This window comes from Theobroma cacao, chromosome 3 (genome assembly GCF_053813885.1).
Source record: "Theobroma cacao isolate CCN51 chromosome 3, ASM5381388v1, whole genome shotgun sequence".
Lineage (NCBI taxonomy): Eukaryota > Viridiplantae > Streptophyta > Magnoliopsida > Malvales > Malvaceae > Theobroma > Theobroma cacao.
In genome coordinates this window covers 4,497,846-4,569,934 of record NC_142641.1, presented here as the reverse complement: position 1 = coordinate 4,569,934, position 72,089 = coordinate 4,497,846, and the positions used below count along the sequence as shown (strand labels likewise).

The 72,089-nt window shown below is 34.0% G+C and overlaps 3 protein-coding genes, 1 long non-coding RNA gene and 1 pseudogene across 12 annotated transcripts; all 5 read right to left on the bottom strand.

Moving 5' to 3' along the window:
- Window positions 1–17,819: 17,819 nt before the first annotated feature.
- Window positions 17,820–19,064, bottom strand: LOC148763496 (uncharacterized). Its single transcript, XM_088804888.1, has one exon. The coding sequence runs from the start codon at window positions 19,022–19,024 to the stop codon at window positions 18,428–18,430; it is 597 nt and encodes a 198-aa protein (XP_088661014.1). The 5' UTR covers window positions 19,025–19,064; the 3' UTR covers window positions 17,820–18,427.
- Window positions 19,065–19,519: 455 nt separating this feature from the next.
- Window positions 19,520–22,469, bottom strand: LOC148763495 (loganic acid O-methyltransferase-like). The gene is made up of 3 exons (XM_088804149.1): window positions 22,270–22,469; window positions 20,797–21,453; window positions 19,520–20,060 (listed from the first exon to the last, which is right to left on the bottom strand). Exons 1-3 carry the CDS (start codon window positions 22,336–22,338, stop codon window positions 19,737–19,739), a joined length of 1,050 nt encoding a protein of 349 aa, XP_088660275.1. The 5' UTR covers window positions 22,339–22,469; the 3' UTR covers window positions 19,520–19,736.
- A 781-nt stretch (window positions 22,470–23,250) lies between these two features.
- Window positions 23,251–39,740, bottom strand: LOC18604271 (uncharacterized; annotated as a pseudogene). Its single transcript, XR_016025240.1, has 11 exons — window positions 39,729–39,740; window positions 39,438–39,500; window positions 39,188–39,342; window positions 39,013–39,077; window positions 27,886–28,036; window positions 24,839–24,944; window positions 24,608–24,743; window positions 24,402–24,466; window positions 24,141–24,305; window positions 23,451–23,523; window positions 23,251–23,369 (listed from the first exon to the last, which is right to left on the bottom strand). The product of XR_016025240.1 is annotated as an uncharacterized LOC18604271 (transcript).
- Window positions 29,105–30,882, bottom strand: LOC148763494 (uncharacterized). Its single transcript, XR_016025102.1, has 3 exons — window positions 30,788–30,882; window positions 30,079–30,158; window positions 29,105–29,211 (listed from the first exon to the last, which is right to left on the bottom strand). It is a non-coding gene; the product is annotated as an uncharacterized LOC148763494 (long non-coding RNA).
- A 3,402-nt stretch (window positions 39,741–43,142) lies between the features above and the next one.
- On the bottom strand, window positions 43,143–52,276 carry LOC18604270 (Translation elongation factor EF1A/initiation factor IF2gamma family protein). Of its 8 annotated transcripts, none has more exons than XM_088804665.1 (20): window positions 52,039–52,123; window positions 51,730–51,796; window positions 51,426–51,467; window positions 51,255–51,332; window positions 50,184–50,237; window positions 49,974–50,075; window positions 49,149–49,260; window positions 47,996–48,041; window positions 47,780–47,851; window positions 47,140–47,202; window positions 46,890–47,044; window positions 46,715–46,779; window positions 45,837–45,987; window positions 45,578–45,683; window positions 45,347–45,482; window positions 45,141–45,205; window positions 44,879–45,043; window positions 44,193–44,265; window positions 44,037–44,111; window positions 43,143–43,458 (listed from the first exon to the last, which is right to left on the bottom strand). In XM_088804665.1, exons 2-19 carry the CDS (start codon window positions 51,773–51,775, stop codon window positions 44,056–44,058), a joined length of 1,587 nt encoding a protein of 528 aa, XP_088660791.1. In that variant the 5' UTR covers window positions 51,776–51,796; window positions 52,039–52,123; the 3' UTR covers window positions 43,143–43,458; window positions 44,037–44,055. The 8 variants fall into 8 exon arrangements, with proteins under 8 accessions (XP_088660791.1, XP_088660792.1, XP_017973520.2 ...); XM_088804666.1 differs by having other exon boundaries at window positions 51,255–51,329; window positions 52,039–52,122; XM_018118031.2 differs by lacking the exon at window positions 51,730–51,796 and having other exon boundaries at window positions 51,255–51,329; window positions 52,039–52,248.
- Window positions 52,277–72,089: the final 19,813 nt, after the last annotated feature.

Here is a 72,089-nt window from a genome sequence, read left to right as displayed (position 1 = left end):
GGTGACTGGCAAGGAGTCGTATAAGGAAGTTGTGCAGATGGCCTTACGAGCTGAGAAGCTCGTCACTGAGAATAGACGGATTCGAGCTGAGTTTGCAAAGAGAAGGAATTCGCCTACGTTCCTGGGTCAGTCTTCAAAGAGAGGCAGAGATTCGACATCTACTGTAGGAAGTACTACCTCAGTGTCTGTGGCATCCACTAGACCTCCATATCAGCAGTCACAACCGAGATCTTCTAAATTTGATCGGTCAGTAATGAGTAATCAGAGGGGGACTTCAGGAAGATTGGACAAATGCCGTAATTGTAGAGGATTTCATGTTGGGTCGTGTAGAAAGCTTGTAAGATGTTTTCAATGCGGCCAACAAGGGCATATCCAGAGAGATTGTCCTCAGTTGAGACGGGGTACAGTAGCTACTTTTACTCCTTCAACTTGTCCTAGTATACCGCAGAGAGACATTTCGGAATCACAGTCTATACAGGGCCCAGTGATACGATCAGGTATGGGGAGTAATACCCCAAAGCAGCCATCTTTCAGACCACAACCCTAGATTTCGACCAGGGTTTTTGCAATGACTGAGGATGAAGCTTGAGTTTGACCTAACACAGTGACAGGTACTATGATTGTGTTTGATAGAGATGCACATATTTTGATAGATTCAGGCTCCGATAGATCATACGTGAGCATATCATTTGTATCATTCTCATATAAGAACCTGTCACCATTAGAGGAAGAGATTATAGTGCATACTCCTCTGGGCGAGCGGTTAGTAAGAAATACGTATTATAAAGATTGTGGTATTAAAGTTAAGGAAGAAGAATTTATGGGTGATTTAATTCCTTTGGAGATTTGAGACTTTGATTTGATCTCGAGTATGGATTGGTTGTCCACTCATCGAGCAAAGGTGGATTGTTTTAAGAAAAAAGTCATTCTTCAGAGTTCAGAAGGAGCAGAAGTTGTATTTACAGTGGAGCGTCGAGTATTACCGTTTTGTGTAATCTCGACCCTCAAAGCTTTGAAATTGGTGCGAAAGGGATATCCAGCATACTTGGATCACGTGATTGATATATCGAGGGAGGAACCTAAGTTAGAAAATGTCCCCGTAGTAAGTGAGTTCCCTAATGTATTTCTTGATGAATTACCGGGACTTCCTCCCTATCGTGAGATCGAATTTACCATTGACTTACTTCTGGATACTGCCCCTATCTCTATTTCTCCATATAGAATGGTTTCGGCAGAGTTGAAGGAGTTGAAAGTACAGTTGCAAGAGTTAGTGGAAAAGGGTTTTATATGCCCTAGTACATCTCCGTGGGGAGCACCGGTTTTATTTGTGAAAAAAAAAGACGGTACACTTCGGTTATGTATAGATTACCGATAGCTTAACAAAATGACCATTAAGAACAAGTATCCGTTGCCAAGGATTGATGATCTTTTCTATCAATTACAGGGAGCTACAGTGTTTTCTAAGGTTGATCTGAGGTCTGGGTATCATCATTGAGGATTAAAGAACAAGATGTACCCAAGACAGCGTTCAGGACTCGGTACGGTCATTATGAGTTCTTGGTCATGCCTTTCGGGTTAACTAACGCACTGACAGTTTTTATGGATCTCATGAACAGGGTGTTTCACCCTTACTTGGACAAGTTTGTTATTGTGTTCATTGATGATATCCTGGTTTACTTGAGAGATAATGATGAGCACGCTACCCACTTGCGTATAGTATTACAGACTTTGCGGGAAAGACAGTTGTATGCAAAGTTTTTGAAGTGTGAGTTTTGGTTACAGGAAGTGGTATTCTTGGGACACGTAGTATCGGGAGCTGGAATATATGTTGATCCCAAGAAGATAGAGGCAATTTTACAATGGGAGCAACCTAAGACAGTGACGGAGATTCGTAGTTTCCTCGGATTAGCCGATTATTATCAGAGGTTTGTTCAGGGGTTTTCCTTAATAGCAGCTCCTTTGACCCGTCTAACTCGTAAGGGAGTTAAGTTTAAGTGGGACGATGTGTGTGAAAGTCGATTTCAGGAGCTGAAGAACCGGTTAACATCTACTCTAGTATTGACACTTCCTATGAGTGGTAAGGGATTTGTAGTATATAGTGATGCCTCAAAGTTGGGGTTGGGGTGCGTACTGATGCAGAATGAAAAAGTTGTGGCTCATGCTTCTAGACAGCTAAAGAGGTATGAAGCAAATTACCCTACTCATGATTTAGAGTTAGCAGTAGTGGTGTTTGCTTTAAAAATCTGGAGGCATTACTTGTATGGTGAGCATTGTCGGGTATTTACGGATCATAAGAGTTTAAAATATTTGCTCATAGAGAAGGAGCTTAATTTGAGGCAAAGGCGATGGTTGGAGTTGATAAAAGATTATGAATTGGTGATAGACTATCATCAGGGAAAGGCGAACGTTGTAGCTGATGCTTTAAGTCGTAAGTCTTCATCGTCTTTAGCAACACTTCAAAGTTGTTAGACTATCATCAGGGAAAGGCGAACGTTGTAGCTGATGCTTTAAGTCGTAAGTCTTCATCGTCTTTAGCAACACTTCAAAGTTGTTATTTTCCAGCATTACTAGAGATGAAATCTCTTGGGGTCCAGTTGAGAAATGGTGAGGATGGATCCTTATTGGCAAGCTTCATTGTGCAACCTTCATTACTTAATCAGATTAAGGACATTCAGAGGTCTGATGATGAGTTAAGAAAAAAAATTAAAAAATTAACCGATGGGGGAGTTAGTGAATTCAAATTCAGAGAGTATAACGTCTTGATGTTCAGAGACCGAGTTTGTGTTCCTGAGGGAAACCAGTTGAGACAGGCGATCATGGAAGAAGCCCATTCATCTGCCTATGCATTACATCCTGGAAGCACCAAGATGTATAGGACTATTAGGGAGAATTATTGGTGGCCAGGTATGAAGCGAGACGTAGCAAAATTCATAGCAAAGTGTCTCGTATGTCAGCAAGTTAAGGCGGAGCATCAAAGGCCAGCAGGTACACTTCAGTCTTTACCTATTCCTGAGTGGAAATGGGAGCATGTAACTATGGATTTTGTTTTGGGACTACCGCGGACACAAAGGGGAAAGGATGCGATTTGGGTGATCGTAGATCTGTTAACTAAGTTCACTCACTTTTTAGCTGTCCATAGTACATACTCTATTGAGAAGCTGGCTCAGTTCTATATAGATGAGATTGTGAGGCTACATGGAGTTCCCGTTTCTATAGTGTCAGACCGAGATCCTCGATTCACTTCTCGATTTTGGCCAAAATTTCAAGAAGCTCTCGGAATCAAATTAAAATTTAGCACTACTTTTCACCCACAAACTGATGGTCAATCAGAGAGGACTGTCCAGACTATGGAGGATATGTTGAGGGCTTATGTCATGGATTTTCTTGGGAGTTGGGATAGATACTTGCCGTTAGTGGAATTTGCTTACAACAACAGCTTTTAGTCTAGCATTAGTATGGCACCGTACGAAGCTTTATATGGAAGGAAATGTCGCACTCCACTTTGTTGGGATGAAGTGGGTGAAAGAAGGTTAGTTAGTATGGAATTGATTGATCTAACTAATGACAAGATCAAGGTTATACGAGAGAGGCTAAAGGTAGCCCAGGATAGGCAGAAGAGCTATGCAGATAAACGGAGAAAAGATTTGGAGTTTGAGATCGATGATAGAGTTTTTCTTAAGGTTTCTCCATGGAAAGGTGTGATTCGATTTGCGAAGCAGGGAAAGCTTAACCCGAGGTATATTAGACCATTCCGAATCATTGAGAGAATTGGACCAGTGGCTTATCGGTTAGAACTACCTTCGGAGTTAGATAGGATCCATAACGTTTTCCATGTCTCCATGCCTAAGAAATATGTACCAGATCCCTCTCACATTCTCAAAGCACCTCCAATCGAGTTGCATAACGATTTGAAGTTCGAGTTGCAACCTGTGAGTATCTTGGATCAAAATGATCGAGTATTGAGGAACAAGAGTATTTCAATGGTCAAAGTGTTGTGGAAAAGTGCTCGAATGGAGGAAATGACATGGGAAGTAGAGCATCAAATGAGGAACCAATATTCGCATCTATTTGTCGAATCTAGTAAGTGAAATTTTGATATCAAAATTTTATTTTTAGGGGGGTAGAATTGTAAAACTCGACCCTATAAACACATGTCATGACATACATGCACTAAGTAGCATGTTATTACGCTAAGAAAGTCCTTAAGAATAGACAAAACCCGATATTGTACCTAACGGTACACTTGAGTTGATTTAACCTCGAACTAGTTTAAATAGGAATCGTATGATGAAATTTAATATTTTACAGCCCAGGAATGACTAAAAATGATTGTTTGGAGTTCGAGCGTTCATTTGGAAAAAAATTGAAAATTTTGATGTTCAGGGGCAAAATCGTCATTTTGCCACCTAAGATAATAATTTGATCATGAGTGAAATTTTTGATCAAGATTAACTATTTGGAGTATAATTTAATGATAAGAAGTGAAAAAGTTTAATTCCAGTGATTTCTAGAGTGTAGGGGCAAAATCGTAATTTTACCACCCGTGGATAAAATTTGAGATTTTGAGAGAATTTAGATCAAATTTGACAAATTGGAGAATGGTATAAGTATACGGGATGAAAAATATGTCTATGGGCAATTTTTTCGTTTTTTGGGTAAAAATGTAATTTTTGACTTTTTTAGGGGTAAAAGTGTAAATTTCAAAAATTACTCCACCAAGACTTTGGATAAGTCTGAAAATTTTATCTAAGTTATGGATATGTGGGACAAGTGTATGACGAAAATTTGGAAACAAATGGATGGCTAGAATTTAATGAATTAATAAAACATTAAAAAAATGAATAAAATAATATTATATTATTTTAGCCTTTAAAAAGGTCAAAATTTCCAGAATTCTCATCTTCTTCAAGCCGTCCAAACCAGGAGAGAAAAGGGGGAAAAGAAATAAGAACCCTAGCTGAAAAATTTGGGGAAAACCAAGAGAAATCAAGAAATCAAGTATTAAAAAGGTAAATTTCATTGATTTTCCTTGTGATTTTCACTATCCATGTATTTTTTTCTCATTTCCATGCAAAATTAGAAAGTGGGTATGGACACCCATGCTGGCCAAACCTCCATGGATGAGTTTTGAGCTTGAGTTTTGGTTGATTTTAATTGAATTAAGTGATTTTAGTTAGGTTATATTGAAATATAGCAAAAATAAGTTAGAGAAATAATTTTCTCCCATTGAAACCCATTATGCTGAATTTTTTAGGGGAATATTGGCTGCTGATCTTGATGTTTATTTGAGGAATTATGATGAATTATGAGCCTAGAAAAATAATGAGAATTTTCGGAGTAAAAATACAAATTTTTACCCACTAGGGGTATTTTCATAATTTGCTGTCGGGACTGAAAATTAATTTAGAGTTTAAATGGAGCGCGTTAGCAATTTATCGGGTAAAGTGCCAAAAATAGGTTAATACCGTTTTTAAGCCGTTTCAGGCTATTGCATTTCATACCATGCATTAGCATAGGATTTAAGTCGGTTATATAGTAATTTAGCATCAATGTGGTGAATTATGTAATTTTTGCAATGTGTCTAGGAGGAGAGCCTTTCGGTAAAGGCAAGGAAGTTGTACCTGACGAATAGTGATTGGGGCACCTAGAAAGCATTTAATTTGTACAAACGATGAGTAAACCTATTATTATTGTAAATTATCTAGAGTTTATTTTTAAATGCTCTTTATGCATTTTATGAAACGAAAATGAGATTAAAATGGGACTTTTGATGTTTTAGAAATAAATGTGACAAATAAATATATGGTGTTGATTATCTGAAATAAGAAACTTTTGATCATGAAATTGAGTAATGGAAGGCTGCCAATTGTCTTGAAAAATATATTTTCCTATGAATGGCTTATGATATATGAGTATATGTGGCTATATTTTATAATTGCATTGGGAATTTATGTAAGCTATCTTTTACTATGCAGGCTGGGTAAATAAATAAAAGCCACGTTATATTGTCGAAATTTTATTAAAGTTGATGGGTTTAGTCACTGCAGTGACGGGTTTTTGTGGACTGCCTATTAGAGGGGTACGGTAAACCCGATTATATAGTTACTCCAGTTGTAGAGGCTATGAGGGTAACTCCCAGGGTAATGTTAGAGCTCACTTCACGTTGAACCCCCACGTGAATGTGTAACTCGGCCAACGCCAAGGAACGGCTTGTTTTCAAAACTAACATGTGTTTAACATGTAAATATCTTAACAACCTTGGCAGACTCGGTTAGATGCCTCGGCCAAGGTATCCCCGAGGATTAGTTTTTGGCTTGAGCCCTGTTTCTAATAAAAGTCATAAGCCTTAACAATTGTTTTGGTAAATTACAAATATTTTATGGTTTAAGAAATAAATTGAAAACCTCATGAAATGGTTTGTGATTTGACGTTTAAACTTGCCTCCATTTTACTCGCCTTTAGATATTTATAATAATGTCTGTTTACTCATTGGAATTGCAAAATCTCACCCACCTCCTTTCCAAATATTTCAGGCCTGTGGTAGCTTGTAGATACTCGATTTTGTCGAGGATTCCAATTAACCCCTCTATCTCACAGACAGTAGGTTACTATCACCAACACTTGATGTATTTACGGGCCACTTGTCATTGTAATTATTATTGTACATTATAACTTTGTAAATTATTGTATGTATGAATTTATTTTACTTACACGTGTTTCTATAAATATTGTTTTCTATAAAAATGCTATATTTTATTCAATATTTTGAATAGTAATATTTGTCTATAAATCTTTTTAAAATAATTTTGTCTTTTGATTTACTTGAACCGGAAACGACTGGTAATTGTTTAAAACGGAATGTTTAACAACGATTGCTCACAGGAAAGGCAAGAAACTGATACGTAAGCATTGTGGAGTTCCGATTGGCATTCCGGGTAATGAGTGTAAATCGAGACGTCGCGGCGGTTGTCATGAGCCCGTGGGAGGTTCCGAGTCGTGACAATTTTCCTTTAACGATTATAATGCTAATGCTTGTGATTATAAAATTAGAATCAGAATTCCACTAAAATACTTTTCAATGTTAATTCTACTATTTAAACCTCAACTTCCCACTTTATGTCATCTGATACCACACTAGGCAGCATAATATCTCTTTTATTCTCAAAAGACTTCCTCTTTCAATTGTCAATCTAGAATTAAATCTATCCAAGGTATTCAAGCATTGATAACTTTGTTATACAAAGTTATTTTGACACATTTTGAGGGCTTAAGTAGCTAGACTTTTGAGATTTTAGGTTTAAATTTTAGCATTTTAAGTGTTTTTCTAGTTTAAGTTTGATTATATGTTGAGTAGTTATTTTAAGTTATTTTAGTTAAATTTTATGTTATTTTGTTTTAAATTACTTTAAAAGTAGTTATTGCTAATTTCTCTTATTGCTTTTGTAGAAAATTTGATGAAAATATGTGCAAGTATGGTGATGGCTTCATTCGTATTTGTTTTGGTATTTTGACCATATCTCTCTCTAAAAAACTCTAAATGAAGTTATTCTTGGACCACTAGAACTATAATAGGAAGGGATACAACTTTTATGTTTGCCACTTCACCCAGTTCTGATTGGATCATGGTCAAAATATTTGTCTAATTCGGAGCATTGTAGTAGTATGCATGGACTGAACATGATGCGGTATTTGGAGCATATCTTTCAATCCAGGAGTTCAATTGACATGATTCTTGAGCCATTGAAAAGTCAAAAGATAGGGATAAAACTTTCATGTTCACCACTTTGCCCAGTTCAAAACAAATTAGGGTGAAAATCATGTTCAAAATTGATAGACTGCCACCACGTTGGGAGAGCAAGGCTGCAGCACTGGTGAAAGGAAGCACACAACACATTTTCTGAAAGCCCAAAGCTGCAGTGCTAGAAAAAGAGTGCTGCAGCACTACTGTAGCAAGAATCCAATGCCAGGGGGCCAAGAATGCAAGGCCGCGGCACTAGGTTATTTTCCAAAAATAGAAATTTGACAAGATTTTGGAAATTAGGTTACTTTGAGCCTATTTAAAAGGCCTTTTTCAGAGGTTTAAGGGGAGAGGGAACAAAAAACTATTTTGTCCATTTGGAGCCAAGAACAAAGCAAGAAAAGAAGAGAATTGGAGCGAGAATCAAGATCACAAAGCTCCAACTATTAGTTTTCTCTCTTTACTTTTATGTTTTTCTTATTTTCTTTGACTTAGATTAATGCCTAATTTTCTTTAGATGAAGTTTTTATTATATAGTATGAGCTAAATTTATTTTTCTAAGATTGCAATTGAACTCACATGTAATCTAAATTTTTAACCTCTTTCTTACTTATCTTTAATGGAATTTGAATTATTTATTCCAATTTGTTCTTAATGCTTTTAATTGCTCAATCACCAATTAAATTAATTTAGGAACCTAAACAAACTTGGGAAAGGGAGTTTAGTGTAGACTAAAATTGGGATAGCATATGATCATATTAATTGATTTGTATATAGAATCGAGATATACCTATAGGCCATATGTAGCCAGATTAGAGCCTGAACTTAATAAGTTTGTTTTAATTTCAATTCACATAAGGATATAGTGTTTTGGTTAAAATAATATTTTTATAAGATGAGTCGGGAGACCCTTATAAATAATTGAGGACTCTAGGTTAGCAATTGAACTCATTGAAATAAGTTAAGAAAGAGAGATAAGATTTAGATGAAGTGTGAGGGATATTGTAATCCTAAGCTTGTTTGATTTGCTTTTTACCCAATAATTTTGTTGCTTTCATTTTTAATTAAATTAGTTTTAGTTGAGTAATTTTTAGTAAAATAAGAATTCAATTTTAATTATTTGAATAAAACTAAATTGTTCTAATTTTAGTATTTAGTAAAATTTTAGATCAATTTTCTATGAGATCGATACTCTGCTTGCTTATGTACTATCTATTCGATACGTATACTTGCGTTGTAGAAATTTAACTGACAAACATCTCCCTAAATTAGGAATTACCTTTAGATTTTGAAGGCACTATCTCGTTTGACGTTGTGACAATCTGCTAATAGTTCGTGTTCTAATAGCGCGCTACAACGCCAACCTTCACGGTTGTGACATCAAAATACAATCTCACCTTAGGACTCAACACTAATCAACCTAGTGCTTACTTTAGCACATTGATTATAACAGTTTAACTTAATATCACATCCTCAAAAATTTCTCAACTTCACTTCTAGTTATGTGCCTATTTACATAACACCAGAAAAATTCCTCAAGATATTCCACCACTTCTGTTCATACTAATTCATTAATAATTTGCATTTTCATTACATGTTGTATAACTCTCCTCCACATTGATATCGCACCATATCCTCGTCTACCTTCCTTGTACTTAGACTATTTATAATCCTCCAACCATTCACATTATCCATTACAATGTTCATCTTCGTGGTTACTTAATCTAGGTAAATCTTCTATTCAAAGACCCATCATTAACTTAATTAATATTTCATCGTTCGTCCTTATCGATCAATCCAACTTCCCAATCCCTTGTCTCCGACTGAAAAATTATTATATCGGGGTGAACATTCTATAGTGGAATCAGTAGTCCCTTCATCATCCTCGACCTATAGTTGTAGGAGTACGCCTTTACATCAACTTTTCATGAAAGCATCTTGCTCAAAAATCTTTCCAACGGCGGCTCTTGTTTTGGGTGGCATCCTTTCCCGGACAAGATCATCACCAATAATTTCACATTACTTTACAGAATATGGGTGGTTACTAAGTCTTGGGAGTTTGGGCAACCTTGTATCCATAATTCGTTATGCAATCACAAGCCATGGATAAGACTTTACACTATTTTTAACACTCCACTGATAGACTTGAGAATTCTTAAAAATCTTCTAAATCTAAAGCTCTGATACCAAAACTGTAAAAACCCTCTCCTACAACCATTACCAACACACAAGTCATGTAGGCTAGCTCACATGACTTGACAAGCCTTCTAAATATTTTATCTTACCAATATTTTCCTATAATTTGTATCACCTTTCTTACTCCACATAATTTTGTTAAACATCAATACGATTTATCATCAATAATATTCACCAATTATGACAATATAAATTTTTACCACGCATCAGATTTCATAATAGAAAAATACCAAGTATTCGCACAATGTGTTTTAAATAATAAAACTCCAATTTTAATTTACGATAACCAAAGGCTTCAGCCAATAATAGTTCAAATACACTATTTTTTATAAATGGAAAATTACTCAACGACTAGATAACGAAGTGATGCCAAGGAAAGCTAAAAGATGTCGTTTACCTATACAACTGCAGAAAGTATCCTTGCCACTGATGACCCTAACTATTTATTTATCTACACAATAACGTATGTGGGTGAGTCTCACAAACTCAATGATTATTGGCTCAATGAGCAGACAGGGAGGGAAAACAAACATAATGGTGGAATATTTATAAATTCAAGAGTAAGCAATGAAAACATAATCCATTAAATTGAGAGATTTTATGCCTTGCAAGTTTTAAAAATAATAAATCATAAGAAAACACATATGAAAATGGTTATAATTAACATGTTGGAAAATCTTTCAACTTCAGTATCCTTTTAATAGTAAATCTAATGGCAAGTGTAAAATTAGTAATTTCAAACAAAAATGAAGAATAACCAGTCACCAATGAATACGTAAATCTCACTTGCCAAGTAAAAACAGATTTCAAGAATTAATGCCATGCCGTGTTTAATAAAATCCATAAATGAGCATTAACCTCGGGTAAGTTTAGTATAGTCTTTAAACTTACTCTCTCTATCATACCCTACTTGTGGGAACTACATCCACCACCAAATATAAATCAGGACATCAGGTCTCTTTATACCTACTTGTGGGAATTGCCATGCCACCAAATATCAATCAGGGCTTCAAGTCGCTCTCTAACTATTCGTGGAAACTACCCACGCCACCAAATATAAGTTAGGGCTTCAGGTCTCCCTTTTATAATCAAATAGCAATAATCAATAATCATTACTTTATGTACAAAGATCACACTAAACCGGTTTGGTGACAAGCCTTACCCCTGAGTGTCTCAATCAAATTTAAAAGAACATTGTCTCAATTTTATGCATTTGCAAAACATGATAGATCAAAAATAGTGTAATCATAAATTGAATGTTATGTATAATTTATCTAAAGGCATGGTGTATCCATCAAATTAGCATGCTACATGAAATCAACAGTTTAACATTAAATCTCATGAATCAAGTAATGGCCATTGGCCTAAAGCATCACAAAAACTAATAACAATGAATGAAACAAGAGAAAACACAAAAAAAATGCCATAATCTATCAATTATAAAATATCGTAAAAATTTCTAATTCAAGAAATTTCTACTTACGTGAATCCAATTGCATTAAAATTAATCTCTCTAAGAATGTGCTTCAAAGATAGACTTGAGATGTAGCAATTATAGCTCTCCATGTGGTTTCAGATATGTTTCATTTGTCTAGGAACAGTGGTATTATTGCTTAAATCTTACAGATATAACTTAAACTTACATTGGAAACAAATTAATAATTCTGATAGATTCAGAAAATTCCTACTTTTTCAAATTCATTTGCAATAAAATTAACCTCTCTGAAAATGTGCTTGAAAGATAAACCTGAGATTTAACACTTATAGCTCTCTATGTGCTTCGAGATATCTTAAAGATTAAGAACATGAAATGAAACCTGAGAAGAAAGCAGTAAGAGTAATAAGTTATACAGGAGAGAATTCTCTCTCATTATATAAGCTCAAGATCATATGTTCAAAAAAATTCTTTACCCATATTTATATGACTATTAATCTAATTATTTGTTAAAAAAGTAAATAGCAAATGAATAACAAGTCGTTAAACTTTCAAAAAAATAAGTGAAGGAAAATGAAAGAGAGTAGAGAGAATGATTAAGAGCAGTAAGATGAAGATAAAAAAAAAACAGAACTTTTTTTCATTCATATCGGTTTGCTACTTAAGCAAGTACAGAAAACATAATAGAAACTGATAACTACCCACTAAGTGAACTCAATAGATAACTGATCCATAATTCTAAATAGTAGACTAACAAGTGTCAAGTAGGATAACCAACAATAACTGACTGCAACATAAGAAAATAAGACTAAACTTAACTGAGTCTTATGCCTCAGCATGTAGTGTTTGCTGGCTGCTCAGATAAACACTGTTAACAACTAAAAAGATGCATTCCAACTTCAACACACCTCCTTGGAATGTATCTCACACACACCAAGCATAGTCCTGAGATAAACAAATCTTTCTTTACTCAAACTCTTGGTCAGAATATCTGCTAGCTGTTCAGAAGAATTGCAGTGATACACAGCAATTTCTTTTTCTTTGATGGCATCTCGAATGGCATGATATTTCACCCTTATGTGTTTTGTTCTCCCATGATGCACTGGATTGTTGGCAATATCAATTGCAGATTGATTGTCAATCCAGAGAGTTGTTTCTTCTCTTTGCTTAAATCCAATATCTTTAAGCATTTTTCTCAACCACAAGGCGTGATTAGTAGCAGTAGCAGCAGCTATATACTCGGCCTCTGCAGTGGACTATGCAACTACATCTTGTTTCTTGCAATTCCAAGTAAACACAGCACTACCGAAAGAAAAACAAAAACCTGTGGTGCTTCGAGAATCCTCAAGACTTCCAGCCCAATCACTGTGGCAATACCCCAATAGATTATTGCTGGATTTTTTACTGAATTTGAGACCAAAATTCATTGTCCCTTTCACATACCGTAACACCCTTTTGGCTGCAATAAAGTGAAATTCTGATGGCTTTTGCATATACCTTGAAAGAACACTAGCAGCATACATTATATCAGGTCGAGAAGCTGTCAAATACAATAAACATCCAACTAAACTTCTGTAAACTGCACCATTAGCATCTCCACTACCATCATTCTTGCAAAACTTATTGTTTGAGGCTAATGGAGTGTCTACTGACTTACTAGCTTCCATCTTGAATCGTTGCAGCAACTCCCTTGCATACTTGGTTTGATGAATACATATATAATCTGGTTTTTGAACAATTTCAATGCCCAGAAAGAAAGTCATCTCACCAAGATCTGTCATTTCAAACTCCTGCTTCATCTTCATTTTAAAATCATCCACAACATAACTATCTGGACCTATGACAAGTAAGTCATCAACATACAATGAGACCAACAAATTTACAAAGCCATTTAAATTCAACACATACAAAGTTGGCTCATTCATGCTTCGATTGAATCCTTTACTTCTCAAGTAACTGTCAATTCGTTCATACCAGGCCCTTGGTGCCTGTTTAAGACCATATAGTGCTTTAAGAAGCCTGCAAACTTTGTTCTCATTTCCTTTCTCCACAAAACCTTCCGGTTGCTCAATGTAGCCATCTTCTGTTATGAAGCCATTCAAGAATGCAGATTTCACATCTAAGTGCCAGATCTTCCAACTTTCTTTGGCTGCCAAGGCTGTTAGAAGTCGAATGGTATCGTGTCTAGCCACTGGTGCAAACGTCTCAGAAAAGTCTACCCCATATTCTTGGCATATCCTTTAGCTACCAGACGTGCCTTGTATTTGTTAACTGATCCATCTGCATTAAGTTTAGTTTTGAAGACCCACTTAACCCCAATCACTTTCTGGTTTGCTGGTCTGTCTACAAGATGCCAAGTTTGGTTCTTGTTAATCATCTCAATCTCATCACACATAGCTTTAATCCAGTGTTGATCTTTGGCTGCCTCTGTATAACTTGTTGGCTCCAAAATAATAATATTGCAACGCTCATACACATCTTGCAGAGATCTTGTGCCTCTCACTGAATAATCATCAATATTTTCATCTTCAAGCTGATTCTCCAATTGAGCTGGAACATCACTGATAATACTCAAGTCTTCTGAGCTTTCAACCGAGTTTGTCCCCCAATTCCACCTACTGAATTCATCAAATGCAACATCCCTATTGACTCGAACCTTCTTGGTTTCAACATCATATAGTCGATATCCTTTGGAAATTTCACTGAAGCCAAGATTAATAACAACCTGTGACTTAGCATCCAGCTTTGATCTTTTTTCATCAGGAATTTGGGCATAGCCTATACAGCCGAACACTCTTATGTGAGAGATCGAAGGCTTGCATCCAAACCAAGCTTCATGAGGAGTCTTTGAATTCAGGCTTCGAGTTGACAGAATATTTAGCAAATTCACAGCAGCATTGATAGCTTCTGCCCAAAAGCTTTTTGGTAATCCTTTCTCAAAAAGAAGACATCGAGCCATCTCAATTATGGTTCGATTCTTTCTCTCACTAACCCCATTTTGTTGGGGACAATAGGGTACTGTCAACTGATGCTTTATACCATTCCGAGCTAAGAAATTCTTAAACTCATTGGATAGATATTCAGTACCATTATCAGTTCTCAACATCTTCATAGCTTGACCAGATTCTTTTTCCACAAGAGCTTTAAAAAATAGAAACTTGGCATAAACTTCTGACTTATGTTTGAGAAAAAATACCCAACTATACCTGGTAAAGTCATCAATGAAGATCAGATAGTACAAGCTTCCATTCAGAGATTCAGGTTTCATTGGTCCCCCAACATCTGAGTGAACAAGCTCCAATTTCTCATTAGCTCTTGACAAGCTCTGCTTTGGGAATGGAGTTCTGCTTTGCTTTCCCATTTGACATATTCCACAAACACGTTCAGTGTGCTCAATGCTTGGAAGCCCTTCTACAATCTGTGATGAGGCCATCAGCTTCAAGGAATTATAATGAACATGTCCCAGACGTCTATGCCATAGTTCAGCATCACTAGAGATACATTGATAAGCTTGATGTCTATTCTTCATGAAGTCAAGAGGAAAACATTTATTCCTCATTCCAACAGTAATCACCTCCTTACCCAAGGGATCAAAAATCATGCAAGACTTATCTTTAAACCACAAGGAATAATTGTCTTCCAAGAGCTGACCAACACTCAAAAGGTTATGGCTAACTTGTGACAAATAAAATACATGAGAAATGGTTTTGATACCTGTTGGTGTTTGAACTCCCACAGTTCCTTTCCCTTGTATCTTCAAATACTTGCCATCACCAATTTCCATTTGAGTCTTAAAGTTTTTATTTAGTTTCAAGAAATTTTCTTCATTACTTGTTATGTGGTTAGAGCAACCACTGTCTATCAACCACTCTGCTTTTCTCTCTCTCAAATCAGTGTTTTTGATCATAAACAGTGCTTCCTCTGCAGCTTCCTTATCTTCAACTACAACTGCCTTTTCTTCTCCTCGGGTTCCTTTGGCTTTGCAAACCCAAAGCAGAGCTTGTCAAGAGCTAATGAGAAATTGGAGCTTGTTCACTCAGATGTTGGGAGACCAATGAAACCTGAATCTCTGAATGGAAGCTTGTACTATCTGATCTTCATTGATGACTTTACCAGGTATAGTTGGGTATTTTTTCTCAAACATAAGTCAGAAGTTTATGCCAAGTTTCTATTTTTTAAAGCTCTTGTGGAAAAAGAATCTGGTCAAGCTATGAAGATGTTGAGAACTGATAATGGTACTAAATATCTATCCAATGAGTTTAAGAATTTCTTAGCTCGGAATGGTATAAAGCATCAGTTGACAGTACCCTATTGTTCCCAACAAAATGGGGTTAGTGAGAGAAAGAATAGAACCATAATTGAGATGGCTCGATGTCTTCTTTTTGAGAAAGGATTACCAAAAAGCTTTTGGGCAGAAGCTATCAATGCTGCTGTGAATTTGCTAAATATTCTGTCAACTCGAAGCCTAAATTCAAAGACTCCTCATGAAGCTTGGTTTGGATGCAAGCCTTCGATCTCTCACATAAGAGTGTTCGACTGTATAGGCTATGCCCAAATTCCTGATGAAAAGATATCAAAGCTGGATGCTAAGTCACAAGTTGTTATTAATCTTGGCTTCAGTGAAATTTCCAAAGGATATCGACTATATGATGTTGAAACCAAGAAGGTTCGAGTCAATAGGGATGTTGCATTTGATGAATTCAGTAGGTGGAATTGGGGGACAAACTCGGTTGAAAGCTCAGAAGACTTGAGTATTATCAGTGATGTTCTAGCTCAATTGGAGAATCAGCTTGAAGATGAAAATATTGATGATTATTCAGTGAGAGGCACAAGATCTCTGCAAGATGTGTATGAGCGTTGCAATATTATTATTTTGGAGCCAACAAGTTATACAGAGGCAGCCAAAGATCAACACTGGATTAAAGCTATGTGTGATGAGATTGAGATGATTAACAACAACAAAACTTGGCATCTTGTAGACAGACCAGCAAACCAGAAAGTGATTGGGGTTAAGTGGGTCTTCAAAACTAAACTTAATGCAGATGGATCAGTTAACAAATACAAGGCACGTCTGGTAGCTAAAGGATATACTCAAGAATATGGGGTAGACTTTTCTGAGACGTTTGCACCAGTGGCTAGACACGATACCATTCGACTTCTAACAGCCTTGGCAGCCAAAGAAAGTTGGAAGATCTGGCACTTAGATGTGAAATCTGCATTCTTGAATGGCTTTATAACAGAAGATGTCTACATTGAGCAACCGGAAGGTTTTGTGGAGAAAGGAAATGAGAACAAAGTTTGCAGGCTTCTTAAAGCACTATATGGTCTTAAACAGGCACCAAGGGCCTGGTATGAACGAATTGACAGTTACTTGAGAAGTAAAGGATTCAATCGAAGCATGAATGAGCCAACTTTGTATGTGTTGAATTTAAATGGCTTTGTAAATTTGTTGGTCTCATTGTATGTTGATGACTTACTTGTCACAGGTCCAGATAGTTATGTTGTGGATGATTTTAAAATGAAGATGAAGCAGGAGTTTGAAATGACAGATCTTGGTGAGATGACTTTCTTTCTGGGCATTGAAATTGTTCAAAAACCAGATTATATATGTATTCATCAAACCAAGTATGCAAGGGAGTTGCTGCAACGATTCAAGATGGAAGCTAGTAAGTCAGTAGACACTCCATTAGCCTCAAACAATAAGTTTTGCAAGAATGATGGTAGTGGAGATGCTAATGGTGCAGTTTACAGAAGTCTAGTTGGATGTTTATTGTATTTGACAGCTTCTTGACTTGATATAATGTATGTTGCTAGTGTTCTTTCAAGGTATATGCAAAAGCCATCAGAATTTCACTTTATTGCAGCCAAAAGGGTGTTACGGTATGTGAAAGGGACAATGAATTTTGGTCTCAAATTCAGTAAAAAATCCAGCAATAATCTATTGGGGTATTGCGACAATGATTGGGCTGGAAGTCTTGAGGATTCTCGAAGCACCACAGGTTTTTGTTTTTCTTTCGATTGTGCTGTGTTTACTTGGAATTGCAAGAAACAAGATGTAGTTGCACAGTCCACCGCAGAGGCCGAGTATATAGCTGCTGCTACTGCTACTAATCACGCCTTGTGGTTGAGAAAAATGCTTAAAGATATTGGATTTAAGCAAAGAGAAGAAACAACTCTCTGAATTGACAATCAATTTGCAATTGATATTGCCAACAATCCAGTGCATCATGGGAGAACAAAACACATAAGGGTGAAATATCATGCCATTCGAGATGCCATCAAAGAAAAAGAAATTGTTGTGTATCACTGCAATTCTTCTGAACAGCTAGCAGATATTCTGACCAAGAGTTTGAGTAAAGAAAGATTTGTTTATCTCAGGACTATGCTTGGTGTGTGTGAGATACATTCCAATGAGGTGTGTTGAAGTTAGAATGCATCTTTTTAGTTGTTAACAGTGTTTATCTGAGCAGCCAGCAAACACTACATGCTGAGGCATAAGACTCAGTTAAGTTTAGTCTTATTTTCTTATGTTGCAGTCAGTTATTGTTGGTTATCCTACTTGACACTTGTTAGTCTACTATTTAGAATTATGGATCAGTTATCTATTGAGTTCACTTAGTGGGTAGTTATCAGTTTCTATTATGTTTTCTGTACTTGCTTAAGTAGCAAACCGATATGTTGAAGTTGGAATGCATCTTTTTAGTTGTAAACAGTGCTTCCTCTGCAGCCTCCTTATCTTCAACTACAACTGCCTTTTCTTCTCCTCGGGTTCCTTTGGCTTTGCAAACTTTTTCTATGTGACCCAATTGATTACAAAACCTGCATCTCACATCTGGTCTATACCAACAAAAACGATCAGCATGGCCCATCTTTTTACAATAGCTACAATGAGGAAACTTACTTCTATTTTTTTTTTGTTTACCATCATTCATTCTCTTCTCTTTATCTTTCTTTTCACCTTCATTTCTTCTACTGCTACTACTTGGATTCTTGCTTTTATTCTTAACCAACAGAGCTCCTTCCACATTATTCTCATGCCTTATAGCCCTTCTTTGCTCTTAGGCTTGTAAGGCATTCACCAACTCTGTAACAGTGAGTTGAGAGAGGTCCTTTGAGTCTTCCAAAGACGATATTTTAGCTTCAAATTTCTCTGGAAGACTTACAAGAACCTTGTTAACAATTCTCCGTTCGGTTAAGTCCTCTCCAAGTAGTCTTAATTGATTGACAAGCTTCATAATCTTGTCTGAATATTCCTTGATTGTTTCATCATCCTTCATCCTCAGAATCTCGAACTCCCTGTGTAGATTGAGAGCTTGCATCTGTCTTGTCCTCTCACTTCCATGGAACTCATCCTTGAGTCGATCCCATGCTTCCTTTGGGCTATCACAAGTCATAATTCTTGTGAAAATGGCATCTAACACAGCAGATTGGATGCAAGAAAGTGCCTTATATCTCCTTGCTACATCCTCACTATGCTGTTTAATTTGAGCAACAGTGGGATTAGCATGTCTCATCACAGGAGAGTCACCTCCCATCTCCACAATCTCCCATAAATCAAAAGCCCTAAGATAGGCTTTCATCTTCACAGCCCATATAGCATAATTTTCTCCTGAAAAAACAGGAGGTGCTGTGACACTAAACCCGGATGAAGCCATGACAGACAATTTTTTGTGAAAGAAGAATAAAAGACTGAGATCTTTTGATGAAAAACACTCTACTGTTTCTAGCACCCGAGGTCCCTCAAGATCCTAGAAGCTCTGATACCATGTTAAACTTTCAAAAAAATAAGTGAAGGAAAATGAAGGAGAGTAGAGAGAATGATTAAGAACAGTAAGATGAAGATAAAAAAAAACAGAACTTTTTTTCATTCATATCGGTTTGCTACTTAAGCAAGTACAGAAAACATAATAGAAACTGATAACTACCCACTAAGTGAACTCAATAGATAACTGATCCATAATTCTAAATAGTAGACTAACAAGTGTCAAGTAGGATAACCAACAATAACTGACTGCAACATAAGAAAATAAGACTAAACTTAACTGAGTCTTATGCCTCAGCATGTAGTGTTTGCTGGCTGCTCAGATAAACACTGTTAACAACTAAAAAGATGCATTCCAACTTCAACACAAGTAAATTGCAGAAAAGTATAAGCAAAAGAAGCCTATATTATACATCACAGAAGAACAGTACATCTCTAATATTGTGTGCTTGTCTTAGCAAAGTTGCAACAGAAGAAAATCCAGAAACGAGGAAAAAAAACAACAAGGCAAAGGATGTATGAATATGGCCCAAAGGAGCAGCTTGAATTAAATCAATCATGCATAGAAGTGAAATAGATGAAGCAAGCAGAGAGCAGATTTCTCATCAGTGGTTGCGTTTGAGGATGATGCATAATCCAATTCCACTTGTTTCACCAGTGTCAAGGGGAGGGAGTTCTGCAATTTTCTTGGTGTATCGCTCAAATAATTCTTCTACTATATCACTCCCAAAGTGTCCTACGATGATGTTCTCTAACCCAGATCTACACTCACCTGCTCCACACAACTGTTTGCGGCCTGCACCTGTGTTGCTTTCCAATCTCGCTATGCTAAAACTCCCATTTTTCTGTATGAGTTGTCTTAGCTCTTCAGGGGATGGGCAGTACATAGGCAAGTTGAATAAATCGATTTTAGCTTTATTAATTATTCCCTGCATAGGACAACCATTTTTTGAGTTACTACACTAAATTTATACTTTAATTACATTTCTTTGAACTAACATATCTTTTTTATGTAGCGAAAACTTAAAAAAAGTGTAATTATATAAATTTTTTACTGTATTTTTCTCATATTCAACAATAATAATAAAAATGTATTGTTTACTAGTTTATATGATGTCTATAACTATATTTATTATTCATAATACTGTTAGAAATTTGCTTAGTATAGTCATAAATTTATAAAAAATATTAATAAAAGTACACAAAAAATGTTGCTAAAAGCATTTTTAATAGCGCATGACAAAAATGTATTGCTCTAACTCAACTGTAAAAAAGTGTAAATATTTGCCTATTCTAGAAAGTACTAGAAGTTGGGTTGGCGTTTTTGCTATGGACTTTTTTGTAATCTAGAAGAAAAATTAAAAAAAAATTAAAAACAAAACAAATAATATTTTTGAAAGATTGTATATAAAATATTTAATTTTTATAAATAACAAAATGAATGATTTTACTTCTCTTTAGACCAATTATGTTATAATGGATGTACATATTTTAATTATTGGTTCTTTTAATATCTATTAAGATACTGCTTTTTATCTTTTAATATATATATATATATATATATATATATATATATATTTTGCTTTATAGCATTTCTCATGCAGTTGCAGAATGAAAATTTGATCTATCTTCATGATGTTTCAATATTGTGCTTGTACTAATTACCTCATTTGCCATATCCACGAGGCAAGATTCCAAGGTCTGGAAGATGGGGCCAATTGATGATTCTGCTGGAAGTGTCCCATCTGGGCGTCCTGGAATCAGAAGGGCCATTAATCCTCCAGGGACTATCTCTTTTGATCGAGCAGCTAAGAAACGCTCCATGTCCATTGCATACTGAGCTGTATAAGCCTTGCCAACTTCGTTTGGTGCATTTGAATAAAAAATCCTCCCACGATTATATGCAGGTGAATTGATGTCACTTAACTCCTGCGGTACCCTTGAAAGCCATTGAAGAGCATAGGCAGAGCAGACAAAATGGAGACTTGCTTTTGGAAACAATCTGCTATGAAAGGAACCAGGAACTCCCGATACAAAGTACTGACGGCCTGGAGGAAGACTGTTAAAGAGCATGTTGAAATCATTGGAAACATGATCATTGAAGTGTACCTGGAAGTCAGGCAGGCTACTATGCCCTTTGGTTTTGTACTTGTGGGTTACAGCTTCTATAATTGTATTTACAGAAAAGAATGTGTTAGGTCCCGTTGAACAGCCTAAATCGGCAATTCGAAATGTGCTTGCAATGGAAGGTGTATCTTCTACTTCAAGCTTTTCAATAATTGCTTCAACTATTACTGATTTTGCCTTAACTGCTGCTTCTTTCTAAATTTAAGAAGAACATGAAAAGAAAAAAAAAATTGAAAGGAGTTAGCTAGGTTCCCAAAATAATCCATTTTGACAATATCGTATCACATGTTTAGCCTCTCGAAAGACATTTTAATAAAAAAAAATTCAACTTAAAAATTTTGAATTCAGATATTACAAATTCAGAGGAGATCTACTAGATATGAGAAGAGATTATCTTATAATAATGTATATCAAAGGAGTTGCACAATAGAGAACATTCACTGAACACAGATATACATATTTAAAAGAATACAAGTTTCAAAACTGATGATAATACTCTTTTTGTCCTATTTTTATTATTTCTATTTCACTTTCATGGAATTTAAAAAAGAAAATTTATATTTTATACTAAAATTTTTAAATTTTTTATTAAATAAAAAAATATTTTGGCATATTTTATATTAAAATTTATTATCTTCATTTCACTTTTATGCTTATATTTTTAAAATAAATAAATTGAATTAAAACTTATTTGCATAGAAATTAGTGTTTTATAATATTTAATTTTGTTCTATATAGCCAAAGTAAAGAACAAGCATGACAAAAACCAAAAGAAATTAAGATTTCATTTCCACCATTTCCAAAATTAAAACTAATAAAAATTGCTTATTGAATTTTTCATAGTGTATATTTATGTAATGGGCAATTAGAAATGTGCTCAAAAAATTTATATATAGAAAAATAAATAAAGTAGTTAAGGATCAAATGAAAAGTTAATTTGTAAAACTTATAAGAGGTGGCAGAGTAAGGATTTACAACAAATAAGGATATATAGGGCAAACAAAGAAGTACCTGAAGTTTGGAATTCTTTGCATAACTGTAGGGGCCATCTCCACCAGTCATGGGAAATGATTCTTCCATTTCTAAGCTTTGCTTTTTCCTTTCTCTCCCAAGTGGGAATGATATAAGAAGAGAGAAACTTGTCTTAGTTTCTACCTGGAGAGAAGATGTTCTGCATGATATAAATATTTGTGGCTCGTTGAAACGTTATAATTAGATACACCTCTACCCTCATACATGATAAATTCACGAGTTAACCGTATTAATTCTGATAGGACACATCCTATTCTCCTATAACTTAGGTTTCTATAAAAAATATATTTTATTTAATAATTTTTTTTAAGTGGCTGAAGCTGAAGGAGGTCCATCTCAATACCCTAATGAACAAGCAATCTCACTTTTAAAGTTGGAGTTGCCTAGCTTCTCATTCAATTCTCATCCATCTCAATACCCTAATGAAAAAGCAATCTCACTTTTAAAGTTGAAGTTTCCTAACTTCTCATTCAATTCTCATGTAATTCAATATTGAAGAAATTGTGAAAAATTGTCACCTTTACAAACTCATTTTTGAAATAGTTTTCAATATAAAATTAACTATTTTTATCCAATTTTAACCATGAGATGACAAAAATACTTTTAAAATCATTTTAGACAAATTAAATACTCCCAAATTTTCTCTCCCACCATTCTTCTATTGTGTTCCCCATTTTGCTCTCTCGCCATCCAACTCTCTCTACTTTTACCACCATCATTATCTCTCTATTTATCTCTTACCATATCATCGTCAATTTACAAATAAAAAAGCATGACATGAAATGTAACAACATATTTTTCAGTTTATTGGTTTATATCACAAAATTCACTCTTTGTCTATCTCTTTCTATCTCGTCATATCATCGTCGATATGACATGGTAAATAACAAAAAGTTCTTGAGTTTATTGATGTTGAGTTTTTTAGTAATTCAAATCTAGTAGAACATGTAACAAAGTGATTCATACCTTAACCTTAACATGTAACATAGTAGGAAGAAGGAAACTTTGGTGTGCAATATCTGGTGCTAAAGCTTTAACTTGAAGAAAGATCGGTGACTTTGCCAACTGCAACGGGTTTTCTGCAGACATGACAATTCATGTGACCCACAGCCACTAAGAACAATAATTTATTGGCAATGAAGAGAGCTGGTCTCCATTACCTTCAGTACGAAGAGTGAATCTCCCAAGTTATGAAAAATCTGAGAACTTCTCAATGCAAATCAAGTTGTTCACCTGAGAAGCAAAAGAACACAGTATTTATCAACCCCGAAAAAAACGGAGACTAATTCAGCCATTGTCTTCCATTCTGAAACATCTTTTACTTCAGTTAATAATTAATTGACGTATGTAACATACAGATTGGGCTTTCCGGCCTCCTATCCACTACACAGACAACATACACTGGAAACAGAATGTGCAGGCACATGTGCTCCCATCGGAGAGAAGACAACCACGTTACAAATACATGTTCAACCAACTCAGAAACATAGCACCAGCTACCTGTTTCTAATTTATCAGAGAATTTTTCCCATTGGTGGAGCCCCAGAAAGGGAGGTTTTAGTGGTTTATCGTTAGTTTTTAGTGCTATCCCACTATTTCCACTTCTACTCCTGTGACAAAACAACTCACCAACAAGTGCTTTCCAACTGTTTTCTCACTTTGGTCAATCTAGCAATTTATTCAGTTTGATTTCAAACTGTACACAACAATGCTGCCAATTTTGTAGATCCTACCCTAAAAAATTATATCTTCCTGAAAGTTACTAAACATGTTTAACTTAGTGCATTGAACTGGACAAAAAAGCATATACCCCCAATTTGGTTTATTTAAAAGAAAGAGTGAGTCCGAACCTGAATGCGACACACAACAACAGCACCATTCTTCACAAAAAGAACTTTCTTTTTCATGGGTTTCTTTGTCTTTGGATCAATCTCCTGTAGTAGCTCAACTATCTCGCATTCTTCAACAACAGAATGAATATGCAACACAGCCTTATATCCAGCTGTAAAAATAGCCTAAACAACATTCAACAAGACAGAAAACAATAAGGACATTATACTTTAAATGTATAGATTTTATTAAGGATAACTGAAAATGACAGTCATGCATACATTTTCAAGCAACTCAAGGATCTGCAGCTGGGCTGTAAATTCAGTGACAGCAGCTATCGGTTTTACTGCATGCAGGAAAAACAAACATTAAACCCCAAAAATAAGGCAAAACTAATACAATTTACTATAAATATAAAAGACAAACAAGTAGAATTAGAAAAATGGATTGCAAAGGTTAATGAAGAACTCCCTTGAGAAAAACTTACCAACACTTGACAAGACGAAACCCGATAATATGTCGTCTTCTTCAATCCCAGATAATCTAACCCGTAAGTTTTCACCAGGTCCTGCACACCTAACCTTATTTTCATCAAAATACACAGATAGAACATTCACCTGAGCCTACAATCCATGCATAAAATCCCCAGACCCCATAAATTAAAAATAAAAAACCATATACACATGAATATAATGGAAAAATTGTGAAGATCAAGCACCTTGTTTGGCATAACCAATAAGGAATCACCCTCAAGCACACTTCCAGATTCTACCTTTTCCATAACAACAGTCCCCATGTCTTTGAATTTGTCAATTATAGGCATCCTATACAGTCAATAACAAATCATTAGATGTGTCATATAAGGTGACCAAGAATTAAAATTTACACGCTACTAGTACATGGCAGGAACTAGAATCAAACATAAAAGTTGTGTGGGCAGTGAATCCTGTTATGTAAGTGTGACACCCAATACCCTTGTATAGAAGTCAATATAACCTTATCAACAAGACAAAGGGTCAATAGATGCTGATTTAAATGCAAAAGGATGGAGACGGGTGAAAAGAGTAATTTGAGGTAAAATATTTCGCATGCAAAGAAATAATAACATTTTTATCGAAAAAGAATTTACGAAATAAAAGGTAATTCGGATGTGATCGGGGTAAAGTAAGATGTTTTGGAGCTCCAGAAGGTTGGTGGAAAATTTTAGAATAAAATAATATTTTTATTAATAAAATTATATTAAAATATTAATATTTTATTCGATGTCGAAATTCTCCATGAATGAGAAATATATGGCCAATCTAAGTGGGGGAGAAGAAAGACGGGAAAATTTTAGAGAAAAATGATGTTAATGGGGCTCGCGTATTTTTATTAAATAAAGCTAGCGCGGGTAAATAAATATTTAAATAGTATGGTGTTACCGAATTGAATAATAAATTTGATATTTTATTGGTACAAGTGTTAAGGAAGAAAAATAAAAAGAAATTGAAATTAAAAGACTATGGGATGAAACAATTAAAAAAGGTAAAAATCTTAGAGGGCAAAATAGTAATTTTTCATAAAGTTTGGTCAAAGCTTCCTTTTGACTCTCCATCCTTATCCCATGGCCGACCATTATGTCCAAAGCATCACCTTCCTCCTTCATCTCCTCCCAACGCCATTTTTGTTCCTCCACCATAAAAATCAAGATTTTCATTTTCTTTTCCTTGTTTTATTTTCTTTCCTTTTCTTTTCTTACTCCTTCCTTCTCCTAACTTCTTGGGCATCAAACTTGCAGCTTCTAACCCCAATTTCCAGCACATCTAAACCCTAGGAGAGAGAAAGAAAAATCTCTCTTCCTTTCCTTTATTTTCTATTTTTACTCCACTTTCAACAACACTTGGATTTTTGGCTTCAAATCTTCATTTTTAAGGCTAAAAGGTATATATTTTGAACCCTTGAATTTTTAAATTTATGGATTTGTAATTTTTAGACTTTATTTTCTAAGTTTATTCAAATTTTCTTTCCTTGAAATTGTTACGTTTGCTTAATCTTTATACCTTCAAGCACCAAGGTAAAGAAACTTCAAACTTGAATAATTAGTTTAACGGGTTTGTGAATTAGACTAGAATTCTATGTTAAAAGTTGGGTTAGAGTATAGATTGTATAGTGTATATTATTAGAATTATTAAATTCAAATTATGACTTGATGGAGGTTGTTATAGCTTATTGGTAAATATAGGTTTTAACGGTATTTCGAGACTACTTGGATTAAAACTTTGTGGGCACTAGTTTTGTAAGGTGGCATTAAGGTGAGTGAACTTGTATTAAAATGTTTTGAAATAAATGATTATATACCTGATTGAACCACTTGAAATATTTTATTTATTTTTCTTTAAAATTTGCATGGGAACAAGCCCTTGATGAAACGTTGTATGTTGTGAATGCGCAATATGATGAATCCTTATGCTCCTATATTACGTTGATATATATATATATATATATATATATATATATATATATATATGTTGTGTATTGATAGTTAATATTGTGTGATAATTATAACCGCGTATGTGCGGTGTGGGAGTGCACATGCCGGTGATGACAGGGTGCGAAAGTGTGACTGATGATATTGCCTGTGCACGTTGTGAGGGTGCACACAATGGCATTAGCTGTGCGCGATGTGGGGGTGCATACAATGACTCCAGTTATGTGCAGTGTGGGAGTGCATATGATCTGGGTGACGCAGTGTTGGTATACGTGTTTATGTATATATATTTACTATATAGAGAGGATTGGAATTAATATGTGATTGTATTGACTGTTGAAACTTGATTATTGTCAAATGTGTTTAACTTGATTTTCATGGCAATAGGATTGGATTTTTATAGCAGTGAAAATTCCCCCAATTTCATTTGGCCAGAAATTTTGCTGCAGCGAAAATGCCTTTTCATTACAGCGAGAAACTCTTGGGTGGATGGCCTTAACCTTTGCTCTGGATTTTCGCTGCAGCGAAATGCATTCTCGCTGCAGCGAGAAACCCTTAGGTTGTTGGTTCAAAATTTTACCTTGAAGTTCGCTGAAGCAAAAATTTATTCTCGCTACAACGAGATTCGCTCTGCTATGTTTGCCTTGCTTGAACTTCCTAAATGTTTTAAAATGAGTTGAAAAACAGCACGACATCGAGTTTTGTTCATAATATATAAAATTGCATTGTTTTTAAACGAGTGCATCATGTTTTCGAAAAACTCTCCATATCGTTTGCTTGTTCCCTTCCTATGTTCACTCACTGGGTTTATACTCATCCTTTTCAACTTCATGTTTTAGTTTTCAAATTCAAAGATAGTTGGATCTTAGGTAGAGGTGCTTCCTCCTGTTCATCTTACGATAGGTTACTAGAACACTCCATGATAGTATCCACGTTAGAGTCACTCTACTGATAGTCGAGCTCTGTTGTATGTGTATATGCCTATTTAAATGTAATTTATGAGATTGGTTGTAAACACCAAATGTTTAGCTTAAATAGTAAGATCGCCACAGGTTGACAAATGATAATATTATTTTGTGAACGGTATATGTTCAGTTGCCATGATTTATCCCTGAGAATAAATTATTTTTAATAATTATGAATTAAGAACCTTAGAGGTAAATGAAGGACAGATGATCTAATGAATAAGTTTTCATAAAAAGCCTCGCTTGAGCCCGATGGGCTATACCTATTAAGTCTATGCGCCGATCATGGCTCAGGATTGGGCTGTGACAGTAAGATAGGCTCTAGACCACTACCTAAATGGACCTTTTGGATCTCTGAGAGGAACTTCAATAGAATCAAGAACTTCAAATAGGCAGGGACCATTCCACCAAGGACATGTACTCTTATCTACTCTTGTTTTCATGTTAGTACCAACAAGACCAGATATTGGTAGGAACTAAACATCTGCAGGTTCAGGCAAAGTAAACAATAAAATATAACTGGTTTTAAAGTGTAAATTATATGCTCAGCAAATTAAGCAAGATTCTAACATGGCAATATAAACTTTACTAACATAAGCAGCATGTTATCATCATCTGATCCTATTAAGAGTTATACCATGCAAGGAGCAAGATAGATCAACAATTCAAATATTGAGCATTTAAGTAGTTAAAGCCAAATTAGATATTAATGTACAATTAGGCAGAATAGAGTATAATGCAAAGAAAAGTAATTGAATATTACATAATTTTTCACCATTGAATTTTAGTTCATCAAACAGCAACCAAGTTCTCTAAACAAACTGACAACATTATGTGCTTCTAATCCATAATTTCAACTCACAAAATAATTTGACAAAACCAGATCTTGCTCAATAAGTTAAACATCCATATTAAAACTACAATATGTAAAATCTCTTTAGAAAATAATAGCGGAGTTCTACATTATCATATTAGACTAAAAAACCTCTATATGTCTGTTGACAGTAGAAGACAAGAGCCAATCACATAGGCAAACCATAAATGTCACAACCCGGAACTCCCCATCGGGCTAGTGACAACCGCCGTGAAGCCTCGACAAACATTCTTCGCCCCGAATGTCGATCGAAACCTTGCAAGGCTCTCGTATCAGCTTTCGCACTTCCCCGGTGAGCAATAGTCATCAAATAATCAAAATACGAAAGATTACAAATCATTTCCAAATCATAACATAACATATTGTTTTTTTTTCCTCACAGGGGCATTTTTGTCATTTTTGTCGAAAACCTCGAAACTTGCTAAAAATGTAGTAGGTAAGCCGAAAATATATATTTAATGATTTAAAAAAATTAAGTATCTAAAACGTTTATTTGAAGTGAAAATTTGACCTTTTGAATATAATAAAAATATTCAATAAAATAAACTATTTTCTTGTAAAATAATTTTCATAAAACTATCGGTACATAATTCTTATAACGTAAAAGTTAATTATATTTATATATACTATAAAGCAAATAACCAAAGTATAAAATTTCTTTTACAGTGACACGTGGGCCCACATCTAACCAAAATGCATCAAAAGTTGGAAACCTACAGCTTTTACCGATTCGAGTCCAAATGAAGGTCTTTGTCAAAGTCAGCTAACTATGGAATTCCCCGAGCCTGAAATGTGAGGAAATGAGGGTGGTGAGATTATAAAATCCAAGTGAGTAAACAAATACTATCTAAACTATCTAAAGTCGAGTAAATTGAGACAATTAAAATAAATCATCATACTGTAATTTCATTACCTTTCAACTCATTTCAACCAAATAAAATTAATCCATAAAAATCAAGTAATCAACTTGGCTTATTAATTTCTTAAAACTTTGGCTCGTGCCAAAACTCATACTCGGTGATACCTTGCACAGGGCATCTAACCGAGTCCGCCAAGGCTGTTAAAATTTTGTATACACTTAAAATATATTTTAGTTTGAGAAAAATACAGTTGTTCCTTGGCGTTGGCTGAGTTCCCTTCACGTGGTGGTTTGGCGTGAAGTGAACCCTAAGCTATACCCTAGGAGATACCCTACGCGCCTCTCCGTTCGAGGTAATAATATAATGGAGTTTACCGTGCCCCTCTAATAGGCTGGTCCACGAAACCCCCTCTGCAGTAAATAATTAATATATAATCCACCAATCAATAAAATTTATTCTAGCATGACATGGCAATTTATCGCAACCTAGCCTCTCAAGGCTGAATACACAGTATAAATAATTCTAACACCAAAATCAGTTTAGCCATTCATGCTCATTTATTATCATAAGCCATTCAATTCAAAACCATAAATTTGCAACACAAACTAGCAGTCTCCAATTACTCTATTTTCAAAACCAATATTCGATTTTCCAGAAAATTTATAAAATCATTTTATAAAATCACAATTTCTCTTAAAACATAGCAATTTACCATTTAAACCCATTTTCCATAAAATCACACAATTGTATAAAACTACTCTAGATAATTAAGACGATAATAAGTTCACTCACAGTTCTAGGAGTCGATGTACTCCTAATCTCAGTCTCCAAGCACAATTTCTGTACTTTTACCAATGTACTTTGCTCACCACCTATTCACAATGTACAATACATAATTCATCACATCAATGCTTGACCATTATAAAATCAATTCAGGCTCGGTATATATGCATGATAGGATGTACAACTTATCCGACTACCGCTTAAATGCGGTGTTGACCTAATTCGGCCTATTATCTCCAATTTAACTCCAAATCAATTCTTCTCACTTTCTACACTCCAATTATAACTAAATTACCTCCATAACTGTGAATAAAATTCAATTTATCAATCTCGATAGTAAATTACGAAAATACCCCTAGTGGGTAAAAATCGTATTTTTGCTCCAAAAATTTCCATTATTTTTCTAGGCTCATAATTCATCATTTCTTAACCAATTCTCCTAAAATGAAAATCAAATTTATCCTCACTCAACACATGATAAATTCAGCCATTAATGATTGTGGGAGAAAAAAAATTCTTTTCTTGTTGTTTGTTTCTAAATATGCTAAACTAACTTAAAACACTAACATAACTTAAAATCAAATTAATCTAGCAAGTTTCTCTCTCCTAACCCATTTTTTCAGAATTGAATTCATCATGAAAACATGTAATTTAATCATGGAAAATAAAGAGAAATGCTTGGGAATAAGAAAACTCAAGCTTAATAGAAAAATCTCACCTTTTTCACTTAATTTCCTTGAAAATTCACACTTTTTCTTTGATTTTCTCTCTCTAGGGTTTTGTTTTTATTTTCTCTCTCTTCTTGCTGGTTTGGCCGGCCATGGGGTGGAAGATGGGCTGATTTTATGCCTTTTTATAAAGAAATAATAAAATAATAAAGGTATGACACATGTCATTTTCTTATTGGTCTATTTTTAAAAATTTTAAAATTTTAATCCTTTTTATCTCCACCACACAATTAGTCAATGGTCAAATGAGGATGAAGGAAGACCATGTGCTGGAAAAATGTCCTGGTGGTGGAAAATTACAATTTTGCCCCTGGGGTGGCAAAATTACCATTTTACCCATTTTCTCCAAATTATACCGAAATTAAAATTTTTCACTTCTAAACCTCAAATCTTACTCCAATAAGTCAAATTATAATCCAATAAGTCAAATGGGGCCAAAAAAATCTTTTTTAAAATTCCCATTTTGTCCCTAGGTGGCAAATGACCATTTTGCCCCTAGATAGCGAAAATTCCGATTTGACTCCAAATTGATCCTCGAACTCCGAATCACCATATTAAACCATTCTGAGACTTTAAAATTCTTAATTTCATCATGAATTCTCTATTTGATCTAGTTCGAGGCTTAAATCAACTTTGTTGTACGTCTAGGTACAATACCGACTTTTGTAAATTTTTCGGAACTCTCCTAGCATGCAAACATGTTATCCATCACATGTATGTCATGATAAATATTTTTATAGAGTCGGGCTTGTCATCTTCTCCCCCACTTGGATCAACCATATGATCCTTCTTCTTAACTGATTTCGACATCAGGCTAAAATTAATATTTTAATATTATTTTATTAATAAAATATTATTTTATTCTAAATATTTTATCTTGTCTCCTTGGTACCCAAAATACCTTATCATACCTCACTTGACTTCCAAATTGCCTTTTATCTCACAAATTCTCCTCCGATAAAATTATTATTATTTTATTATTATTTTCTCACTTGCGAAATATTTTATCCTAAACTACTCCTTTCGTCTTTTATCACTTCTAAACATTTTAATTGATCTCAATTTACATTCGATCAACTTTATTTATCACCATATCAAAGTATGGGGTATTTCAATCTCTCCCACTTAAATAGAATTCGTCCTCGAACTCTCGTCGATGTTGCGTTATCAATCTCCTTCTATAATCCTACTCCTTGTTCCTTCTATAGGGACATTCAATTTATTCACCTCGTTCACCTTCAGTTCAATTAAATGCTTTATTTATGGCAATTATTATCCTTTGGAACTGAATCAGTAATACTTTTCACAACCATGATCTCTTATATCAAGACACTAAGCATGCCTTTATCACCATTATTAAATTTGAACCATAACTTCACCTCAATTATACTGATTTCGATCACATATCATACTTACTTATATATACCTAATCATCATTTTATTAATTTGCTCCATACCAAATTTCTCAACCTTGATTCATCCATCTTATACTGGTCCAAACCCTTCCTTTAATAGAGTTCCATTAAGAACTTAAACAATTCAAGGTTTACTTTCAAAGTCATTCATAACTTTAATCGTTCATTACATGTCCGTTAACACTTTAGCTCACTAACCTCTCTAGACACTATTTCAAAATCTCCCAATTACCGAGAACCATTCTTCACTTCAGTTAGTAAAATTATCAATTTCATATATACATATATACATGCATTTTCAAATGTCAACATCTCTCTTTATATATAGGAATCCATGTGTTCACATGCTTTGGACTACATTCCCCCTTTATTCATCCGTATCCCAATCCTAGTTTCAATATAATAATTCTTATAGTGCATGTCAACCTTCTTATTATACTTGTATATAACTTCATATCATTCATATCATTTCCAACCATATGTTTGAGTTTCCTTATACGATATATCATTCATCACAATGTCATCTCCATTGAATTATAATCTATTATGCGTGTATGCTTTATAATCCTATTGATGCCTCAAAGATTTATCTCAACTTGATCATTGCATCTCATGTAATACCACAATTCTTAAGAGTCATCCTTTTGTCCTTAATCATCTTTCATGCCTCTATATTACCTTGTATCTTTCTTGCATTACGATATTGATTTGTCACTTAAGACTCAAACTCATTTGAATCATGTATACCTCAAGCATTTTTGAATTCCAATTTCCATAATATATATTACGAAAGTTTCATTATCTGACTTCATTTTCAGGGTCAACTTCTATCATCCCTTGTTCCACTCTTTCAATGAACATAACATCATTCTTCCTTAACCAATTTATAAATTGTACTTGAAATAATAAAACTTAAAACTAGATTCTCCTCAAGTATTTTTCAATATTAATACTAATATCACTCTCAGCTTACAGCTTCCTTTTTATAATCACATAACTTAGTGCTTGCTTTAACGAGATCCAGAGTAAAACTTCTCTTGAGTATTTCCTTGGGAATATCTATCTTAAACTTATGTCTCACAGCATGTGATCCCTTAACTTGTGATTTTAGCCGTTAGGCTTCTCAGCAAGTTTTAAAAAATTTACGTTTCATACTTGTTGTGTATGATTAGAATCTCTTCTCAAAGATGTTTAAGTATTCCTAAAACACTTACTCTTAAAGATATATAAATACGTACTCATCCATTCAATCCCTAACTCATCTTCATAGGTTTCTAGGGTGTCACACAATTAGCCTCATGCTGTTCCTAACTCTTGTCATTTTACTGTATCAAAACAGATATTACAAATTCTCATAATGATATTCTATATAAACTGATTTCCTATTCCAGTCTCATAATTCTTCCTTCACACTTTCATTATTTGGTTTCTCATCTCAATATAGTCATTTCAAGAATCTTTCAATTTTTTTCTTTTAATTATATGCCTATATACAAGGCAATAAAGAAGTTTTTCAATTCATTTGGGTAAACATTCTCCAGAATATTCAACACTCCCAGATAACAAAACACAATGACCAATAACCAAAATTCAATTTGTAAGCTCATTATCATGTCACTCCCATCTTACTCATGCATCATAAGCGTGAGGTATTCGGAGCATTACAACGTTGAACAGTCAATGTTGAAGTACTGTAGCTATTAGAAATTTTCTCATCAAAGCTATTTGTCTGCATTCAAATTCACCACATCAATCATTCTCAACCAGTGGTTTCCCTTTTAGATATATATCATGAGTTCCATAAGTATAGGTACCTTTTATTTTCTTGTCATACACACTAAGCCAGATTAATACTTCCATCTCATGTCATCTTTTGACGTTTATCAACATTCATAAAATTCCACCTCAAAACATCCGTTCCATACAGTGTAATAAATTCATGATACATATACCACTCCACACATAAGTTGCTTACTATCTACAACTTTCCTCAAATTTATTGTCATCCCTATCCAATTATCTTCTTTGTCTTATATTCTAATAATCTTATTGACTTTCGGTATAATTAACTATGAAAATAGCTCAGCTTCCTCCTTACTTTATTCTCGCAATCCTTATTGAATCAAAATTTTATATTCCTCATATTCCATAATTTAACTTCAAGCCCAACTATTACCTCATAGTGTCATAACATCACTGAATAATCCCCTTCATGCTTAAATTACAATCATTAATGTAATCACATTATCCATTCCAAATGTCATTTATAACCTTATTGCTTCCTTCTATAACCTTCCTCAATAATTATATTACCAATTTATCCCTATCATACTAAAGATTCCCATATACTTTCAGTTACTTAAACAGCCATTTTATAATACATTATAGTCCTATACTTTAAAAGCCAAACTATTTTTAATTCTTTGTACAAATAATTATTATCTCTTTTACACAACATCTACTTAGAGTTAAGGTAGTGTAAAATCCTACGAAAATATTACATGTCCTTAGGATCATCATCTTAATATGATCTTATCGGAAGATTCTACTCCGAGTCCTCCTGAAGATTCTCTTTCGAGTTTTCCTCATCTTGAGATTTTTTTTCTCCTTTGCTCCGCAATCCAAGCTTATTGTATTCTCCTATATTCTTCATCACTCACCGGTGCAGCATTTATTCCACAACCGAGAGGAAAATGTCGTACACCTGACACTTTTCTAAGGGGTTTACTCGCCACTGTTACTTTCTCCTTATCCTTTTTCTGGTTGTCCCCTTACATTTCTCCCACAGCCTGGTGAAAAGTGTCGGACTACTGTCACGTTCTTCCTAGAACAAATACCTCATTCGGCTATCCTTAATTTCCCACTTTCTTTAACATGTTCCTTAGATTCTCTCAAAAGGGAACCTTTCATGCTAACATTAATATTATCACTATCTGCACTTTTTGGACTACTCGATTCGAACTGCCATCGGCTCCTAGCAGTAGAATCTAGCGATCCCTCGCTATCACTATGAGAGGTATCGAGACTACCACCTCCTCTAGATATGGTGTGTATGTCACCAATGCACCTCAAAACCTATATGCAATCAAATAGTAATTATTTAATTATTTATGCATCTCAAAAGTAGGTAGATTTTTATATGTAGATGCATATATTCTATTCAATCTAACCTAACTTAACTTAACTTAACTGAACTTGGGGCCACGCAGTGTCAGTGTGGATTTCTTAAAATAACCTTAATATCAAAAACTTTAAAATCTAAAGCTTTAAAATCAAAATATCTGATCTTTCAACCATGCTCTGATACCAATCTAAATTGTCACGACCCGAAACTCCCCATCGGGCCCGTGATAACCGTCGCGAAGCCTCGACAAATATTCTTCGCCCCGAATGTTGATGAAACCTTGCAAGGCTCTCGTATCAGCTTTCGCACTTCCCCGGTGAGCAATAGTTATCAAATAATCAAAATACGAAAGATTACAAATCATTTCCAAATCATAACATAACATATTGTTTTTTTTTTTTGCTCATAGGGGCATTTTCGTCAATTTTGTCGAAAACCTCGAAACTTACTAAAAATGTAGTAGGTAAGTCGAAAATATATATTTAATGATTTAAAAAAAATTAAGTATCTAAAACGTTTATTTGAAGTGAAAATTTGACCATTTGAATATAATAAAAATATTCAATAAAATAAACTATTTTCTTGTAAAATAATTTTCATAAAACTATCGGTACATAATTCTTATACCGTAAAAGTTAATTATATTTATATATACTATAAAGCAAATAACCAAAGTATAAAATTTCTTTTACAGTGACACGTGGGCCCACATCTAACCAAAATGCATCGAAAGCTGGAAACCTACAGCTTTTACCGATTCGAATCCAAATGAAGGTCTTTGTCAAAGTCAGCTAACTATGGAATTCCCCGAGCCTGAAATGTGAGGAAATGAGGGTGGTGAGATTATAAAATCCCAGTGAGTAAACAAATACCATCTAAACTATCTAAAGTCGAGTAAATGGAGACAATTAAAATAAATCATCATACTGTAATTTCATTACCTTTCAACTCATTTCAACCAAATAAAATCAATCCATAAAAATCGAGTAATCAACTTGGCTTATTAATTTCTTAAAACTTTGGCTCGTGCCAAAACTCATACTCGGTGATACCTTGCGCAGGGCATCTAACCGAGTCCGCCAAGGTTGTTAAAATTTTGTATACACTTAAAATATATTTTAGTTTGAGAAAAATACAGTTGTTCCTTGGCGTTGGCTGAGTTCCCTTCACGTGGTGGTTTGGCTTGAAGTGAACCCTAAGCTATACCCTAGGAGATACCCTACGCGCCTCTCCATTCGAGGTAATAATATAATAGAGTTTACCGTACCCCTCTAATAGGCTGGTCCACAGAACCCCCTCTGCAGTAAATAATTAATATATAATTCACCAATCAATAAAATTTATTCTAGCATGACATGGCAATTTATCGCAACATAACCTCTCAAGGCTGAATACACAGTATAAATAATTCTAACACCAAAATCAGTTTAGCCATTCATGCTCATTTATTATCATAAGCCATTCAATTCAAAACCATAAATTTGCAACACAAACTAGCAGTCTCCAATTACTCTATTTTCAAAACCAATATTCGATTTTCCAGAAAATTTATAAAATCATTTTATAAAATCACAATTTCTCTTAAAACATAGCAATTTACCATTTAAACCCATTTTTCATAAAATCACACAATTGTATAAAATTACTCTAGATAATTATGACGATAATAAGTTCACTCACAGTTCTAGGAGTCGATGTACTCCTAATCTCAGTCTCCAAGCACAATTTCTGTACTTTTACCAATGTACTTTGCTCACCACCTATCCACAATGTACAATACATAATTCATCACATCAATGCTTGACCATTATAAAATCAATTCAGGCTCGGTATATATGCATGATAGGATGTACAACTTATCCGACTACCGCTTAAATGCGGTGTTGACCTAATTCGGCCTATTATCTCCAATTTAACTCCAAATCAATTCTTCTCACTTTCTACACTCCAATTATAACTAAATTACCTCCATGACTGTGAATAAGATTCAATTTATCAATCTCGATAGCAAATTATGAAAATACCCATAGTGGGTAAAAATTGTATTTTTACTCCGAAAATTTTCATTATTTTTCTAGGCTCATAATTCATCATTTCTTAACCAATTCTCCTAAAATGAAAATCAAATTTATCCTCACTCAACACATGATAAATTCGGCCATTAATGATTGTGGGAGAAAATAAATTCTTTTCTTGTTGTTTTGTTTCTAAATATGCTAAACTAACTTAAAACACTAACATAACTTAAAATCAAATTAATCTAGCAAGTTTCTCTCTCCTAACCCATTTTTTCAGATTTGAATTCATCATGAAAACATGTAATTTAATCATGAAAAATAAAGAGAAATGCTTGGGAATAAGAAAACTCAAGCTTAATAGAAAAATCTCACCTTTTTCACTTAATTTCCTTAAAAATTCACACTTTTTCTTTGATTTTCTCTCTCTAGGGTTTTGTTTTTATTTTCTCTCTCTTCTTGCTGGTTTGGCCGGCCATGGGGTGGAAGATGGGCTGATTTTATGCCTTTTTATAAAAAAATAATAAAATAATAAAGGTATGACACATGTCATTTTCTTATTGGTCTATTTTTAAAATTTTAAAATTTTAATCCTTTTTATCTCCACTACACAATTAGTCAATGGTCAAAATGAGGATGAAGGAAGACCATGTGCTGGAAAAATGTCCTGGTGGTGGAAAATTACAATTTTGCCCCTGGGGTGACAATTACCATTTTACCCTTTTTCTCCAAATTATACCGAAATTAAAATTTTTCACTTCTAAACCTCAAATCTTACTCCAATAAGTCAAATTATACTCCAATAAGTCAAATGGGGCCAAAAAAATCTTTTTTAAAATTCCCATTTTGTCCCCAGGTGGCAAATGACCATTTTGCCCCTAGATAGCGAAAATTTCGATTTGACTCCAAATTGATTCTCGAACTCCGAATCACCATATTAAACCATTCTGAAACTTTAAAATTCTTAATTTCATCATGAATTCTCTATTTGATCTAGTTCGAGGCTTAAATCAACTTTGTTGTACGTCTAGGTACAATACCGACTTTTGTAAATTTTTCGGAACTCTCCTAGCATGCAAACATGCTATCCATCACATGTATGTCATGATAAATATTTTTATAAAGTTGGGCTTGTCATCTTCTCCCCCACTTGGATCAACCATATGATCTTTCTTCTTAACTGATTTCGACATCAGGCTAAATATTAATATTTTAATATTATTTTATTAATAAAATATTATTTTACTCTAAAAATTTTATCTTGTATCCTTGGTACCCAAAATACCTTATTATGCCCCACTTGACTTCCAAATCACCTTTTATCTCACAAATTCTCCTCCGATAAAAGTATTATTATTTTATTATTATTTTCTCACTTGCGAAATATTTTATCCTAAACTACTCATTTCGTCTTTTATCACTTATAAACATTTTAATTGATCTCAATTTGCATTCGATCAACTTTATTTATCACCATATCAAAGTATGGGGTATTTCTACAAAAAATGCAAGGCAATTTGTTGGCTCATCTATTTCCTCTGCATGGCAAATACTTCAATATCTCACTCATGGTAACATACGTGATTTATTCTAAAAGCTTGAGAACATCACCAAGAAATAATTGCAACTTGCAACTAATTAAAAAACAACAGTTCCAATACCTTTCTTCACATTGTAGCCTGAGGACCTCAGAAAAGGTGTCATCTTTGACTCAATTTCATCATACCTGAGGAAGATGACCTGCATCAATACTATTAACACAGAAACCCACAACACACAACGCACAAAAAAGACAGCACAAGAGATCAGACTTATGGTGAAAGCCAGGCAAAACACCTTTCTTTAGACCAGTTGACGGTATGGTCATCCATCTTATTAACTACTACAAGTAGCTTCGCCGCACCCAAGGTCTTTGCCAGCTGGACATGTTCACGGGTCTGCCCACCCCTCTCATATCCAGTTTCAAATTCCCCTTTACGAGCAGAAATCACCTAATTTAAAGACAAGAGGGAAGTTCAGAAATTCAAAACCTGCAACCCATACATTATATAAGGTAGTTAATGAAGAGACAATGGATGTAACTTACCAGAACACCTATATCGGCTTGAGCTGCCCCACTGATCATATTAGGAACATAACTCTTGTGTCCCTACGTGGTCAATGCAGAATCATATTTAGTTTTGAACAAAAATATAAATCTGCATCTAAAAGAAAATGAATTGTTTGGTTTCTTTCTTAATCAGGTATGAGCAAATGAACTGCATTTACACAATACCGAAAGGCATACCTAATGAATAGTATATGCTAGGGAAGGGCTTTATTCATATTTGTTATCACTTACTCTCTTAATTTATGAGTAGTATTGCTATAGAGTAACATGGCATGCCATTCTGTAACCTTAAGATGTATAAAACAGATCTATGATGATGCACTGTGAAAATGATCCTGGAAACGTCAATAATGTAATATAAGTTATAATATGAAAGGAGCAAAATAAAGCCGCATGTGAGAAGGGGCATTACAGGTGAAATAGGAAAGCAATTCAACTAACCACAAATCAAAACTAAATCCTACGTCAACTTATCCATTTCCACTTGAACGTTTCTTATCCATAATAGCCACAATTCATCTTTGTTGGTAAAATCTGTCTATGAAATTAACATCCCGAGGGATGAGATGTTACAAATAGCATGTAACAATTTTTTTTTCAACATAACATATAATAATATTTTTTTTCAACACGTGCACGTGAATATGAGAAAATTTTATTAAGAGCAATTTCATTCAAAATTCTTTCTTTTTGACTAAAAGCTGTTAAAATAAAAAATATATATTATTTTTTAAAATACCTTATCTTTGAGAGCTAAAGAAAAAGTCGTCCCTCTAATATTTATGAAGCTAGAGTTCAATGGTTAAGCACCTGGATCTTTAAAATAGGTTTGCCAATCTTTTGAATGATAGGTGGTCCTAATTAAGGCACCACCATTTATCCTATTTCCTTTAATTATCTGTGTTTTTTTTATTCTAGTTTCGTTATCTCTTTTTTTTTATATATATTACAAACTTTTCTTAAATTTTTCAACACTTTTGACGAAATCTAAAAAAGTTCCCTCGCCTCAAAAGCATTTTAAAAAATAATTTATTTCCTTAAATAGATTCTATCGTTAGGTTATCTTAACATCTAATGAAAAAAAATGTTCGGATTAAATCCTTGTCTCTTTCTTATTTCTTTTTTATACCCATTTTAGATCTTTATTATTTTTCATTTTATTTTAAAAAAACTAAATAAAAAACTTTTTATATTGAAATTTTTTTCTAAATTCTTCAACATTTTTGGTAAAATTTAAGAAAATTTTCTCACTTACGATTTTCAAGAAAATTGTTACCTGCAGGTCTCTTAAAAGTCCATCATTGGAGAATTTTTATTTATTTATATAATTAATATTAAATGCATATGCAAACAAATAAATTCATGATGAAATTTTTAATTTAATAAATATTTTCATTACTATATAGTTTTTACATGTTTTAGTAATTATTTAAAAAAAAATCTTATTCTTAAAAATACTTTTGGAGATTCCTCTAACACTTTTGATAAGGTCCCATAATTATTTTTGCCTAGGAAAATTTAATAAATTGTCAATTGCAACTTTTCCCAAAAATTCATTTTAAAAAAAAAAAAACAATTCCAAATAATTATGATTTTTATTATTCAATTTAACTAACTAAAACTTTTTAGATAGTATTTTTTTTAAATAAGTTAATAAGTTTAAATATATGCTTAGTATAGGAATAAAAAAATAAAAATTAAATAACTAAAATAAAATTAGGTCTAAACACACAGCTCAAGTAGGTTTGAAACCCAAATCATTCTACTCTTCCTCATACCTAAGCTATCCTTTCAAGTTTTCAGCTTAGGTGTCTTCTCTTTTGAGTTCGAGTAACCTTTTTTGGGTTTTCAACTTGAGCCCCTCCTCCTTTTTTTAAACACAATTTTTCCCGATTATTTAGACTTTTTTTTCTCTCTTTTGACTTCAAGTATAATCTTCTTGATTGGATAAGCATTGATCAAGTTATGTAAATCATTTCCGTCCACTTCTCAAAATTAATTTGCCACCAGAAAAAACTTTCTTCACCACATATCGGCCTTCCTAATTTGATATTTATTTTCTATTAGGATGTTGTTAAGAATTTTTTTCAGAATTAATTATCCTTCCTGAAAGCATCGTGGATAAACTTTCTTGTTATATGTTCACATCAGTCTTCTTTAATACAACTAGCCATGACAAAGTCCCACAAGCCTTCTCTCTTCAATGAGGTTTAACTGTTCATAACGATAATGGACCAAATCAAACTTCCTCCCATTCAACCTTCCTCAAAAATCTTACAAAAGGGGTTTCCACTTCAATTGGAACTATTGCTTCTAATCCATATCCTAATGAAAATGGAGGGGATATTGTGGACAACAAATTCACACTCAATATGCATGCTATGTAAAAGGCAACTTCTCGTGTCAATTTGTGTACAGATGTTTCGATTTCTCGACAATCCTCTTGATATTCTTATTAGTGGTCTCTACTTCTCCATTCATTTTTTGATGATATGGTGCTAAAAATATGGTTTTTTTTTTATATTAAGCACAAACTTTAGTCGTTATCTTATTATTCAAATTAAAAGTATTTTTTAAAATGATTCATTTTGAGAGTTCATACCAACATATTTTTTTTATAATAAATTTATAGACAACTGTATGTGTCACACTAACATAAGATGCAACCTCCACCCATTTTATGAAACAATTAAGAACTATCAGGATGAATAATTGTCCATTGGAAGATTTCAAAGTAAGTCCAATTACATCCATTCCTCCACTTAGAAAAAGGCCACTTAGGCGCTAGGACATGTAAAAGAGAATGTAGTGATGAATATTATCTTCACATATCTTACAATTTATGACATATTCTAGCAAAATTAACACAGTTCTTTTCCATTGTTAACCAATATAAACTTATTGTCGTTGGCATAGCCATCATGTGTCCATTTGCATGTGATCCACAAATTCCTTCATCAAATTTCTCGGCTATTCTCTTAGTTTCAACGGCTTTTACATGCGTTAAAAGCACTTGATCGTGACCTTTTTTCTACGAAATTTCCCCATCAGGGAAAAATCTCATTGTCATCCCCTCTTATAATTCTTTTACTGTTCTTCGAAACTTGTTCTGGATATTGCTTATATTTTATGTATGACAAGATATCAATGTAACATAACTTTTCATCTATTTCCTCCTCAACAATTGAATAGTGTGTCGGTGACTCCCATAGGTTCTTTTTGACAGGCTGGATGTCAAAATGGGTACCTAATTTGACCATTACAGCCATGGTAGCTAGAGTGTTACGGCTATGACGATGATGGCAAATTCGATAGTGGTAGTGACGGTTAATTTGGTGTGGATAATGGTGGCTGGAGGTTATGCCCAAGACACCTGAAGTCACGGTTCGCACTACCCCCTTTTTACCAAAAAATAAAAGGTGTAATTCCAACCATAAAAAAAATAATGAGACCTAGGCCTAATGAAAAAAAAATGAAAATTCAATTGTGTAAATTATTAAGACCCAAAGATAGAGATAAGTAGATCAAAATGAGAATCTAATTGGGTCCAAATAAATTAAAAGATGTGATCTAAATTAATAAATAAAAAAAATTAACTGAGTTAAATGTTCTGTTACCCTTACTTATCCAACAATAAGCTAAATTGAATCTAAATATATCCATAACTGATTGAACAAAAACTTTAATCAAACTGATTGAACACCATTAATCATAATTGGGTATTTTTAAATTGACAAATGGGTGTGGAATCAGTTAATACTATACACCCATCATCCCACAATATCAAAAGCATAAACGCCCCCAAAACCACTATTGGAGCAACAATAACCATCTCATCTTCCCAAAGACACTATTACATCAAAGTCATCTGTAATGCAATATCTAGAGCAACACTTTGTAACACTTCTTCCTCTTGGCGACTATCTCAACTCAACTCAACTCTCTCCGTGCTGCTGCTGGATTTGGTACACCAGAATTGACTGTCCTGTCATCGTACCTGCCACGTTAAATATTGCTCATATGTTTGCCAGGGTTCTACTAGGAGTTCATGAAAATTAGGGCAATCCCTTGAGCATATGACACAGAAACAATACCTAAAACAAAGTCTAGTACCATTTCCTGCTTAAACCTCTATTACCATAGCAGAGAGAAAAAAAAAGAAATCGGATGGCATGGTATACTGTGAGTAAACTACTTTCAACCGCGTAATGCTTCCACAACAAAATCCCCCCAACTCTTCAAAGGTGCTACCAACTAGCATAGCGATAACAAAGACCCTTCTCCAACAACAGTAAAAGTAAGTGTTGCAATAATAAGGCAATATTTTGGTGAAAAATCCCAACCCTCTATCCCCGAAAGGACAAAATGATATTTAACTACAATTTTATGTTAGAAGACTAAATTGAAAGATCATCACCAATTGATGATCAACTCAAAACTCTTTTTCTCTTTTCATCCTTTTCTCAGTGGATTGTTCTCTCTTGCATTAAATATATCGTGCAGGAGAATAACAGCGATCCCAAAAAGAACTTCACATAGAGGAGCAGAAATAACCTTCAATATTTAAATTCTCACCTCTAAGAACAAAATTGTATTAAGCACTACTACTTGAAGAAAGATCAGTGACTTTTCCAACTGCAACAGTTTTTCCTGCAGACATGACAATTCATGTCACCCACAGCCACTAAGAACAATAATTTATTGGCAATGAAAAGAGCTTGTCTCCATTACCTTCAGTACGAAGAGTGAATCTCCCAAGTTGTGGAAAATCTGAGAACTTCTCAATGCAAATCAAGTTGTTCACCTGAAAAGCAAAAGAACAAAGTATTTTATCAACCCCGAAAAAACAGAGACTAATTCAGCCATTGTCTTCCATTCTGAAACATCTTTTACTTCCGTTAATAATTAATTGACGTATGTAACATACAGATTGGACTTTCCAGCCTCCTCTCCACTACACAGACAACATACACTGAAAACAGAATGTGCAGGCACATGTGCTCGCATCGGAGAGAAGACAACCACGTTATAAATACAAGTTCAACCAACTCAGAAACATAGCACCAGCTACCTGTTTCTAATTTATCAGAGAATTTTTCCCATATGTGGAGCCCCAAAAACAGAGGTGTTAGCGGTTTGCCATTAGTTCATAGTGCTATCCCACTATTTCCACTTCTACTCCTGTGATAAAAAAACTCACCAACAAGTGCTTTCCAACTGTTTTCTCACTTTGGTCAATCTAGCAATTTATTCAGTTTGATTTCAAACTATATACAACAATGCAGCCAATTTTCTAGATCCTAACCTAAAAACTTATATCTCCCTCAAAGTTACTAAACATGTTTAACTTAGTGCATTGAACTGGACAAAAAAGCATACACCCCCAATTTGGTTTATTTAAAAGAAAGAATCCAAACCTGAATGCGACACACAACAACAGCACCATTCTTCACAAAAAGAACTTTCTTTTTCATGGGCTTCTTTGTCTTTGGATCAATCTGCTGTAGTAGCTCAACTATCTCGCATTCCTCAACAACAGAATGAATATGCAACACAGCCTTATATCCAGCTGTAAAAATAGCCTAAACAACATTCAAGACAGAAAATAATTAGGACATTATACTTTAAATGAGTAGATTTTATTAAATAAGGATAACAGAAAATGACATTCATGCATACATTTTCAAGCAACTCAAGGATCTGCAGCTGGGCTGTAAATTCAGTGACAGCAGCTATCGATTTTACTGCATGCAGGAAAAACAAACATTAAACCCCAAAAATAAGGCAAAACTAATACAATTTACTATAAATATAAAAGACAAACAAGTAGAATTAGAAAAAAGGATTGTAAAGGTTAATGAAGAACTCCATTGAGAAAAACTTACCAACACTTGACAAGACGAAACCCGATAATATGTCCTCTTCTTCAATCCCAGATAATCTAACCCGTAAGTTTTCACCAGGTCCTGCACACCTAACCTTATTTTCATCACAATACACAGCTAGAACTTTCACCTGAGCCTGCAATCCATGCATAAAATCCTCAGACCCCTTAAATTAAAAATAAAAAACCATATACACATAAATATAATGGAAAAATTGTGAAGATCAAGCACCTTGTTTGGCATAACCAATAAGGAATCACCCTCACGCACACTTCCAGATTCTACCTTTCCCATAACAACAGTTCCCATGTCTTTGAATTTGTCAATTATAGGCATCCTATAGGGTCAATAACAAATCATTAGATGTGTCATATAAGGTGACCAAGAATTAAAATTTACACACTATTAGTGCATGGCAGGAACTAGAATCAAACATAAAAGTTGCGTGGGCAGTGAATCCTGTTATGTAAGATGGGCTCTGGACCACTACCTAAATGGACCTTTTGGATCTCTGAGAGGAACTTCAACAGAATCGAGGGCTTCAAATAGGCAGGGACCATTCCACCAAGGACATGTACTCTTATCTACTCTTGTTTTCATGTTAGTACCAACAAGACCAGATATTGGTAGGAACTGAACATCTGCAGGTTCAGGCAAAAATAAACAATAAAATATAACTGGTTTTAAAGGGTAAATTATATGCTCAGCAAATTAAGCAAGATTCTAACATGGCAATATAAACTTTACTAACATAAAGCAGCATGCTATATCATCATCTGATCCTATTAAAAGTTATACCATGCAAGGAGCAAGATAGATCAACAATTCAAATATTAAGCATTTAAGTAGTTGAAGTTAGATATTAATGTACAATTAGGCAGAATAGAGTATAATGCAAAGAAAAGTAATTGAATATTACATAATTTTGCACCATTGAAATTTTAGTTCATCAAACAGCAACCAAGTTCTCTAAACAAACTGACAGCATTATCTGCTTCTAATCCATAATTTCAACTCACAAAATAATTTGATAAAACCAGATCTTGCTCAATGAGTTAAACATCAATATCAAAACTACAATATGTAAAATCTCTTTAGAAGATAATAGCAGAGTTCTACATTATCATATCAGACTAAAAAACCTCTATATGTCTGTTGACAGTAGAAGACAAGATACAATCACATAAGCAAACCATAAAAATGCTACAAAAAATGCAAGGCAATTTGTTAGCTCGTCTATTTCCTCTGCATGGCAAATACTTCAATATCTCACTCATGGTAACATACGTGATTGATTCTCAAAGCTTGAAAACATCACCAAGAGATAATTGCAACTTGCAACTAATTAAAAAACAACAGTTCCAATACCTTTCTTCACATTGTAGCCTGAGGACCTCAGAAAAGGTGTCATCTTTGACTCAATTTCATCATACCTGAGGAAGATGACCTACATCAATACTATTAACACAGAAACCCACAACACACAACGCACACAAAAGACAGCACAAGAGCTCAGACTTATGGTGAAAGCAAGGCAAAACACCTTTCTTTAGACCAGTTGACAGTATGGTCATCCATCTTATTAACTACTACAAGTAGCTTCGCCACACCCAAGGTCTTTGCCAGCTGGACATGTTCACGGGTCTGCCCACCCCTCTCATATCCAGTTTCAAATTCCCCTTTACGAGCAGAAATCACCTAATTTAAAGACCAGAGGGAAGTTTAGAAATTCAAAACCTGCAACCCATACATTATATAAGGTAGGTAATGAAGAGACACCGGATGTAACTTACCAGAACACCTATATCGGCTTGAGCTGCCCCACTGATCATATTTGGAACATAACTCTTGTGACCCTACGTAGTCAATGCAGAATCATATTTAGTTTTAAACAAAAATATAAATATGCATCTGAAAGAAAATGAATTGTTTGATTTCTTTCTTAATCAGGTATGAGCAAATGAAATGCATTTACACAATACCCAAAGGCATACCTAATGAATAGTATATGCAAGGGAAGGGCTTTATTCATATTTGTTATCACTTAATCTCTTAATTTATGCATAGTATTGCTATAGAGTAACATGGCATGCCATTCTGTAACCTTAAGATGTATAAAACAAATCTATGATGATGCACTATGAAAATGATCCTGGAAACGTTAATAATGTAATATAAGTTATAATATAAAAGGAGCAAAATAGAGCCGCATGTGAGAAGAGGCATTACAGGTGAAATAGGAAAGCAATTCAACTAACCACAAATCAAAACCCAGAAAAAATTTCAATTTACAAATTAACATAATAAAAGAATTTTAAAAATTGAAAAGAAAAACATCAAATAATCCTACAAACAATTAAATAGTGTATCAAAAGCTAGAATAAAGTAACGAGTAAAACTAAAAACAATGTAGTTCAGGGGCAATCCCCTTACTGGTGCATCCAAAATAGTAAATCTAGTTGTCTCAGTCTCAAAGTGTGCTCTTCCAACTTCAACAGTTTTACCCTGCAATCAATAGTTCAAATTTAATAAACTCCCAGATTAACAACTACAGCTTAGCTAATCATGAATAAATGTTGACAGCATCACAAGAAGTATATGACACCATACTCTCAAAGTTTATAACAAAATTTCCCCATTGTACAGTACCTTAATCCTCTCCTCTTCATTTGTGTCCATAATATATGCCATATACCTAACACATGGAAAATAGTCAAGTTAGACAATGCAGTAACTCAAAATCCCGTCTGTAAAACATTCTCACTAAGGTAATTGAGAGGTGCTGAATTAAGCAAATCATGAAAGGGTAACAGCAATGTGTGTGTTTCTGTGTGTGTGTGTGTGAGAGAGAGAGAGAGAGAGACAGAAAGACAGAGAGCAAGAATAATGTTGACCCAACAGAATACGATTTCCCATTCAAAGAGCTGCAAGGAATTGGAAACAAATTTAAAATAGTATATTTATGGACGATTCTCAGAAGAGACAAATTGCACAACAAATTTACAGTTGCAAAAAGCAATAGCATTCTGATATGTGAAATCCTTCAAAACAAACCTAAATCTTCAAAAGTAAGGACAGAAAAATGATATAATAGACAAAAAAACCAGCTCAGCACTTATGGCATACAAGAAAAGTGAAAAAGGAAATGGTTTCCATTTTATTAGACGTGATTAACAATCTCAACAAACCAATTACTGATCCAAGTGCCATTAATTCCTTCAATGAATACATCTTTAGTACAGTTAATCACAATGCAACCTTCCTGTTGCTTGGATAGATAAAATGGGTTTCTCCCCTAAACATGACTTTCAGCTAAAACCACAGCTAACATGCTGCCTCCTGCCAATGGTTATTTAAATCTTCAAATTGCTTTACACTAGTGCATCTAGTTAGAGACTCATTCAAGTCATGGTTAATTTTTAGTACAACCATGTTTAACCTAAATTGCATCATGGCTCAGAATTCAAGCTAACTTGGTTAGCTTTTTTCATGTCCATCAGGAACAACAAGCATAATCCTCTAAATTTCAAACCTACAACCATAAAATCATGCCCTCACCCTTCACTTTTTCATGCAAATCATCTACAGCGAACTCATCAGAAACTGATGCAGTGATGAGAAACAAAAAAAAAAATTTACTGACTTGTACTGTTATATGTATGCTAAAATTTTAAAATCAAGTGTTCATAAAGCCCAAATCCAGGCATTTTCATGCTCTTCAAAAAAACCAACATGTAAATGTTAAAAAAAAAAACAGCATTAATTTTCACTATCCAAATTATAAACCAAACTTAAGGCTCACCAGCTTTCTCTACTCTTATCCTTTGCTTCTTTCTCATACTTCTGGATTGTACGGTCATCGACTTGACCACTGAGGAAGAGTATCTGGCCTCCAGTTGTTGACTTGCCAGCATCTATAAATCAATTGTAACACAAAGTCAAAACATATGATGGAGATAATTTATTTAAATTCTATATAAAAACAACATTCCTGAATCACATTAGTCACCAGCAGTATTTGATACTTTTAGATTAAAAATAAGGAAATTTAAAAAATAGCTAAATATATTAAGTTAGATTAAAATCTTTTTTCTAATTTGTTAAGTTTGATAAGACATGTAGCAACTCCCATATTGTTCCTCGTCTATTTCCAAACGGAAATAGTTTGAAAAGATATTGCTCCCCATCCTTTGCAGAGGGTAGTTTTAATTTTTCTCATTTAGGAGCTAAAAATCTGTTCCTCATTTATTCTTTTCATCCACCAAAAGCAGTTCTAACTTCAGATTGGAAACTGAACACTCTTTCTAAGGTTGCAATCAAGATGTTCAAAGGTAACATTGAATCATCCAAAAAGAAATGGTAGCATTCTATTTACACAAGTTCAAAGTTCAATTTCTAAGCAGGTCCCAGCAATAGCCAAACTTTTAACTGATTTTCATAGCAATTCATGCAAGTGGCTGACATGCACAATTGAGCTCACACAAAGACATAGTTCACAAGCAGCTTGAGGGGTCAATAGTTCAATTTTTAACCTTTTCCCTATCTCAGCATACCCAGTTCACAATGGGCATATATATGTAATGCAAGCCAACTTTCACATAAAAAAACATGAAGTAGGAATACCTACCAACGTGACCAATAAAAACAACATTCAAGTGGCGCTTCTTATCTATTTCCATTTCATCCAGCGCTTCAACATCCTCTGGAGCAGATACTTCCTTGTCTTTCACTGCACAACCAAATTAAAATGAGAACAAGAAAATGACAATTGGAATATTTAAGTAACACACATAATACAGATAAGCACGGGAAAGAAAGGGGAGGGGGAGGAAGGAACCTTTTGGCTCAGCCTGAACTGGCTGGGATTTTGTATCAAGCTCATCCTTCATTCCTGAAACCAATGGTAGCAAAGCTTTCAGACATTTTCTAAATCATAGTCAAAACAAAGCTCATCACAAATAACAAAAGACAGTCAGCTTTTTAGCAAAAGAAACCATAGAAAGAAGAGAATTAAGTCAAAAAGGCATAACAATTTGCATCTAAGTTACACCTATTTGGTGATCTAAATTGGCAAAAGAAGTAATCACTAACTATACCTTTAACTGCCTACCATTGTAAAATAATAATGTATAAATAGAAATAATTAGCAAAACATTTAGGTCCATCAAAGAAGAAACAAGTATATAATGCATCTGATTGGTGATGTTGCATGGACTCTTCACGTTATCCTAATATACGTATGTCCCACACTTCTTGAACGCTTTAATATATGCAGGAATATATCTTTAAAATTAATGTAAAAATTGACAAATACCATGTCAGAAATATACCACGTCTGACACCAAATCCCAAGTCCATGCAACATAGCTGGTGTAAACCAGAAACATCACATAAATCAGCATGCAGTGCAAAACTGCCAGTTTGCATACAGCAATACAATTTTCATGTCACATCTAAGACAAACAAGAAAATACAGCATCTGCAAGTCTGTCATCAGGTCTACCAGTAGTATCATGCTATATGCAAGACAACAACATGAAACTCTTACTGAGGGATCAAAATATCTCATTAATATCGCTTTTGCACGCAAAAAAAGGAAGGTCTCCTTGAACTATATCTAAAAGCTTCCAAGAAAAGCTTCAAAACCAATGTATTTTTACTTTCTATCTTTATGTTCTAAACATCAATAAATACTTGTTAATATGAAAACTCTCAAATGCCATTTTGGAGAAGGCAAAAAAAAAGAAAATATAAATTCAACCAAGTTTAGAATTTAATGTATTAGATGGATTTCCACAATGGAAAAATCTCCTACTCTAACTCTCTCCATTTCTCTTCTTCTCCAACACCTTCATTAACAAAAACACATAAGGACCACATAAATACAAAGTTCAACAATACTACCAACCTTCCTCCTCCACCTTATCTGTCATTTCAACTTCTGGTTTTGCATCTTCAGGATTGACCACACCATTATTATCTTCTGCTAAGATTCAATGATAGAACTCAAAAAAGAGATTCAAAAAAGAAAAGAAAAACTATATCTTATTCATATAAAAGTCAAATAAGAGTTTACTACCTGTGGAGTCAAGCTGCAATGCACGGATCTCGGCCTCAATATCTACCAATTAAAAAGGAAAAACAGAGAAGTTTTGGACATGTCAATTTCCAATAATTGTCAATCTTCACCACCGCCACACACATAAGGGCTAAAGCTACTTAAGATATAATTATAACACTATTACAAACAAAGTTCCTTAAGTTTCCGGCCTTAGTCAATAAAGCTCAATTAAAAGGTATTTTAGCTAATCAACTTAAGTTCGTTCAAGCAATCTAAAATCCAGAAAAGATAAAACTATTACACTTCGAATTTTAGTTCATACTTTCCAAGCCCGAAAATCTCAATAGAGTGAAAACGGCAACTGTCATCTCCTTAAACGCATTGATTAGCTGCAATTTTCATTTATACAGATTTTTGTAATTCGAAAAGCTAACAAGCATGCAAACAGAAAATAAAGAAAATAAAATTGAGTGAAACTATCGATGAAACCAGATCGAAACTCAAACAATCAGTGAGTAAATCAAGCAGATCCGATGTTAACAAAAACAACCACCGATACCGAGCGTAAGAATAAAGAGCGAACCAGAAAGTCAAAATTTCGACAAGAGGAAAAGAACATGCAGAGACTTACCCATGGGTGCCGAGAGCAAACGAGGAATCTGTGCGGAAGCTAGGGTTTTTGTGGCAAATGGAAATGAGAGGCGTAGCTCTGGAAAGCCGCTTTTAGCGTAAGATGATACAAGAAATGAATGTTTGGTTATATAAAAGTGATGCTGTCGTTTCGCGTTTTTGGCGTGGCACCGCGGTGGTGTCCTTGGCCCCCAAGCAAACCCGGTTTCCCATCTCACAGTCATCCGGTTCATTAAGCTGGTTTAGTAATAAAGATTAAAAAATTATAGGAAAGGAATGAAGCACAAACCAACTGAAATTTGGCACCCAAGTTTTGGAATGGTATTGGATTGTGTTAAAGTTTGACTAAAGGGGAGGTATTAAAGATTGCGTTTTGACCCCGAAACTTTTGCCTCTGTGCGTTGGCCCAAAGAACATAACGTGTTGATGGAGAAATTTATACGATCGAGCATCTTATCGAAATCATTGAAAAATTTTTTCCTTTTAAAGGTATAAAATAAGACAAGATAAGATTTATGAAAACAAATCTATTTCTTATTTAAGTAATAAATTCAATCTTAAGTTTAGGGTTTTATAATGAGGGAGTTGAATGGAATTTTATATTTGTTTTCTTTAGTACGGGTATTCTTCATTAGTTAATATATTCAAATGACATTATCAAAATTATCCAAAATATTATAATCATTTTCTTACTTTTAACATGGTTTTTTGTATATATTTCAATGTTTATATAATTTTTTAGTACCCATTTTGTCTTTATATTTAAGGTTTTTTTTTAATTTAATTCTTCTACCCAAAATCATGACAGCTGCCACGTGGGATAAATTATTTCTTCTTCTCTTGCAATGCTACGTGGCACGGATTATTTCTTCTTCTCTTCCTTCCTTTCTCCATTAGTCCCTTCGAAAGAATGTGCGATGCCACATGGCATAGATTATTTCTTTTTCACTTGCAATGCCACGTGGCACGGATTATTTCTTCTTCTTTTTCTTTTTTTCTCCATTAGTCCCTTAATCCTCCAAAAGAATGTGCACTTGTTAAGATTCGAACAAAAACCTCTAACAAGCACATTAAAATCCTTACCACCATACTTAAGCCCCCTGTTTCTAATTATTTCTTGGTATTGTTTCTTTTCTTCTTTTCTTCCCTCTTTTTCTTTCTTATTTTTTTTCCTTTCTTCAAAACTACGTTATTTTAAACATTCCTTACATTCTTAAAAACTCTAGTTATCAAAAGATGTTTTTCTCATTATTTTCCTTCCTCTCTATCTTTACTTCCTCTTTTTTTTTCTTTTTGATTGCCGATCATTGTCATCAGTCACCAATTGTCATTCCCCTATCTTTCTTTATCTCCTCTTTTTTTCTCTCTCTTTCCTCTCACCTTTTCCTTTAAAAGACTAATGACCGAAAATCGATGACCAATTGCTGACGACCAGTGGCCTACGACAATGGCCAATGGTGGCTAGTCTTGAAGAGAGAAGGTGAGAAGAGAGAAAGAAAACAAAGGGGGGGTAAATAAAGATAAAGGGGAAGGAACAAATAGAAAAAGAAGCTTTATAGCTAGGGTTTTTGATAGTGTAAAAAAACATCAAAATGACAGTTTTGGAGAAAAAAAGAAAAATGAGAAAGAAAAAGATAAAAGAAAAGAAGACAAGAAACACAAGCAAAAGACCTTGGTGTGCTTGCTAGAAATCCTTGGTTCAAACCTCAACAAGTGCATATTCTTTTGGAGAAAAGAATGAAAAGAATAAAATAGTGATGTGGCATTACCACATCAGCATGTCAAGCTAACATGACAGTGCCATGTCAACAACTCGAAATCACCTCACATGTGACATCAACATCTGGTGCCACATCAGTGTTGATGTTAATACCATAACGGTCAATTTGGATGAAGAATATTAGAGAGACTAAATTGACGCAATTCTTAAAACTAATGGATTTAATTGTCGCGATTTTGAGCAAAAGAACTAAATTGAAGAAAACGCTTAAGTATAGGGACTAAATGTGTACTTTAACCAAGTTTTTATCCAAAGACTTACAAGACAAATACAAAAGAAAAGAGGTCGATCAAGTGAACAAAGAGTCGAAAGAATAACATGAAAGGAGTAGAGAAAGGCACCAAAGTAAGGTAGAAAAGCAACATATCGACAATCAAGTCCTCATCTCAAAGTGGCTTCTTTTTGGGCTTTTAAGTTGGAAGTTTTTTACTTTGTTTTTTCACTAGCCTTATTTTTCAATTATTAAAATATTTGTTTTTGCTATGGATGCACCAAGGTATATGGTATCATTAAATGTTAAAATTGGTACTTTTCTGGAAGAACTTTAATTATTCCATGAGTTATGATGAGATAAAAAGAGTTACAAAGTACATTATTAAGATGATCCACTAAATTTAATGCTTTTAAAAAAGTTCAAGATAAAAGGAAAAAGTTTGGTCAGTTTATCAATGAAAGAGATCTTAAAGTTGTCATCAAGAAGAAACATTAGTGTTTCTTTTGAAAAAAAATAAAAAACAAAATTGTCTCAAATAAAAAATATGGCTAAAGAAGTGTGGACATGAAGAGATTGATAAGCAAAAAGTAAAAGTCGATTTTGTAGGAATAGTTTGTTTAAATTTAGTTTCAATTTCTTTGTTAGATATAGTTGGTTAAGTTTTAAAATAAAGGATTCAATTATTAAGATAATTAATAATTCAAAAGCTATTGACTTGTGTTCTTTAACTTGTGAATTAGATAGATTGTGTTTAACTCTTGCTAATATTTATGCCATTTTATATAAGAGTTTCTAAAAGAACTTGTATAAACGAAACATCTTCCTTATTGTGGTATAGAAGACTTAGCTATATTTCCAAAGAAATTATAGAAAGGTTATTAAAGGATAACATCTTACATATATTTATTTATGATGACTTTGAGACATGCATTGACTATTATAAAGGTAAGATGACCAAGGTAAAGGAAAAGAGATCAACTTGAAATTTTGATTTATTAGAACTCATTTACGTTGACATAAATGGATCATACACACGTACTTGTCATCGTGAATATTTTGTGACATTTATTGATAATTTTTCTCGATATGGTTATATGTTTCTAATTAAAGAAAAGTATAAAATTCTTAACAAATATAAGATCTTTAAGACTAAAGTTGAAAAAATCATTAAATTTGTCAAGTCTATAAAGGTTTTGAGTATTATGGTAGACATGATGCAACAAGGCATCAAAAAGGTCCATTTGCTAAATATTTAGAAAGTTGTGAAATAATGTCCAAATACATTATGTTTGGTAGTCTTGAACAAAATGGTGTGACTGAAAGGTGGAATTGCGTCCTAAAAGATATGAAAGACTACGTTGAGCGAGACTAATTTGCTAGAATTTTTGTAGAGAAAAGCAATTAAAACATATTTATATATCTTCAATAGAATCCCTACCAAATCAATATACCTAAAATTTTTTAGCTTTAAACCTGATGGAAACCAAGTCTAAATCACTTATGTGTTTAAGAATGTCCATTAAAAGTGCACTTTTATAATCCATTGCAACTAAGATACATCATTCCACTCATTGTTATTTCATTGGGAACCTAGATCATTACGTGGGTTATAAATTTTATTGCTTAAGTAGAGGTGGTAAATTGTTAAGACAAAAATAATTGAGTTTTTAAAATTACATATGATTAATATTAGTCATGTTAGAGATGAAGGAGAGCTTACTCAAACTTAAGAATTCCTATACCTATACAAAAGGACAATATGGCACATACACCAATTGGGAAACAAGAATAAATTTAACTAGTTCCTAATAAGGTCTCTCAACATTATAATGTTGTTGAACAAGTACCACAAAAGAAAATCCACAAGAATAAGGAAGCATGCTTCTTCCTTAGACATTTATGAATTCTATCTTTAAGATTTTGATTGTGATATTGGTCATGTAGTTGATCCAAGAACTTTTTTAGAAGTTATTTCTACTATTAAATGAGATTTTGTGGTGAGATGCAATAAAGTATAAGATTCAATTTATGTTACACAATGGTGTATGGGAGCTTGTTAAGCTACCTAAGGTTGCAAACCCTTTAATTGTAAATGACTGTACATGACCAAGAAAGATTCCAAAAAGTAGATTGAGAAGTTTAAAGTCAAATTGATTGCTAAGGGTTTTACTCAAAGAAAAGGTATTAATTATAATAAAACTTTTTTTTGTTGAATCCTAAAAGGATATTGTTTAAAGTGGTTATGGCACTGATACCTCATTATAGTTTAGAATTACACCATATGGATGTTAAGACTATCTTTCAAAATGAGAATCTTGTTGAAAGGGTCTATACGTCGCAATATGAAGGATTTAAAAGGATGGTTAAAATGATCTTATATGCAGACTCAAAAGTCTATTTATAAGTTTAAACAAGTCTTTCACTAGTAGTATCTCAAAACTTGATGAAGTTATCACCTCCTTTAGTTTTGTTGAGAAGAAATTAGAGTAATTCATATATCTCAAAATCAATGGGAGCAAGTTTATCTTTCTTATTGTGTATATTGATGATATATTGCTTGCTAGTTATGTCTAAGCAGTTTGACATAAAAGATCTTGAGGGTGTATCATATATGTTGAGGATTGAAATCTATGAAGATAGATCTCATCACTTGTTGGACTATCTTAGTATATATACATTGATAGAATGTTAAATATATTTTCTATGACTGATTTCAAAGGTGGAGATATGTAACAATTGTTAAGCTGATAAATTTAACCCTGCACAATGTTCTAAAATGATGTTAAGAGGGAATATATGAAGACGATGTCAGACGCTAAGGAAACGAATAGAACCCATTCGTGTTGGCTCTTCCTCGGCTTTTTCGATTGTGGTGTGGGGTGGAGGTGTCTCAACATTAGCAATACATATCGTACTGAGAGTTGCTCAATGAGAACAGTTAGATACTCGATGAGGTTCCTTACATAGAAAACAGGATATCGGTGGTGGTGGCTTGAAGTTCCATGGCTTGTTTGTTCTCAGTTGGGGTAAATCTCTAGCAAGTGGTATTCTATCACCTCTTCTACTTGAAGGTCTATTTACTCTCAAAACTTTTGTCCCACTGTTTGAGCTAGAGCTACTGGTCTCAAATGGAGGGTCTTTTCTTTTGTTAGAGTTTTTACTATAATTAGTAAGGCGCTCAACAGCCTCCATTGTTGAAGTCACAACTTGTACGTTTTGTCGCTGTAACTCTGTCCTTGCTTATGGTTTAAAACCCTCAAGGAAATAAAATAATATATCTTTTTCAATAATATCCTTGATATCTAGTATTAAAATAGCAAAGTTTCTCTCGAACTCTTGCACTAATTCTATTTGTGAGAACTCCATTAACTTTCGTCACGCCATATATTCAACATTCTCAAGAAAAAATTGGTTCTTCAACTCCTACTTTAGGTCTATCCAAGTGTTGATATGACACTCACCATCGATAAATTTGGAATGCCACCACAACTTTGTTTCCCCAACAAGATACCTTGAAGCCATCGCCACTTTGTCCTCCTCCAACTTCATGCGCACAGCTCAAAAATATTATCCCATATCAAAAAAGAAGTTCTCCAATTCTTTAGCATCTTGGACCTTTTTATATCGCTTGAGTTCTAACACTTTAGCCCTTTTCCCTCTATCTTTTAAACTTCCACTAGCAATCCCTGTAGTAATAACCAAAAGATTTACCTGAGCTTTCAATTCTCCAATCTCGCCTCGAAGAGTACTCAATGCATCCTTGGTCTTATCACTCAAGGTATTAATCACCTCAGACAGTTCCTGCTGGATTGTCTCAATTTCATCTCTTCGTTCACACGATACATCTAAGCTTTTATTACAGCCATCGCTGCTTCTAGCTCATTAATCCTTTGATGTTCCTCTGATGCACTCTGCGTGGTCACCATTATACACTTTAGGTTGCATGCTCGCTCGTGCTCTGATACCAATTGTCATGAACTATATTCTTTCGCTTAAATATGTGATAGTTCACGCAGCACTTGAGTGGACGCTTCCACATAAGTCAATCCATACTTGGTTATATCTGCTCCAACATTAATAATTATTGGTCCCAATAATATGTGCTAGAGGAGGGTGAATAGCACAAATTTGGTTCTTTCAAAAATTGTCTCTAAGTGTAGACAAATGTAAGATGAATGAAAGAAAGAAAATAAAACAAAAATAGAGTAAACAAGACAGTAGAATTTAGAGTGATTCGATTCAAGACCTACATCCACTACCTTGATTATCCAACCAAGGATTTTTTAAACAATCCACTAAGAACTGGTGAAATTCACAAGTTTTCACCAAGCTTTACAATGACTTTTAACAGGTTTAGCCAAAACCTTTTACACTAGTTTTTCATGGGCTAAACTAAAATCCAATACCTAACTTTTCAAGGCTAAGTTAGAACTTTAACACATTCAAGCAAACCAAGCTTGAAACAACAACTTAGAATGACTCCCTCACTCTAAGAGTACAAGAAGAGAAGTAAAAGAAAGTACCTATGATCACAAAGTTGATCTAAATGGTACAAGGTTGAGTGTAGATCACAATTACAAAAGATGGGCGTTTAAGTGCAGTAAGGTGCAAAGAAGATTTTCTGGTTTTTCAACTTTATATCACTTGGAAGCCTTCAATTCTCTCTCAAAAACTTATTTTTAACTGTTGGAAGATCCTTTTATACTTTGAGAAACATCTCTTATGGCAGTTTGACAGTTTTTTAGCCGTTGGAGACAGTTAGGAGTCGGTTCTATCCGTTACTCTGTCTTTTAGTGCAGATTTCAATCTTGCAAGCAGAATGCTCTTAGTCGACTATCCGATATCTTGGTCGACTAAGTCGTCTCTGTTTTCTGCTTCTTGTCTCTAATAGTTCTAGTAGTGTGCACTTAGTCGACTAAATCATTTCTTGGTCGACTAAGTTGGTTCTATCTTGAAGTCCAGATTTTGGCAGTAGCTTTTTAATCGACTAACTCACATCTTGGTCGACTAAGTTTTCTTCTGTTTCTGAATATTTTTAGCCCATTATTTTTTCAATTTGAATTTTAGTCAACTAACATTTTTCATTATTTAACCAAAGACTTTCCTCTTATTTGATCAGTCATTTTCCTTCATTTCCATAATTCTTGATATATACATTTGAAGGGTTGATTTATTATTTTCATATGACTTTTTGTCCTACATACTTAAGTAGAAATGTTAGACACAAATGAAATGGAAATGTTTTATTATCATCAAAAACTAATAGAGCCAACAATCTCCCTCTTTTTTATGATGACAAAACATTACTTGGTTAACAGCACAATGTCCTTTATTCTTTTTAATTTCAGCAAAATGTGAGGATTGCTCCCTCTAAGTATGTGCATATTTAGCTTATTCATTTCAGCAGATTTTATTTATGTCATATAGAAAATGACACTGTTCATTCAGAGCATATATATTCATTAAGAGTATATATATATATGCAGATCTTTAAGATAATTTACAGCAAATGAATGTTGACAGTTTCTTATCAAAATTTCAGCAGTGTTTGTCATTAACATATTATTACCAGATTTTGTCTATACCATTCAACAATCATCAGATACACTATGTTTAGCATCCATATTTGTTCACAAACATAATTTATAGTAAAGATCAGTAATCAGTATGCAAATCTCAACATCAACACAGTGACAGACTTTTATCAATACAGACTTTTATCAATAGCAGTTAAAATGTCATAAATAGCAGAATATCAGCAAGGATTCAATTAACAGCAGCAACATACTATAAACATATCAGCCAAGTACCATAAACTTGTAAAAATATAAACAACAAGATTAGAGTTAAGTGTTCAATTTGCCATCATGACACAAACGGTAGAAAAACAACAAAAAAGTTTATATTCCTAAATTACCCCTGGTTTATTTTTGCTTTTTTCCTTTCCTAAGTTCCTAGTTTCTCCACCTTAACATTTTTTTTAAATTAATTTCTTGGTTCCTTCTCCCTCTAAGGTTCTTGCCATACTCTTCTTTTTTGTCAGTATCAAATTAAGGGGTTTCTAGTCATCTGAGGTATCAGAAGGTGTGGATTCAGTGCTATAAAAAAGATTCAAAGGAAAATGAAAAGGTTCTCGTAGAGGTGATGATTTTTTAAAAGAAGGTTCCGGTGAGGATTTATCAGAGACATTGACTGGATTCTGAGAAGAAGATACTAAAGTTGGCTTGGATTTATCTGCTAATTAGGAAGACTTCATTCTTTTAAGAAATGCTGTCTTTGTGGCCATAGTTTCCTCGCCCTTGGTTGGTGGCTTGGATTTTGCTGTAGTGGCTTCCTTCTTTTGTGATGCTGCAGTGACTTTTTGTTTCTCTTTTTCAGATTTTACTTTTATTTTAGAAGCTTGTGCAGGTGTTGTTTGCTGAGCTTTTTCCTTAATTGCTTCTTTCTTAGCTTAGTCCTCCCTAACCATTTGATGAAAGACATCCATAATGGATACTTCTTTTGAGTGTGGAGGGAAGGCTTGCTGTTTTTCAGATTCTGAAGAAGCATTTTCATCTAGGGAACCTAGCACTTCTGTTCCTTTGTCTGACTTGTCCTTGCTCTGGTGTTCAAATGATAGAGCCTTAGTTGGTTGATCAACACCAAGATGTGAGTCCTTTGTCTGAAGGACAAGATTGGCAATTCTATAAGTTGAGCCTTCAACTTGAACACCATGACTTGCTTCATAAGGAACAGATCCTTTTACTTGCAAAGCTGAATGCTCACACCTTGCTGTGCTGGTGCAACACTTGGTGTTTCAGAGGAATCTTCAGCAGCAACAGGTTCTAATGGCTTTTATTTCCCCTTTAGTTCATTTTCTAGTGTAGTAACTTTCTCTTCAATCCTCTGCAATCTAGCTTCTTGATCAGTGAGCTTTCCATCTATCCTTATCAAGAGATTGAAAATCATTTCATTAGAGAATTGTGAGGATGCTGTCTCTGTTGGTGCTGGAATTACAGAGACCTTGGGTGTTCTAGTAAATTTCTCTTCATCTAGCTTATAACCTATTTTAGGTAGACTACCTAAGTAGATAGCTTGGTCTATACTCTTTACCATATCAAGTTCATATCTTTTTGCTTAGACCCCCTTTTTTCTGCACTAAAGTGTGGTCACATTTCCATAAGGCAGATTAATTTTTTCAAGCTTACATGCTCCTACCATCTTTTCAATCATGAATCTGCCTATATTCAAAGTAACCCCATTAAAAGCATGTTCCATCAGCCAAAGATCTTAAAGGCTGATGTAGCTTAAACTCCTACTTCTACCATGGATATTAACTGTAACAAAATAGTGCATAATTCTTATCTGGGGACTGGTTATCAAACTAGCATTGCTCTTTGATGACTATTTCTCTTTTCTCCTAGTGATGATTTCCCACAATGAGGATGGGTCATATTTCTCTGGGAATTCAAACTCTCCCACCTCATATTAAACTTTCAGCAAGTTACCAAGATCAGCAGCAGTAACCACAAATTCCTTACAATTCAAAAACCCATTTAATCCATTTTCAATGTAATCGTCAAAATCAACTAGTTCTTCTTCTCCTAAAGCTATATTGGCATAAAATTCTTTCACTAAGCTAGCACTGTAGGATCTATTCTTAAATGTGCTATACTCATTTAGTTTCAAATCATCAAAATAATCTGACAAGTTGGTTTGAATTTCTAGATTTTCACTAAAACTTTCCTAATCAATGTATTTTCCGCAGGTAATGGGGGTATTCTCAATTTTCTTAAACCTTTCTTCATGCATTCTATTTCTAAATTTGGAAGAATAAGTAATACCTTTCTTGGGAGTAGTATCCTTGTTCTTCTTCTTCTCTGATTTATGCTTATTTTCTTTTAGTTTTCCAGATTTCTCAATCGTTGAAGCAGACACAAATTTTTGTTTCTTCTTCTACACTTCAGTTTCTAACCCTTCTTCCAATGGTCTTTTTCCTTTCTTCTTTTCAGTAATTTTTTTACTCTGATAGATTTTTGCAATTTCAATTTTGAAGATTTATGATTGGGATTCGAGGGTTTTGGTTTTGGGTGAGTCAGTTTCAGAGGTGAAAATATAGATAGATTGAGTTTCAATTTCTGATATTTAGTTTCAAGGGAGAGAAAATGTTGAAAAAGAATTGTCAGTAGTTTTAATTTCACTTGGAAAATCGTCCGCCTCCCCCTTAAAAATTGCCTTACTTCTTTTGCTTAAAAATTTTAAAATTCCCTCTAAATTTTTGGTAATTCTCCTAGGTAGCTTTTTTGCTTTTCTTTATTGTCCGGTACACATTGTTTTATTCTTTCTTCATTTGTTTGTTTGAGTCTTATTATTTAAGACTAATAGAGCACTCTTAGTTGACTAAATGCATTCTGTTTTATGTGCATGAGCCAAGATTTTTCTCACAATTCCTGCAGACTAATCATACTTAAATTCCTTCTAATTTCATAGAATCTATCTTCATTTAGGGGTCTCGTAAAAATATCTACTAACTGATGCAAAGTATTCACAAATTCAATCTTGATATCACTTGTCACTGCACGATCTCTAACAAAATGGTGTCTAATCTCAATGTGCTTTGTCCTAGAATGCTACATAGGATTTTTAGATATATTGATTGCACTTGTGTTATCACATAACATTGGTACATTATGAACTTCAATTTCAAAATCTCTTAGTTGTTGTTTGATCTACAAAATTTAAGCACAATAACTACCTAGAGAAATATATTCTGCTTCAGCTGTTGAAAGTGCTACAGAGTTTTGTTTCTTACTTGACCATGATACTAGCATATTTTCTAGAAATTGGCATGTTCCACTAGTACTTTTTCTATCATTTTTGCTTCCTGCAAAGTCTGCATCCGAATAACCTACAAGATCAAATGATGATTCTCTAGAATACCATAATCCTAAGTTTGAGTTTCTAAAAGGTATCTAAGAATTCTCTTAATAGATATTAGGTGTGATTCTTTAGGCTATGACTGAAATCTAGAACACAAACACACACTAAACTGACTATCTGGTCTACTTGCTGTTAAGTAAAGTAGTGAGCCGATCATACCTCTATAGAGCTTTTGATCTACATTATTTTCTTTTTCATTTTGATCAAGTTTGGTCGATGGACTCATTGGTGTGGAGATTGGTTTCAGCTTCAGCATATCGAACTTTTTGAGCATATCTTGAGTGTATCTTTCTTGGTTGATGAAGATTCCTTCTTCACTTTGCTTAATTTGAAAACCAAGAAAGTACTTCAACTCTCCCATCATGCTCATCTCAAATTCACCCTGCATTTCTTTAGCAAAGTTCTTGCATAAAGCCTCATTAGTTCCACCAAATACAATGTCATCCACATATATTTGTATAACAATTAAATCATTTAAGTATTTTTTTATGAACAGTGTAGTGTCAATGTTTCCTCTAACATACCCTTTTTCAATTAAAAATTTTGAAAGCCTCTCATACCAAGCTCTTGGAGTTTGTTTCAATCCATACAAGGCTTTATGAAGTTTGAAAACATAATCAAGTTTTTCAAAATCTTCAAAACTTGGTGGTTGTTAAACATATACCTCCTCTCGAATGAATCCATTTAAAAATGCACTTTTTACATCCATTTGGTACAATTTGAAATTCATGAAACATGCAAAAGCTAGCAATAACCTTATGGCTTCTATCCTAGCAATCGGTGCAAAGGTTTCATCATAGTCTATTTCTTCCTCTTGATTGTATCCTTGGGCTACTAACTTACCTTTATTTCTAACTACATTTCCTTGCTCATCTACCTTATTTCTAAATACCCATTTTGTGCCAACAATAGGGTGATTTGAAGGTCTAGGTACTAGTGACCATACACGATTTCTTTGAATTGGTCAAGTTCTTCTTGCATGGCCATGATCCAACTTTTCTCATTTTCAGCTTCTTCAAAGTTTTTAGGTTCAATTTGTGATATGAAGGTTGAAAACTCACAAGTTTCTCTTGTTGCTCTCCTAGTTCTAATTCCTTGAGAGATGTCACCTATGATTTGATCTTGTGGATGGTCTTTTACAAATCTCCAACTCCTTGGAAGCTCATTATGCTGATTTTCTGTTCTTCGCAAATTTTTTAGAGGTGGAGTTTCATTTTCTCTTCTAGGTGAGTTTTCTTCATTGTTTTTATTGTTCTCTAAGCTCATTTCTTCCATTTGTTTTTCAAGGATTTCTACATCATCATCATCAACATGAATTTCCTTTTGTAAAGCATTTGACAACTCAAAAACTACATGGATTGATTCTTCAACAGTTAAAGTTCTTTTGTTAAAAATCCTATAAGCCTTTGAGTTTAATGCATATCCTAAAAATATTGCTTCATCACTTTTGCATTAAACATTCCTAAGGGTTGTTTTCCATTGTTCAATACAAAACACTTGCAACCAAAACTCTTAAGGTGAGAAATATTTGGTTTCCTACCCTTGTAAAGTTCATATGGTGTCTTAGATATTATAGGTCTTATTGAGACACTATTAAGTATATAAGTTGTTGTGTTCACTGCCTCAACCCAAAACTATTTTGGTAGGTTATTCTCACATAGCATAGTTCTAGCCATTTCTTTTAAGGTTTGGTTTTTCCTTTCTATAACTCCATTTTGCTAAGGTGTTTTAGGTGCAAAGAAATTGTGATCCAACCCCTTTTCATTGCAAAATTTTTTTAATTCATCACTTTCAAATTCTCCTCCATGATCACTCTTTATACTAACAATGGCTAGTCTTTTTTCATTCTCTACTCTCTTACAATGACTTATAAATGCTGATAAAGCATCATTCTTATGAGCAAGAAAATAAACTCAAGTGTACCTAGAATAGTCATCAACTATTACAAAGCTATAAGATTTTCCTTCTAAGCTAGTTATGCTTATTGGACCAAATAGATCAATATGTAACAATTCAAGAGGTCTAGATGTTGATACAACTTTCTTAGCTTTAAAGGATGTTCTAACTTGTTTTCCTAGTTGGCAAGCATCACATACTTTCTCATTTTCAAACTTTAAATATGGCATCCCAATAACTAAGTTCTTTCTAATCAACTTTGACATAGTATGCAAGCTTACATGTCCTAATCTCCTATACCATAACCAGCTGCCATTTTCAACATTTGCAATAAGACATATTTCCTTATTTATTTTAAGATCCTCAAGAAAAACAACATACATATTCTTCAATCTCTTTCCTATAAATGAGACTTTGTTTGTACTTATGTCTATTACTTCACACTTCTTTGAATCAAAACATACTTTGAATCCTTTGTCACATGATTGACTAATGCTTAATAAATTATGCTTCAAACCCTTAACTAACAACATATGACTGATTTGAGTTTGGGAGTTCTTACCAACCGTACCTATCCCATGAATTCTATCTTTTGAATCATCACTAAAGGATACGACACCTCCCTTTCTTTTGTCCAGCTAAGCAAATAACATTTCATCTCCTGTCATATGCCACGAGCAGCCACTATCCATGTACCAAGGCTGCTTCTTCTTGAGTTGAGCTCTTGAACATGTCTCCTTTAAGTGCAGCTCAACTTACAAAACAAAATTTTAATTTTTTTTATAGGTACCCATGCTTTGATGGGTCCTTGAGTGTTAGTTGCAATATACGATTCTCTTGGAACCCAAATTCTTTTAACTTTCTACAGGTTACTTTTTGTAAAACAATCATATGATAAATGTCTATGTTTTCCACAACTATAACATTTAAGTGGTGCAAAAGCAAAATTCTTCTCGTGGTATGCATTTATTTTTGGAGTTTCATTTTTTAAATATTTGAGAGTTGTGTTCTCATTAAGTGATTTTTGCAAAGCTTCAGATTTATTGTCCAACTCTAGTTTTAAAACTTCAAAATCTATTTTTAAATGTTCTAGCTCAACTTGCATAATATTTCTTTGCTCAAAAGCAGAGTTGAATTTTTCTTTTATCTTTTCCAGATCATTTTCAAGAGATGCAGTCTTTTCTTTAAATTCTTGTATTTTGAAAAGAGTTTTTCAAATTCATCATAGAGACAATCGTACTCATCTTGTAAATCATCAATAGAATTTTCACAAGGGGATGAAGATACCTCGGTTTCATCAACTTGTGCCATCAAGCAGAGGTTTGCTCTTTTCTCAGATTTTTCATTTTCAGTTTCAGTGGTTGATGTGTCACTGTCCGACCAAGCAGCAACCACCATTGCTTTCTTGGATTTCTTATTTTTCTTTGGAGTCTCATCTTTCAGCAATGGACATTCGGACTTGAAGTGGCCAGGTTTCTTGCATTCGTAGCAAATCAACTCTTCCTTTTTATTAGAGTCATTTTTGTTTTTGATTTTCCATGGAGCACCTTCATTTTTTCTAAACCCTCTCCTAGCTAGTCTCCGGTTTCTTCTACCCATAAACTTTCTGAATTTTCTTGCAACCAAAGCTAACTCTTCATCATCATCACATGACAGCTCTTCCAGCTTTTCTTCAAGGACGCTGACTTTAAGTGCTATGCTCTTTTTCTTTTTCTTTGCTTCCCTCCTATCTTCTTCTTCTTCCTCTTTAAGCTCTAGCTCATGAGTAAGGAGAAAACCACAAATCTCATCTAAAGTAATCACATTTAGATCCTTGGCCTTTCGGATTGCAGTCACTTTAGGTTTCCAATTTTTTAGTAGGCTTCTAAGAAATCTTTTAACTATTTCATGCTCGAGTATTGGTTTGCCTAGCTGACTCAATTTATTTATAATGTTTATAAATCTATCTAACATGCTGGTGATGTCTTCATCAGGCTCCATTTTGAACATATCATAGTTATGTGTCAAGAGGGCTATTTTGGACTCCTTAACTTGAAAAGTCCTTTCATGGATTATTCTAAGTTTGTCCCACACTTGCTTAGCTGTTGTACAGCTTAAGACTTTGTTGAATTCAGTAGGGGTCAAGGCACAATGCAATGTATTAACAGCCTTAAAGTTTGTTTAAACTTTCTTAGTTTCAACCTCGGTCCATTCAGACTTTGGCTTAGGCATCATCTCATTGATAACTACATTTAAGGTTGAAGGAATGAAGGGTTCATCAGTTATGATGTCCCACATTTCATAATCTATAGCTCTAATGTAAATTGGCATCCTAATGCTCTAATAAAGATAGTTAGAGCCATCAAACAGAGGTGGTCTGTTTATTGATTGTCCCTCAGCAACTATGAATTTTTGGAGAGCCATTTGGATCCTCCCAAAGGGTGTTAGACCTTAAGAACAGGGAATTTGCTCTGATACCACTTGTTAGTCCCAATAATATGTGCTAGAGGGGGGTGAATAACACAAATTTGGTTCTTTCAAAAATTATCTCTAAGTGTAGACAAATGTAAGATGAATGAAAGAAAAAAAATAAAACAAAAATAGAGTAAACAATACAGTAGAATTTAAAGTGGTTCAATCCTAAACCTACATCCATTATCTTGATTATCCAACCAAGGATTTTTCAAACAATCCATTAGAACAGGTGAAATTTACAAGCATTCACCAAACTTTACAATGGCTTTTAACAAGCTCAGCCAAAAACTTTTACACTAGTTTTTCACGGGCTAAACTAAAACCCAACACCTAACTTTTCAAGGCTAAGTTAGAACCTTAACACATTCAAGCAAACTTAGCTTGAAACAACCACTTAGAGTTGTTGGTCCCTATAATATATGCTAAAGGGGGGGTGAATAACACAATTTGGCTCTTAACAATATTGGAAACTAATTTTCAGAACTTAAGAAAATAAAAACAGAGTATAAGATGTACAACAATTTAGAGTGATTCGGTCTAAGACTTACATCTACTACCTTGATTATCCAAACAAGGATTTTTCCACAAATCCACTAGTAATTCACAAGCTTTCACCAAGCTTTATAATGGCTTCTACCATATTCAGTCAAAACCTTTTACACTAGTTTTTTATGGGCTCAACTAAAACCCAAAGTGATTTTTCAAGGCTCAACCACAACCTACAACAATCAAGCTATCCCAAGCTTGAATAACCCCTTAAAGTGACTTCTTTACTCTAAGAATACAAGAAAGGTAGTAAAAGAAAATACCTATGATCATTGGTTGATTTGAGTGGTACAAGATTGAGTGCTAAATACAAATGCAAAGAGTAGGCATTAAGTGCAGACAAGTGCAATGAAGCTTTTCTGGTTTTTCAACTTTCTATAACTCAAATCTCATTCAAGGCTTCTAAAAAACTTGTTTCTAATTGTTGGAAGACCCTTTTATACTTGAAAATGCAACTCTGATGGCAGTTTGGCAGTTTATGTCCGTTGAAAATAGTTGAGGATGAGTTCTAGCCGTTAATCTGTCTTGTAGTGCTCTAGTTAAAATTATAGATAAAGAGCTCTTAGTCGACTGGCTTGGTCTACTAAGTTGGTTCTATTTCTGATTACAGATTCTGGCAGAGAGCACTTAGTCAACTAACTTGATCAACTAAGTTGGTTTTGTTTCTCAAACTCCTCAGCTCGTCATTTCTCCAATTTAAAACTTAGTCAACCATCATTCTTCCTTGTTTCACTAATGAGCTTCCTCCTTGTTAGGTAGTCATTTCTCATTATTTTTATCACCTTTGTCTTTTAATATTTACTTTAAAAGATTGATTTGTTAAATTTATGCATTAATTTCCTGCACACTTAAGTAAAGGCATTAGACACAAATAAATGAGAATGTTTTATTATCATCAAAAACTAATGGAGCCAACAATCTCCCCTTTTTTGATGATGACAAAACATTCCTTGATTAACAGTATAGTATCTTTTTACTCTTTTTAGTTTTCTGCAAAAAAATGAGAATTGCTCCCCTTAAATATATGCTCACTCTTAGTGTGTGCATATTTTACTCACTTTATTCCAACAAATTTTATTCTTGTCATAAAGAGAGAGAATGACATTGTGTAGAAATTTAGATTATAGATGTGTATATACATGTGTAGAAATCTAGAATGATTTTCAGCAATGAATGTTGACAGTTTTTATAAAGAATTCAGCAGAGTTCTGCCAACAACATACAGTCATTAGATTTTATCTATTCCCTTCATGATTCAATTGACATTCTAAACACAGCATCTATATCTATTTATAAACAGAAGTTATTCTCAATGCCATATTAAAAATCATTTATTAGCGTGTAAATCAATATCAGTATAGCATCAGTAGATTTTATTCATGATAGTAAAAGTACAAAAATAGCAAAATATCAGCAGACTTCAATTTATAGCTGTTAAGCAACATAGCCATATCAACATTCATGTTTCACATACAGCCATGTAAACAACAAAATTAAAACTAAGTGTTTAAGTGCCACCATGGCACAAATAACAGTTAATCAAAAAGCATTTTGAAATTGACCCTAGACTATTTTTGTTTCCTATCCCCTACTTTTTTAGGTTCCTGCTCCTGGTTCTGCCTTCTTTCCTTTCCTAGGTTCATGGTTCCTTTACCTTAACATTTTTTTTTAAGATATTTTCTAGTTCCTGCTTTTTTACTCCCTTTTTTTGTCAGCATCAAAGGAAGGGGCTACTAGTAATCTGAGGTGTCAGAGGATTAAGAGGAAAAGGAGAGGGTTCTCGGAGAGGTGATGACTTTCTAGGGGAAGGTTCTAGTGAGGACTTATCTTAAACATGGACTGGACTCTGAGGAGAAGAGGTTGGAGCTGGTCTAGATTTCTCCATTAACTTGGAAGACTTTTTTCTCTTGAGAAAAATTGTCTTGGTGGTCATAGTCTTCTTTCCTTTGGTTGGTGCTTTTGTCTTAGTTGGTGCTACTGCAGTGGCTTTGGCTTTCCCTGATTTTGCCTTTACTCTAGGAGCTGATGCAAGTTTCTTTCCTTTTCCTACATTTCCACCATCCTTTTGAGTTTCTGTCCTGACAGTGTCTTTTTTAGCTTATCTCTCTTTAACCATTTGGTGGAAGACATCCATGATGGAAACTTCCTTTGAATTTGGAGGAGAGGTCTGCTGTTTCTTTGTCTCTAAACCAACCACTTCTGTCCCTTGTTCTGAATCATTTTTGCTTTGAGGTTTAGAAGAGGGTGTCTTGGCTGGCTGATCAACCCCTTGGGGAGAGTCCAACGTTTACAGAATAGGACTAGCAAACTTGTAGGTGGAACCTTCAGCTTAAATGCCAAAACTTCCATCATGAGGAGCAGATTTTTCTGTTGGCTCTGCTGAACCTTCAACACCTTGTTGTGCTGGTGCAGTGCCAGATGTGGCAGAATTTTTTGCAGCCACAGGTTCTGATGGCATGTTTTCCTTCTCCTTTAGCTTGTTTTCCAACTCAGTGATTTTGTCGTCAATTTTTTGTAGCTTTACTCCTTGGTCAGTCAGCTTGCCATCAATCTTTATGAGCAAATTAAAAATTACTTCATTTGAGAATCTGGAAGAGGCTTCTTTAGGTTGAGTAGGTAGGCTGTGTTCTTTTCTTGGACCAGTTTTGGAGGTTTTAATGAACTTTTTTCCATCGAGCACATACCCCATTTTAACCAAGTTGCCATAATAAATAACTTGATCTTTGGTTTTTACCAAGTCCATATCATACCTCTTTGCCCATATTCCTTTCTTCTGTACAAGGGATGTAATCACATTTCCATACGGCAAATTAACCTTATCAAGTCTATAGGCACTTCTCATCTTTTCAATCATATATCTTCCCAGATTCAAAGATATCCTATTGAAAGCATGTTCCATCAGCCAGAGGTCCTGGAGATTGATGTTGCTAAAGCTTTCATTTCTACTCTGAATGTTGGCTGTTATAAAATAGTGTAAAATTCTAATATGAGGACTGATTATCATACATGAATTGCTCTTTGAAGAACATTTTTCTTTCCTCCCAGTAATGATTTCCCGCAATGAGGATGGATCATATTTTTCAAGGGGCTCATGCTCTCCTTCTTTACATTCGATTTTCAGCAGGTTTCCTAAATCTTCAGTAATCACAACAAATTCTTTTCCATTTAGATAAACATTCAAACCATCTTCAATATAATTATCAGAATCTATTAATTTCTTTCCTTTCAAAGCAATGCCAGAATAGAACTCTTTAACCAGACTTGGACTATAAGACCTATTCTTAAAGGTGCTGTAACCTTTTAATTTTAGTTCATCAAAGTACGCAGATAAACTAGTTTGGATTTCTATATTTTCCTTAAAACTCTTTCAATCAATAAATTTACCACAGGAGATTGGTGCATTCTCGATATTTTTGAACCTATATTCATGCAACTTATTCCTGAACTTTGAAGAAGAAGAACTAGTACCTTTGTGGAGTGAGATTCTGTATCTTTCTTCTTGTCATTTTTCTGCTTCTTTTTTCTTAATTTCTCAGATATTTCTTTAACTAAAGCAAGCATGATTTTCTGTTTCTTCTTCAGACTTTCTATTCCTGTTCCTTCCTCCATTGGCCTTGTCATTTTCTTCTTCTCTAGTATCTCTTTACTCTGAGATGTTCTTGCCATTTTCATTCCAAAAATTTTCAATGGTTAGGGTTTGAGTCAGTTTTAGAGGTAAACAAGAAGATTTCAGTTTTTATTTTTAGAGTAGTGAGTTTCGGGGGAGAAAAAAGGAGAGGTTGTCAACAGTTATTTCTTAGAAAAACTACTAACCTTCCCTTAAGTTTAGCCCTATTTTTATTTCTTCATAATTTCAAAAATTACCTTTAAAATATTGATTATTTACCTTTGGCAGTTTTTCATCATTCTCTTTTCACCTGGTAAACCCAATTTTTACCTCATTTTACTCCTCTCTCTCTAAACTAACTAAGTCTTATTATTTAATGTTGTTAGACCACTCTTAGTTGACTAAGATTTCCTTAGTTGACTAAATACACTCTATTTTTTTTGTGAGAGCCAAAGGTTTTCCTATAATTCCTTCATACTAATCATCCCTAATTTTTTTTTAATCTCACAGAATCTATCTTCACTCAGAAGTTTGGTAAAAATGTCTACTAATTGATGTAAAGTATTCACAAATTCTATCTTAATATCATTTTTCACTACATGGTCTCTTATTAAATAGTGTCTAATTTTAATGTGC

Excerpts from the sequence above, each read along its gene's own strand:
- LOC148763496 (XM_088804888.1), bottom strand. The coding sequence starts at position 19,024 with ATGGCTTCATCCGGGTTTAGTGTCACAGCACCTCCTGTTTTTTCAGGA.
- LOC18604270 (XM_088804664.1), bottom strand. The coding sequence starts at position 52,270 with ATGAACCGGATGACTGTGAGATGGGAAACCGGGTTTGCTTGGGGGCCA. Across the intron at positions 45,684-45,836 it reads GATCCAAAAGGTCCATTTAG|GATGCCTATAATTGACAAAT; the intron begins GTAGTGGTCCAG and ends TTGACCCTATAG. Across the intron at positions 45,044-45,140 it reads TCCTTGAGTTGCTTGAAAAT|GCTATTTTTACAGCTGGATA; the intron begins GTATGCATGAAT and ends AATGTTGTTTAG.
- LOC148763495 (XM_088804149.1), bottom strand. The coding sequence starts at position 22,338 with ATGGAAGAATCATTTCCCATGACTGGTGGAGATGGCCCCTACAGTTAT. Across the intron at positions 21,454-22,269 it reads CAAAGAATTCCAAACTTCAG|AAAGAAGCAGCAGTTAAGGC; the intron begins GTACTTCTTTGT and ends TCTTAAATTTAG. Across the intron at positions 20,061-20,796 it reads TCGTGGATATGGCAAATGAG|GGAATAATTAATAAAGCTAA; the intron begins GTAATTAGTACA and ends TGTCCTATGCAG.